The sequence below is a fragment of the Peromyscus maniculatus genome, chromosome 10 (genome assembly GCF_049852395.1).
Source record: "Peromyscus maniculatus bairdii isolate BWxNUB_F1_BW_parent chromosome 10, HU_Pman_BW_mat_3.1, whole genome shotgun sequence".
NCBI lineage: Eukaryota > Metazoa > Chordata > Mammalia > Rodentia > Cricetidae > Peromyscus > Peromyscus maniculatus.
In genome coordinates, this window is record NC_134861.1 from 68671382 (window position 1) to 68735294 (window position 63913).

At 44.5% G+C, this 63913-nt stretch overlaps 1 protein-coding gene and 1 long non-coding RNA gene across 3 annotated transcripts; one reads left to right on the forward strand and one right to left on the reverse strand.

The window, feature by feature from the left end:
• Window positions 1–1234: 1234 nt before the first annotated feature.
• Window positions 1235–51656, forward strand: Cwh43 (cell wall biogenesis 43 C-terminal homolog). 2 transcript variants are annotated; one of them, XM_006979700.4, is made up of 16 exons: window positions 1235–1425; window positions 3192–3383; window positions 6389–6509; window positions 8366–8520; window positions 10044–10239; window positions 11760–11848; window positions 13096–13353; window positions 17100–17225; window positions 20026–20105; window positions 24552–24657; window positions 26000–26135; window positions 27455–27604; window positions 30023–30167; window positions 34202–34263; window positions 38666–38821; window positions 51279–51656. In XM_006979700.4, exons 1-16 carry the CDS (start codon window positions 1383–1385, stop codon window positions 51355–51357), a joined length of 2094 nt encoding a protein of 697 aa, XP_006979762.1. In that variant the 5' UTR covers window positions 1235–1382; the 3' UTR covers window positions 51358–51656. The 2 variants fall into 2 exon arrangements, with proteins under 2 accessions (XP_006979762.1, XP_076402556.1); XM_076546441.1 differs by lacking the exon at window positions 3192–3383.
• Window positions 45040–48324, reverse strand: LOC121820916 (uncharacterized). The gene is made up of 2 exons (XR_006061545.2): window positions 48258–48324; window positions 45040–45150 (listed from the first exon to the last, which is right to left on the reverse strand). It is a non-coding gene; the product is annotated as an uncharacterized LOC121820916 (long non-coding RNA).
• Window positions 51657–63913: the final 12257 nt, after the last annotated feature.

Consider the following 63913-nt stretch of genomic DNA (forward strand, 5'->3'; position numbering starts at 1 on the left):
AGAGCCCACCTCCACCCCTCCCCACCCCCCACCCCTCTCCACCCCCCCCACCCCTCCCACCCCCCTAACCCCGGTGACATACTTCCTTCAGTAAGACTGTGCTATCTCCCAAACAGTGCCAACAACAGGTAACCAAGTATTCAAATACCTGTGCCTGTGGGGGGCATTCTTATCCAAACAACTACAGTCTTTGAGCCTGTATAAGTTGGCTTTTGTATATGGTGTGAAGTCCGGGTTCAACTTTATCCACGTGGCAGTTAACTGACCTGGGGTCATTTGCTGGAAAAACTTTTCTTTGTCCCCTGTAGCTGTCTTGTCAAGGTTATGAAAAATCATGGTGCCAGATGAGAGGTTTCTGGAGTTGCTATTTATTCCGTTAATTTATCTGGTTATCTCTGTGTGTTCATAAGCGATTAGTAGCCCCTAGTCCAAGGCTGCTATGGACTTGTAACAATGGCCATTTGGAGCTATTTCTCTTTTAAATTTTAGGCACCCCATCATAGTTCACCTGCTCCATTATTTGGAACTTCTCCCACTTCCGTTTTTTTTTTTTTTTCCAGAATGCAACTGACAGTTCCTAAGTTGTGTTTACTACCAAAGCTAAAGAGAGAGAAAGGGGTGGGGGGAGAAGGGAGGGAGGGAGAGGGAGAGGGAGAAGAAGAGGGAGAGAGATAGGGGATAGGGTCAGATGGCTGGCATGGAGTCACTTTGGTCTAAAGATAGAGGTTCGCACTGCTCCCTGCTTGGGAGTGGGTTTCCAACTCTCTTCTCAGACTCAGGCTGCAGCATCTGGGACTCTAACATGCTTACCAACAAAGCGGAGGATGACCTTGAACTCGTGATTCTCTGGACTCCATCTCCTAAATGCGGGGATTTCAGGTCTAAACCACCACACCCTGTCTATAAAGCACAGGGGATAGCCCAAGGTTTGGTGCATGCGAGGCAACTCCTCTCCTCTGTTCTGCGTCCCCAGCTCCAGGTGGGCTCATACCAAACGATGGCATCTCCGATCTGGATCTGGATTGTTCCCTTCCTCCGGAGCCCGGGCAACTGCTCTATCTTCCAGACATTCTCTTGTGGGATGGAGGTGGGATAGGGACCAGCAGATTTGGTTTGAGATGGATGGCGGGTTTGGAGCGCGCAGGTTGCACAGGGGGAGGGGGGGTAGTGGTGCGTCCCCAGCAGCGCTGGAAACTCAGGTGGCGTTGGGCGGGGCGGCGCCCAGGTGTGCCAGGGAGGAGGCGGCGCACCCTGCCTGGGCTCCTGCGGCCGTCTCAGACCCGGGAGCCACCCGGGGACACAGAGCAGGCAGGCCGGGCAGGCGGACCCCGCAGGGAGCGCGCCGAGGGACGGTCCTCGAGGCTTGCCAGGTGGCCGCAGCGATGCCAGGCCTGTGGAGAGCAATCGCCCTGGAGACCCTTTTGGGTAAGTCGAGGCAGTCCTGCCGCACGCTGACTGGGCTCGTTCCCCGCCGGGGCGGCAGAGCCGGCAGAAGAGGTCCGGCGCCAGGAATGGAGATGCTTATCGAGCCCTGGACGGAAGGGAGGGAAGGAGAGCAGATCCAGATGGAGGGTCCCAGGCCGGGGTTCAGCAGCTCCCACGCCGCCCTGGCGTTGCGTGGAGCGTTCTCTGCGTTGATCTCGTGCAGCCCCGGACCGTGACCTTTACTAAGATTACCTCAATACAGTTTAGTACTGGACTTAGCTTTCCCAAGGGAAGGGCACCTGTCTTACCCCGGGGCTGTAGGCGAGCATCGGGGTAACTGCTGTCTTTGGCCTTGCCCCCTGCTCGAGCGGTCTTGGTAGCTGCGAGTATATTAGCATGTTTGTAAAAGAAAAAAAAAAGCGTCTGTGTCTAATCTCCTGGGCTCATTTAGCAGTTTTGCACGAAGTACTGAGGCTTTAGTGTTCTGGCTCCGAGGGAGATGTATACTTAAGCTCAGGAGTTCTCGAGAAACTTTGGGGGAAATAGCTAGGTCTTGCAGTTCATTTTGAAGCAAGCCAGCTTCTGTCCTGTGGAGGGCGCTCTCCTGAGAGCGAGAGTTTCTGGGAACAACTTGTTCTCCGGAGAGACTGAAACTCATTTTCCTGCCTCCCTCTGTGCCTTGTAAATTGGGAGGTGTGAAGTGACTCACACTGAGTTCCTCTGGGAGGCTTGATCTTAACTCTGAGAACTGTGAGGTGGTGTGATTTCTGCAGATTAAGGACGACGTGAGGCTGAGAAGGGACGGGAGAAAGTTAAGTGCGCTGGCTAACAGCATCCGCGGAGGCAGGCTGCTGGGAATTTAGCTCCCGGTGACATTTACGACTCGGGCACGCCAGACAATCACTAAACTTTCCTCGGGAGTTTTTGTTGTTTTGTTGTGCCGCAATGGTTTAGGCTTTAGTAAGAGAGAGTATAAGGTGTATACATCCATCCACAGGACATGGTTGTATGAGGAACAAGACATCGGGCTAAAACCCAGCTCAAACCCACACTCGCCTTTAATCCCAGCACTCTGGAGGCAGAGGCAGGAGCTCTGTGAGTTTGAGGCCAGCCTGGCCTACAAAGCGAGTTCCAAGACAGCTAGGGCTGTTACACAGAGAAACCCTGTCCCGAAAAACCAACCAACCAAACAACTTGGTACACAGCAAGTGCCACTGCCTTAATTATCATTATTGCCTAAGATAATCACACAGCCTATGCCCACAGAGGTGCCTCTGACTTCAGATCCATTCCACTCTCCAGCCCTGCCCAATAAAAGCTGGTTTAGGATGGTGCACTCACAAGAAAAGGTCTGTTGCCTAAAGACGGGGGCTTTAGGGGTGTAGGTTGGGGTAGATGGAGGGAATGTTACTTCTTTAGCTTTATGCTATTTCTCATTACATATGTATGGGCCAAATTAGCTGAGAGGGTTTTATCAGAGTCGTGACGGGAAGCCAGTTTCAGTTCAGATGGTCTAGCCTTTGACATCTTACTTGGGATTATCTGCAGGTACAGACACGGTTGCATGACTACGTGATTATGGGAGCAAACAAGAGAGGATGGCAGACTCACTCCAGGCATTCTCCACCCTGCCTGCTGGGTAGGGGAAGGATTCTGCTACCAACACCCAGCTGAAGCCCGAGATAGGAAATCCAGAGCAGATTGGGGTGGCGGGTCGCCAGCAAAAACGATGCCAAGTCACATTCTCTCTTAAATGTCTTTGCTAGGCTATGTCTCTTGGTCTCTCTACCACGGCCTGGGACCCACGATCTATTACTTCCCGCTGCAAACGTTGGGGCTCACGGGGCTGGAACTGTTTGGCTTGGCCTTTCTCTCCCCGGTACTCTTAATAATTCCTCCAGTCTGGAAACTCGTTAATCAGAAGTGGACGCTCTCTCTGCTGAGGATCGTCACTGTCGGTAAGATCTGAGGGTCTGGGATTCTTCTGTCCGTCAAAAGCAAAACGGTGTAGACTCTTCACTGTGCGGGGAACGGTTAACTTTCAAAAATCGCCAGTTTCTTTTCCTTACTCTCTATCCCCTCGGGAAAAAATGTAGTGAAATTGGAAAACTATACAGGGTCAATCCTTGTTATTTTTCTCTCCTTAACATCTCTGCCCGACTGGGAAAATCTAAAATTCGCTGGAATAAGGTGCCCTGGAGGACAGGCCAACCATGATAAGACTTAGAAATGATGAGAAAGGCGGCCTGGTAGTACTGAACAAGAAATGAGAATTATGTATCTGAAACAATCCCAGCAGGTGGCCAAACAGTGGGTGAAAACTATTTGAAATGCTGCTACTCAAAGGGCTGAGTCCCACATAGTTTCCATGAACCAAAAAATAAAAGACCAAAAAATGAACTAGAAAGCCAGCAGGTGTCTGCAGTCCCTGGAAAGGAAGTACAATCAGTTCTTTAAAATACAGTAAAACGGGGCCGTCAGAATGATCCAGAAGGTAAGGGCACTCGCTGTCAAGCCTGACGACCTAAATTCTATCCCTGCGTCCCACACGGTGGGAAGAAGTTGGCCTTTCACCTCTGTGAATAGTACTCACTGGTGTGAGCAGGCATGTGCTCACACACTCACACACATAATAAACGTAATAAAAATGTAAAAATAACGAACCTCACACAGCACAAATGATGCATAGGTATTTATGGCTTCCCAAGTGGATTGGCAGAGAAAATATGTAACACTGTATTTTAAGGATGGGACAGCAGGTACTCACGCGTGGCTGGCCGGTGTATCTAGCAGCACACACTTTAAGGAGATCGGTGTAGCAGCACAGAGCCTTCCCCCAGCGGCCCTGTAGGTCTGTGTCCTGCAGATACATCCACATATACATGATGTGTTGAACATATGAATTATTGCAGGGATAGTTATACTGCTAGACTAATAATCAATGATTGTGAAACTTGGACTATTACACACAGCTACAGAAAGGGAGTATTAGTAATAGGTTTAAAAAGGAAAAATATGAGCTCAAATCTGCTTGGAGCTGTAGCTGAAAGTCCAGACTTCTTACCTTGCTGTCACAGCCAGCTGGGCTTCTCTGGACTTTCCTTATGGCATTGGTTGGTGAGCTACACTGGACAGATCTGTCTGGAAGTTGACATTTTCAGGAGCGGTGTTTGGAGTCTTTAGGAGAGCAGACCAGCCCTTGGCTCTCCTTATTCTTGAAAAAGGCAGAACACAGTGCAGAGAGTTCGGAGTCTCCCCCTCGAGGTGTGGAGCTTGTGTTCTTAGAGCGAGGGTTTCAGAAGCAGTAGTGAGGAAGGCTCCTGGACACCTTTCTTTACAAGGACGGTGTCCATCAGAAACGGGCAGCTGTGGGGGTGGAAAGGAAGCTGCCGCCCGGGTACTGTCTGCAGTGACTGCTGGATTGGAATTGCGGCTGGCTTTTGTTTTCCGTATATGAGTCACGTGACCTTAGCCTCGCAAGACTTGGTTTCTCATCACATTCCAAGTCGGCTTCTACGGCAGGATTTTTTCTGTGACACTATGTGACACAGGATTTTCTCTGTGTGTTATGCACGGGACAGTAAGTCTGGGTACAATCTTTGTGTCCCCCTGTTGCCTTGTCAAAATACCTGACAAGGCGGCCTAAGGGAAGGGAGGTTCGTTTTGGCTCACAGTGTAGGGACACTATCTACCGGGACAAGGAAGGTGAGTCTTTCCGACAGTTAATCCACCCTAGAAACCCCCTCACGGCTGTGCCTTGGAGTTCTTTTCCTAGATGATGGTGGATCCTGTGACATTGACAACCAGTATTACCCATCACAACAGCTAGTTATGACCCTCCTGGTGTCACATCTGCTAACCACCGTCCTTCATGAAACCCAGATCCCTGAGTGGAAGAACTGTAGAAACGGGTAGACAGGGAAGTCACTCAGAGTTGAGGAGGACAAGGCCACCTCTGCCTAGTGCTGCTGCCCCTGGTGACTGCTGGACACAGCGGATGCTCTGCAGAGGCTGCCCTGGGCCACAATTTGCTTTGAACCCCCCGAACTGTTACATGCAAGCTCACCTCTGGCACCTCTGGTGTTTAAATCAATCACCGTGCAATTAACTATGAAACTAATTTGCACTCTGCGTCATCCAGACAGCTAAAATAATAATAATAAAAAAAAGACAGACAATACCAAATGCTGGCGAAAATGTAGAGCCATCGAATTTTCCTTTGCTGTTGATGGAAATGCAAGAAATATAAAGAGGCACAGACGCTCTGGGAAACTGTTTGGCAGGGCCTTTTCGGATATTAACCTTGTCATATACTCTAGAAAAATGCAAGCATATGTTCACAAAGTAACTTGGGTACACGTGTTCATAGCCATGTTATTCATGAAAATCCAGACATAGAAGCAAACAAGTGCCTATCACCTGACCAATGGATAAGCAAACTAGAGTTTATTTATGCAGTGGAATGTATTATTTAGCTATAAAAGAGTGAAGGACTAACCTAGGCTACAAAAAAAAAAAAAAAAAAAGCAGTAGACTGAGAGAAAGAAGCCAACCATGAAGGGCCACATATTGTAAGATTCTACTGATATGAAATTCCCCAGATAGGAAAAAAAAAAAAATCCATGGAGACCGGTTAGTGATTACTAGGGGTACGGGGTGGGAGAGGAGGGATGCTAATGAGAAGGGGAATTCTTTTGGGGGGTAGAAAGAGTGTTCTGGAATTAGTGAGGATAGTTGACAACTTTGTGAATGTGCCAAAAAACTATGAAGGTGTATACTCTAACATGATGAGCCTTATGTGAGAATCCTACCTGAATGAACACAAATTAAGTAGGTGTATGGGTATCTGTTGATTCTGTCCTCTTTAAGGTAAAGACGGTACCCGACACCAATGCTTATCAAATCCTGATGGTCAGGTGCCAGGGCATGCTTGCCAGCTCATTTCTCCTTTCTCTGTCTGTAGGCAGCATAGCCTCCTTTGAGGCTCCGGATGCCAAGCTTCGGTTGGTGGTCCTGGCACTTGGCGTATCTTCTTCACTGATAGTGCAAACCGTGAGCTGGTGGTCAGGAAGTGGATTGCAGAGGTATGACTCACGTCTTCCGTACCTATAGACAAACAGGTACGACCAGTTCCCAGAGGGAAGTTCTGACCATGAGTTTCAGTGCAGTTTTCACTATCACGGGACCTTGTAAAAACCCCCTTCCCTTCGCAAAAAGTGAAGGTGCAAATACTTGCCATCAATCTTATTTTGTTTTCTTGGTACTAGGGCCCGAACCCAGGCAGGCATTGAGTATAGTTGGTATTCTCCCTGCTATTTTGCTATATTTCCAGTCCCAATAAAGTTTAAACATTTTAACAATTAGATTTATTTGTTTTCTAAATTTTTATTTAGCATGTGTGTGTGTGTGTGTGTGTGTGTGTGTGTGTGTGTGTGTGTGTGTGTACATGCATGTGTGGAGTCCAGAGCACAGCTTTTAGTAGATGGTTCTCTTCTTTCACCATGTGGGTCCCGGGGAATTGAACTCAGGTAGCCAGGTTTGGCAGCAAGTGCCTTAATTTGCTAAGGCATCTCTGTTAGCATTCAGGCATTACATGGCCTGCCCCTTGGGGACCTGGCAGGGTGTGTCACCAACCACAGCCACTCCCCGTGCACATGTACTTCCTAGCATTCAGGCACTACGCTGGCTTGCACAGGGTCCTCACATGCAGCCACTAAGAACACCTCCTGTGTGCAGGAGCTTATCAGTATTCAGGCAGGTACGTTGGCCAGCTCAGGGTCCTCAGAATACAACATCTGCTACGTTGCTATGTAGTCTCTCTGCGCATGTGCCAAGTCCCGTTATAAAAGGCAGGCCCCTGCCCACCTTACTTCTCGCTGCTTCTCATCTCCAGAGGCCGACTCTGCATCCCCTTCTCTCCCTATTCCCTTTCCCTTCAATAAATCTCCCGCATGAGTTTGTTGTATGGCGTGACTCTGTGGTGCCCCTTGGCTCCAACCCACCAAGGTCACCCTTCTGCCATTTTTAACTAAATTACAACAATCTCACTGGTTCCATGGGCAACAGAAGTTGGACTTGGTGTTTTTTTTTTGTGGGGGAGGGAGTGTAGGTGGAGTTTTTCGTCAAAACTACTGGCTCTCCAGTAAATGCAGAGAGACTTAATATTAATTATAAATGCTTGGCCAATAGCTTAGGCTTGTTACTAACCAGCGCTTACAACTTAAATTAACCCATATTTATTTTCTATGCTCTACCATGTGGGGTATCTTTTTTCAGCACAGCATGTTCATCTTGCTTCTCACCACATCTCCTGGTGACTCCTGTGACTCCACCCTTCTTTCTCCTCTCAGTTTGGCTCTCCTACCTCATTTCTTCCTGCCTCACTAATGGCCAGTCAGCTCTTTATTAACAATGAGAGTAGCTGGGTGGTGGTGGTGGTGGTGGTGGTGGTGGTGGTGGTGGTGCACGCCTTTAATCCCAGCACTAGGGAGGGAGAGACAGGCAGATCTTTGTGAGTTTGAGGCTAACCTGGTCTACAGAGTGATTTCCAAGAAAAACTTCAAAACTACACAGAGAAACCCTGTCTCAAAAAAACCACAAACAAACAACAAAGAGAGTAACACATCTTCCCAGTGTACAAAAGGGTTATTCCACAGCAGAGGAGGAGGGCACCAGGGTCAGGAGGTTGACCTGGGAAGAATGGGAAGCAAGTGTGACTGAGCTGCATTATATGGAATCCCCAAATAATTAATAAAAATATTTTGTTGGAAAAATTATTATAAGTTGCCTAGGTCCTGGACTCTGCAAAGGCCAAGTCAAGGACATCCCTGAAGATTACCAGCAACACAATTGCAGATCCACATTCTGTTAAAGAAATCCGAGAGGATGTAGTACATTCAATCCGCCCTTCAAGTCTTCAATAAACTATTTTCACTTCCAGGTACCTCAGAATCTGGGGATTCATTTTGGGACACATGCTTCTTGTTGTCCTCCGCATATGGTACACATCATTAAACCCCATTTGGAGTTATCAGATGCCCAACAGAGTGATATTGGCCTTGAGTGCCATAGCTGTGTTTGACCGCATTGGCACAGGTAAGGGTACGGTCAGTTTGTCTAGGGATCTTGTCTCTGGTGACATCAGTCTCTCCCTGAAAAAGCATTTTCTCTTTGGTGGTGCTGGGAATCAAACCCAGAACCCCATTCATGCCAGGCAAAGCACTCTACCAACTGAGCTCAACCCCCAGCCCAAAGACAACTTGTAGAAATAGTTTCTGCACTGTAGCTCCATTTCAACTTTTCCTCCTGTTGTGAAGTAATGGACACAGGCTGTTATGAAGGCAGATGGCCCGGTTCCTTGGCAGAGCATACATGGAGGGAAACATGGGTGGGATGTGCCCATGTGTCCACAGGGGACTCGAGCAGATCCTGTAGTTCAGCTCTGTCTTCTTCTCCATTTCTCTGCTCGGATGGGATGGGAGTCTCCTTTCTCAGCATCCATCTGCCCTGTGTCATTATTTCCAAACCTCACACCCTTCAGGTATCTGAACACAAGTGCTATTTGACTTTCTGTTTGAAGATGTGTTGGGTCTGAGGAGCCTGGAGACACCCAGCTGACTACCTTTCATTCAATGATCCAGCTTAGATGACTCCTTCTCTCTGGACTCTCAGCTTGATCCTTGACCTCTCTCTGTCCTCACCGCCCACTCCCACCCCTTCCCCTCTGCATAGCTTTTGGCCTGCTCCTTCCTCTGACCTTGCTCTCGTCATAATAACTTTCTTCTCAGTAAAATCAGGCCGCCAGTCCCAGAGGCAGGCCGCAGGGCTGACTTCTGTCCTCGGGAAGCCTTCACAGAGTTGCAAAGCATCTCTCCAGCAGGCTCTTTGTGTGGGTACAAAGACATTCGCTGGCCAACCTTTCCTTCTATGGCCTCGATTTCGTGTGTGAAGTTGAGGCTTTGATGAGAGTCTCTAGTTAAACAGCACTCAGGAATGGGCCAGCACGACACTTAGTTAAGGAGGCACGCGGCCTTAGTGAGGTGTCAGTTTCTTTTCACAGGCCGTGTGTTCTTGGACCAGTTAGTTGATCTCTCTGGGCTTGGATTCTAACCTGTAAAATGGGATGGGTAACACAGTAGACCTCAGACATTGGTAAAGATGAAGTGAGTCGTGTAAAGGGGCCCACACAGCCAAGGCTCATCGACACCCAGTCATGATTTGGGTACTCAGCGTGTTCGATGAGACCCTCTTCTTTCATGAGAAAGCAGCCTTTGGTGCTAAGATGTTATATTCAAGTTGGATAATGCTTGTGCTCTCAAGATAACATTCTCCTTTTTCCGCCCATATTTCTCTCACTCTGTTACCTGCACATGAATTTAGTAGCTTTTTGCAGTTGCGTCTGTCAGTTCTACCTGCTTTCCCTTACACCACCCATAGCTAGCCAGAAATGATCCCTTTCATTGATGAGCCCTGGCACATTCAACTTCAGATAGCGGCAATCTCCACTCTCCTGTTGAAAGCTTATTGAAGCCACGGACCATTTCCAACCACCGAGACTCCAGGAAAAACAGAGGCTGCACATCTTTTACTCTTCTTCTTCCCTTTTTTCTTAATTCTAGATGGGGACTACAGTAACTCTGAGGGGAAGAAGCCCAGTGAGGTCACCAAGGGCATGGCCTCTAGCTGGCTGTTGCCGGGTGCCGCCTTTGGGAGCCTCATGTTCCTCACTCACTGGATCTTTGGAGAGGTCTCTATTGTTTCCAGATGGGCAGTGAGTGGTCATCCTCATCCAGGCCCTGATCCTAACCCATTTGGGTGAGTTCAGCTCTGTTAGCTACGGGGAAGAGCCAGAAGGGTGTCTGCTCTGTACTAGAGGATTGTGGGAAAGTTGAGGGGAACAGAGGAAGTAGTCCCTACATTCCTGCGTGGGCAGCATGAGCAGCCCCTTACCTGTGGAAGGGAAGGCATGACATCTGCTGGTCATTCTTCTCAGTCCCTCGGATGACGGCATTGGATGTTTGTTGGGATAGATCACAGCGTCATTGGGAGCCAAGACTCTTCCTACGTTCTCCTCTGCCAGTGGGCAGAACGATATTGTTTCCCTATTATAAACTTAAGGGGATTAAGTGGATAACAACACAAGTGGCAGTCCTAAAACAGAGCTTAGTGTGTAGCAAGTGCTGGGTTTGCCATTAGATTTCAACTACGTGAGCAATACTATGTGGTAGCTCCCATTGATATTTACATAAATTATATTTTTTAATTTTTTTTTTGTTTGTTTGTTTTTCGAGACAGGGTTTCTCTGTGTAGCTTTGCACCTTTCCTGGAACTCACTTGGTAGCCCAGGCTGGCCTCAAACTCACAAAGATCTGCCTGCCTGTGCCTCCCCAGTGCTGGGATTAAAGGCGTGCGCCACCACCGCCCGACTTATTTTTTAATTTTTATTTATTTATTTTTTATTTATTTATTTTTTTAATTTTCCAGAGCTGAGGACCGAACCCAGGGCCTTGTGCTTGCTAGGCAAGTGCTCTACCACTGAGCTAAATCCCCAACCCCTCAATTATAATTTTTAAAAAATGTATATTGAGTGTTTTGCCTACATGTTCATCTGTGCAACATCTGTGTGCCTGATGCCAGAAGATGCAGTTACAGATGTCCGTGAGCCTCCGTGTGGGTGCTGGGAACCAAACCCAGATCCCTCTGCAAGAGTGATAAGCGTCCTTAACTGATGCTGAGCCATCCTTCCAGCCCACCTTGGATTCTCCTCCCGCGAAGTTTTCATAAAAATAACAAAACAATGAAATAGCTTGTGGTAGTTAAAAATAAATAAAACTGTCAAACTGTCACTTATTTTTAGCAAAGAAGACACTAGATAAAAGCAGTACTGAGATAGAATTAAAAATGAATAAATAAAAGGAAAACTCCACAACAAACATCGCCAATGGCTTTTCCTTTGGTCTTTGGAAGAGTCATTTGAAATGTCAGGGGGCTGCTATGAGCAAGAGTCGAGAATTCAGTTGTTGTGTCTGCACTGACCGTGAACGACTACAGGTGTTAGACCATTTGCGACTTCAATGTTCCACATTGCTTGATTTCATTTTTGGCACTGTATATTAACTCCAGGGTCTGCATGCTAGGCAAGTCCCCTTTCACTGAAGCACACCATCAGCTCTCCTTGAGTGTTCTGCATACTGGTTCCCCAGTGGCTCTCATTATCCTGACGGTTTCTCATCCACAATGTGATGCGGATGGGCAGAGCTCGAGGCAGTGGGTAGATTTCTGCTCTGTGTTCGAGCGATTCATTTATTTTGCTTTTTATTTTCGTTTATTGACAGAGGTGCGGTTCTGCTGGGCTTGGCAGGTGGGTTGATGCTTTCAGGCTCGTCGTGGCTTCGCGATGCTGGCTTAGCCTGGTGGGTGACAGGTATGTGGAACTGCAGATGCAATGCTGTTGCCCCCAACAGTGAAGTGTCCGCTATAGATATCTTGAAGAAAGCTAACTATATATATATAGTTATATACATATATACATACATATACATATACATTACACACACACACACATATATTGTAGCTGGAAGGTTGGTCCCTTGTTCCTCCGTTCCCACCCAGCCCCATGGACGCTCGTTCCTCAGCCGCTTATAAAGTAATCATTCAGAGGCTTATATTAATTACCAACTGTATGGCCTATGGCAGGGCTTCTTGCTAGCTGGCTCTTTCATCTTAAATTAGCCCATTCCTATTCATCTCTGTTTTGCCATGTGGCTGTGGCCTTACCGGTCCGCTGGCATCTTGCTGCTCCTTGGGCGGCCGGCTTGCATCTCCCCTGCTCTCCTTTCTCCTCCCACTGTCTCTCTTGGATTTTCCCGCCTGGCTCCATCCTTCCCTGCCATAGGTCAATGCAGCTTTATTTCTCAACCAATCAGAGGAACACATTCACAGCATACAGAAAGACATCCCATAGCAATATATTGTCGATGTAAGACCAAATATGGATGGATTAAAGCTGACTTCACAGGAATTGGGAGGAAAGTTACATGACCTTAGAGTTGGTTCAACATTAGGTAACCGCCTGCCATGGACCAGGGAGAATGCACCGTCCTGACCTGGCAGGCTCTGGAAAACCAGTGGACAGAGCGTAGAGTTGCTCCAGCCATGGCTCTGTCTCTGGGATCTTAGCTGTGTCCTCTCTTGGGTCTGTGTGGTTGGAGAAGCCAATGTGTATACTTCCGGACAGCACTTAAATGAGCAGTAATTACTTAGAAAGTGCCTTAGCAGAAATGTTCTGGAAACCACACGGACCCTATGTCTTCTGCTGTCTTGTGTCTGGATGGTTGTATCTAATGAACGTATTTCTAACTCTGCAAATAATTTCAATTTCTATTACTGCGAAGATTGTAAGGCTGGTTACTGCAGTGCCCAACCCCTTCCCAAAGATCAAGCATCGGCCTGAGATTTGCCGCACGGTCTCCTTCTAGGAGTGCCAGTGCCAGGCTGTGGCAGTGAGCATGTCCAGCTGCTACGCTTTGGTTTGCTGGGCGTTGAGATCAACCAGCGGTCTCCTGAGGTCCTTTCCAGCTCTCAGCCACTGGGAACCGGTCATGCCATGGGCTTTGCTGCTCTCTTGCCCGACTCCTGCTCTTTCTTTTTCTTTTTGTTTCTTACAAACAGGAGCAGCTTCGGCTGTGGGTCTCCTTTACCTGCGCACGTGGGCAGCAGCTGTTTCCGGATGTGGACTGGCGGTCTTCACTGGCTCCATGTGGCCTCAAGTACTGGGATACCTTGTGAACCCAGGGACAAACCCTGGGGAAACCATGGCCACTGGCATGGCCGTTTATACTTTAGAGACACTTTTCTGTGCCTGGTGCACAGCCTTCAAGTTTGTTCCTGGAGGTGTCTACGCTAGAGAAAGATCTGATGTGCTTTTGGGTGAGTACCTGTTAACAGATCCAGTTAAAGAAACTGATCCAAGCTCCTGAAGACTGGCCAGGACTTAGCGTCTTATATGACTTCTGGAAATAAATAGACAGACTCTAGGTAACGAAAGCCCAGGAGGATGGCTAAATTATAGTGAAAAATAAATTTCATCATTTGTTGCTCAAATTAAGTGCACTTCTCCAATGCTTATTACTCCACTGCCCTTTAAAATGAATTAGTTTGCCAGGTATGGTGGTGCACACCTTTAATACCAGTCTTTTGGAAGCAGAGGCAGGTCAATCTCCGTGAACTCTAGGCCAGCCTAGTCTGCATGCTGAGTTCCAGCTTGGCTAAGGCTACATAGTAAGACTATGCCTCAAATAAACAAGCAAATAAAATGAGTTAGTTGAGAAAAAAATGTCTAAACCATAAGAAAGCCTATGTGTAAATCTTAGTGTTACAAACTCACCAAAATTAAATGTTCAAAGATTATTTCAAAAATATTTTTAAAGTTATTTTTCTGAAAAAAAAGGAAGTTACTAATTTATAGCAGGTATATAGAAAACCAACATTGTCAGACTCTCTCTCTTTCTTCTTTTTGTGACAGAGTCTTACTTTGTAGCCTAGGCTGGCTTGGAACTCACTCTGTTGATCAGGCTAAACTTGAACTCATGGGAATCCTTCTGCCTCAGCCTCCGAATTGCTGAGATTACAGGAGCCATTAGAACGGACTCTAAAACTGAAGTAGAGCGTGTCGAGTCCTTTCTCAACAAAGCCTAAGAAAACGGGGAGGCATTGGTGCTGATAGAGATTCAGCAGTTCTGTTCTGGCTCGTTTATGCTTTCAGTTTTTTTCTTGTTCGTTTATTCTCATAAAAATTATTGTGTCTGTGCTATGCTCCTGGCACAATGCCGGGTGCTGGAGATGAAAAGTACTCAGTGTTCCTCCCCACAGGGAACTTCCCTGGAATGAGGGAAGGGCGCTTACGTGGATAAAACAAATCCTTAGGGGCGTGCCTGATGGGAGAGGGGTGGCTTCCGCCCACAGTCCACCACAGTTCTCCCAGCCACCGCCGCATCTCACGGCCACCTTCCTACCACACGAGCTACACTTCTGTCAGAACAGGCTGCTCTGAAAGACTCACTGTGAAGAGAAACAGGATCTTTGAGAAACAGCCTTTGAGAATTCCCTATTTCCCATCTTGGCTGGAGCTTTTACCTCCTTAGAGGAACACAGAGCCCTGACCCCAACTCCTCCCAAATCTCCCCCACCCTCTACCCACCTAACATCACATTCTTTCCCTTCATTAAAACAAACAAACCAAGAAACAAATAACCCACAAAAAACAGGCAGTCCTGTGGGAGGCCAGCTCCCACCTTTTAAAGGGTTCCTATGAAGAGGAGAGAGGAATAAGAAACTTTTAGACAGAAAGATAGCGGAGAGGAGACAGACAGAAACACAGGATAGCTTCAGGAGGACCTGAATCAAAATCCACCTGCCCCTTCTGTCTCTTCAAAGGGGCTTTTTATAACAATGCCATGGAGCAGGGCAAAAGGTCTCTCCCTTACTAGATCCAAGCATACATCACAGCCAAGTGCAGACCCTTCCACACACCTGGTAACCACGCCCGTGGTCCAATCATCCCCTCATGCAGCCCTGCTGGGTAAAGCAAGCTTAGATCTCACTAGGAAACCTCTGTGGGTCTCCACAGAGTCTCCAGGCCTGGGGCCTACTCTGGAGTCTGGTTGATATACCCAGTGTTTCTCTACTGAGGAAAAGGGATTTTCCCCTCTCCCTGCAGGTATCAATTACAAATAGCTTCTTGGTTGGGGGGGGGGCGGGGGGGACTTTGTGCCAGGTTCCCACATTTTCTCTGCAGGTGCCTGGCTTTGTAAACTTCCTAATTCTTGTGGTTTCTTTCAGGTGGGTCTACTCTCTCGGGCTCTGCTCTCTCCAGTGTCCTGCTCTTTTCTCACTCCGGCTTGCTCAGGGTGTTGCCAGGTGGAGGACGGGAGTGAACGTAAGAGCTGTGCCACACCTACTTTCGTTTCTTTGGGGCGCTATGAACGATGAGCTTTGCTAGTTCATTCTCCCTACTCACAGACCTGTGAAACCACGCTTTATTTCCGCCTCATACAAATGAGAACCTTCTTTAGTAAGAAGAGCGACATAGTAACAAGGCCAGGAACGTGGGCAATGTTGAGGAGCTTTCTGCAGAATGTGTTTATGTGTTCTTTGAAAATTCTATACAATATATTTTGATCATATTCCTTCCCCTTCCCCAACTCCTCCAAGGTCTTCCCCCACCTCCCTACCTACCCAACTTCACATCCTTTCTCTCTATTGAGACAAACAAAATAAAAAGGTGCACAAAAGAGCATGGAGAGTGATTTGTGTTAGCCAACCACTACCAAGCATGTGTGTGATATACCCAGTGTCACTCCATTGAGGAAAACTGATTTTCTCTCTCCCAGCAGATAGTAATTGCAAGTAGCTTCTTGGTGAGTCGTGGGACTTTATGTCCTCTTCTCAATTTCTGTGCTGGGATTTTTGTCTGGTTTGAACCTGTGCTGGGTCTTGTGTGTGCTTTCACAGTCTCTCTGAGTTCTGCTGTGCCTGGAAAATGTTTCCTTGGAGCATCCTCTTACAATATTTCTGCCCCCTCTTCTGCATTGTCCTGAGCCTTCAGGGGAAGTTGTGATAAAGACGACCTTTTAGGGCTGAGCACTGGGAAGTCTCTTATTCTCTATCCATTGTCCACTTGTGGGTCTCTCTGTTAATTAACATCTTCTGCAAGGAGAAGCTTCTGTGATGAGGGCTGAGTGAGCTACTGATCATGGATGCATCAGTATGTCATTAGGAGTCATTTTATTGCTATGACCATTTGGCAGAATAACAGTAGTAGGTTCCCCCTAGGGCCCAGGACCTGTCTAGTTTCAGGTTCTTGGCCTCAGTAAGTGTCAGGTATGGGTTTCATTTCATTGAGTGGGACTAAATCAGATTTTTTTTTAAAAAGTGTAGTTGGTTGTAGATGTAACCAACCATCTTATTAAATAAGAAACACAGAACCAATGTAAAAGAGAAAGCCAAGAGGTCAGAGCTCAGAGCTAAAATCTCACCCTTCCGCTTGCAGTGCTCCTACCTCTCTGAAAGAGAGCTACTTCCTGTGTGTATGTCTTTAAATAGTCTTTTGTTCTGCCTTCTCATTGGTTGTAAACCCAAACACATGACTGCCTCATCACTGCCTGTAAGTACAGCCCTCCAGGTCTTAAAGGTGTATGTCTCCAATGCTGGCTGTATCCCTGAACACACAGAGATCTATGGGATTAAAGGCATGCACCACCACTGCCACGCTCTTTCTATGGCTCTAATAGCTCTGACCCCCAGGCAACTTTATTTATTAACATACAATGAAAATCACATTTCAGTACAATTAGAATACCACCACAGTTGGTTTCTCCCACGACATCCATGCCACTATTGAACCAGAGGGCATAGCTTGTGGGCAGGTTCCTGCTGGAGTTCTCAGCTTCCAGGTGAGTGCCAGCTAGACTTCTCCATGCTATTCTCTGCAAAAGCAGTGAGGGATCTCAACCACTGAGCTATCCTTCCAGCCTCAATCTCACCACTGTTTTTTAAAAAGAATTATTGTTTTTTATGATACTCAGTATTGAACCCAGGGCCTCATGATGCTAGGCGAGCACTTTGCCACTGAGTTATGCGCCATCTCTCTCTTTTTTTTTTCTCTCTTTCAACAGGCACCATCATGGTAATTATTGGATTGAGTATGTTGTTTGGACCTAAGAAAAACCTTGACTTTCTTCTTCAAACAAAGAATAGTCCCAAAGTGCTTTTGAGAAGGACTGAAAAGTACATGAAACTTAGTAAGTGCAGTTCTACTTGCCTTTAAAATGTTTGGTATATACATTTTATTTTTTCTTTACTTTTCCCCCTTTCTTTCTTTATTCCTTTCTTTTTCTTTTTTTTTTTGTGACACAGTTTGTTTGCTTTTCAAGACAGGGTTTCTCTGTAGCTCTGGCTATCCTGGAACTCAATCTGTAGACCAGGCTGGCCTCAAGCTCACAGAGATTCTCCACCTACCTCTGCCTCCTGAGTGTTGGGTTTAAAGGCATGCATCATCCCCACTGCCCAGCTTGAGACAGGTCTTTTTATATAGTTCTGGCTGTCCTGAAACTCACTATGTAGACCAGGCTGGCCATGAATTCACAGAGATCCTCCTGAACTCACAGAGATCCTTCTATCTCTGCCTCCCCAGGGCTGGGATTAGAGGTGTATGCCACCATGCCTGGCTCATGCTGTATACATTTTCCAACATGAAATTTGAGAGTTCCATGAAGCCTGCTATGCCCTTCACTTGGCTGCAACAACCCTCTGTATTTTGCTGCCAGTTGTCTTTGTTTTCTTCCTGCCTTTTTTTTGGTTTGTTGAAACATTTTGCAGAATAATTGTTTGACTATGCAAAGATGTGTTGTATTTGTTTAACTATGTAAAGATGTGTGGCATTTGTTTATGTTGCAGAATATTTGCTTAACTATGTAAATATGTGTTGCATTTTTTAAATTATGTAAAGATGTGTTGCTATTTTACCTTGCCTGCCTAAGGCACCTGATTGGTCTAATAAAAAGCTAGATGGTCAGTAGCGAGTGAAGAGGTATAGGTAGAACTTCCAGGAAGAGAGAGTAAGTAGGGGGAGGAATTTAGACTTGTGAAGAAAGAAGAGAAGACAACAGGGAGATACCACAGGCCAGACAGACAGACAGACATGGAGGAAGCAGGAAAGTAGGACATACAGAATGAAAAAAGGTAAAAATCCCCAAGGCAAAGCATAGAGGAATAGAAACAGGTTAAATTAAGTTACAAGAGCTACCGAGACAAGCCTAAGCTAAGGCTGAGCATTCATAATTAATAAGAAGTCTCCATGTCATTATTTGGGAACTGGTTGGTGGCCCAAAGAAAAATCTCAACTACAGAAATACATTTAAGCAAATCCCTGATATTGTGGCATTTCAACCACAAATACCCGATATGGTTATATTTCACTTCTCTAACATAGAAAATTTATCAGGTAGAATTTCCAAGATGTTTTCTTCTGATAGTTGAGACCATCTATTCCACATGAAATAAGCTTGTCATCTAATATCTGATTCATTTTAAATGAACTGGATCACATATAAATATTTAGTGAATGTATGCAATGTGCTGATTAGGTGACTGTTATGTAGGCTACAAAGACATGTGAACACTGGTTTATACCCTTAAAAGTTTGAAACATTACCAAAGGAGACAAACTATTATTGTAAAAAGAGACAGCATTTGAAACTGTATATTCAAATTTTTCTTCAAAGTATTTCTGAGTGCTGTGTTACGAAGAGTCGAGCCATTATTTGAAACCCATCACGGATGTCTCATCATAGCCTGGGAAAATCTTACTTAAATTGAGATTTTTCTCAGTGCATTTGGCAGCCACAGCTTCACTGTGATGTGCCTGGGGGCGGGGTTTGTCCTCACCCTGCTTGGGAGGCTTTGGGTTCTTCCACTCTGAAGATTCCTGAATCTCTTAGCTATGGGACATCCTCAACAAGGTCTTTTCTCAGATGTTTCCTTATTCTCTCTCCTCCTTCCTTTTTGGGCCAACTGGTTGTAGTGGACCTTCTGTTATTTCTGTTTTTAGGTACTCTTATTTTTACTGTCTCTGTTTTTTTCTTTAAATGAAAAAAAATGCATATTCATTCATTCATTCATTCATCCATTCATTCATTCATTCAGTGTGTATGTAGGGGGCAGGCATGTGTATGAGGTCAGAGGCCAGCTTAAGAGAGTCTGTTCTTTTGGTTCATCAGGTCGGAGCTGGGGATCAAACCCAGGTCCTCTGTCTTGGCAGCATGTGCCGTTGCCTGCCGAGCCGTCTTGCTGGCCCCCTTTCTCGGTGCCGACTTTTGCGTTCATTCTTCTTGAAGCTCCGTCTAATCTGCTCTGTACCTTGCCCATTGAATTTTTTTCTCACCCATTAAATTATATATTTTTATTTCTAGCTTAAAAATTTTATTTTATTTTGTGGGTATGTGTTCACCAGCACGTATGTCTGTGTGCCGTTAGCATGGCTGGTGCCCGTGGAGGCCAGAAGGGGCTGTCAGATCCCCTGGGGCTGGAGTGACAGACAGTTGTAAGCTGCCATGCGCTGTGAATCAAGCCTGTGTCCAGTGTTCTTAACTGCTGGTCCACTGCTCTGCCCCTATGTCTTTATTTCTAAAAATCTGCTTTATTTCTTTGCAAACTTCCCTGATTGTTCTGCTTTTAGCCTTACATTCCCCACCCACATGTTGGCATGCTCTCTTGTTTTCAAACACACCAGGCACACTCACTTCGTATTCTGATTCTTAAATTTCTGACATCTACGGTCTTCGTGTGCTTGGTGCTTCAGGACATTTCTTCTGCCACGTGGTACCCGCAAAAATATCTTTTCTTGTATATTTTGTAGTTAATTCTTACTTTACGCTCATTGCCCTTGGAACGTTCTCAGGGAATATTCTTCAAAAGCCTGCTTTTAAAGTATGGGTAATGTATCCATGTCCCACAGAGACTCCTTGGTCAATAGATATAATTTTGAAAAGTTATTTAAAAGTTTTAGTGTCTTTTTAATGATCCTTTCTTCTTTTTGTTTAGTTTTGTGGCTGCTGGTTGGTGTGGGATTATTAGGATTAGGACTACGGCACAGAACCTATGAGAAGAAACTAGGCCAAGGGGTAAGTTTTACTTTATGTGTGTGTGTGTACATATACATGTATATTGTGTACACACATATATGTGTACATATATATATATAATATTGCACAACTCCATTCTGTTTTGAAATCTTTGTTTGACAGTGTTTGGGCATTTTCCATTGTTTCCCTCCCTTTTCCAGTTTTTCTTTTTTGTTAATTTTTTCCCTTAGCATATAAAATGAAATTTACATACATACTTATCATGTACATATTTACTCCCATTACTCATTTTTTTGTCTTCTTGTCTTTTCTTCTAGATAACTTCTTCTCCCACACAGCCCCGCCTTCTGCTTTCATATTACATATAGGTATATATATAGATGGCTTATGAGGGAAAGTGAGTGACACTTGTTTTTCCGAGTGTAGCTTATTTCACTTAACACGGTGGTCTCTACTTGCATCCATTCCCATGCAGAGAACACCATCTCACTCTTCTCTGTGGCTCAGTAAAACTCTGTTGCGTATTTGTGCTGTGTTTTCTTTACTGGCTAATCTATTGGTGGGCATCTTGGTTGATTTCAATTATTGGCTATTGTGAATACTGTAGCAAAATATCTCTGTGGTATGTTGATTTAGATCCCTTTCGGTAGGAGACCCAGGGGTGGTATAGCCTGATTATATGGTGCTTGTGGTTTAGTTGGTGTGGATGTAGTTACCTTTGCTTTGGGTATGTATTTTGCCTGCTTGTATGTATGTGCACTGTGTGTGTGGTTGGTGCTCACGGAGGTCGGAAAGGGGCTTCAGATCCCCTGGAACTGGAGTTATCGATGGTGATGAGCCTACACGAGGGTACTGGGAATCAAACCCAGGTCCTCTGTTAGAACAGTAAATGTTCTTAACCACTGAACAGCCCCATGGTTTTAGAGTCTGGAGGAGCCTCTACACTGACTTCCACGGCAGGTGGAATGCTTCACACTCTGATGAGCTGTCCCTAAAGTTAGTCATTCTCCACATTCGTGGCCATTTATTTTTCCGGATGGTTGTCATCCTCACCACGTAGCTTTAATTTGTGTTTTCCTGATGGCTACAGATGTTTAGTGTTTTTTCTTATATTTATTAGCCATGTAAATTTGTTCCTTTGAAGGGAGTGATTTGTTTGCTTCATTAGCCTGTTTATTGCTAGGGCAGTTGGGTTTTGGTTGTTTAGGTAGTTTTGAGTTCTTTATGTATTATAGATGCTAAACCTCTATCAGATGTAGAGCTGACGAAGATTCTTTCCCACAGTGTAGGCTGCACCTTCACCCCATTGCTTCTTTCTGTTGCTCTCTGTGTGTCACTGTTCTGACTTAATGCTCAGCCTGGATGTGGTGACTTTAAGACCTTGGGTCCCATCCCTTTTCCTCTCAGGCTGATCATAAAATGGAATGATTTAGGAAGTTGAATTCTGAGTCAGTGTAGACCTAGATAATAATGACCACTTGCTCCTGACTTTGATATGTAGAGTTATTTTTCCATTCATGATTTAATATTAAATTATAAAAGAAGAGAGTATTTTGTATTTGATGGAGACTGCTAAAGATATGAATATGAGAGTCTTTGATTTAAGGAAAATCTGAGAAACAAATCTTGATTTTATAAATTATGTATATCTTGTATACTGGCATTCTGTGGATGTTTTATTGTCCTTTGCTTTTTGCAATTTTAAATGTCTAGATGTTCTCTGCTCTTCTAGAAAGAGACAGAAGCAAGGGTAAGTCACTGCAATGCTGTGTTTTCCATCCATTCTGGTAAAAAGATAATTGCATTTCCTAGAGCAGCCAGAGTGACAGTTTGAGATAAAATAGAATTTGAGAGTTATTGCTGAATTTCAGGGATCTGTACTACCAGGAAAAATGTCTTCATATTAAATAAAAAGATAAACTGAGGAAGGAGACTGTGGTCCATGTTTCTCTGATCCTCCCTTCCCCTTCCCTCCCCTCCCCTCCCTTCCACTCCCCTCCCCTTCCCTCCCCTCCAATCCTCTCCCCTCTCCTCTCCTCCTCTCCTCTCCTTTCCCCTCCCCTCCTCTCCTCTCCTCTCCTCTCCTCTCCTCTCCTCTCCCCTCCCCTCCTCTCCCCTCCTCTCCCCTCCCTTCCTCTCCTCTCCCCTCCTCTCCTCTCCTCTTCTCTCCTCTTCCCTCCTCTCACTCCCAAGCAGTGTTAGAGACCAAACCCAGGCCTCACCCAGTAACTATTCCCTGTTAAGCAGATAGCAATAAACCGCTGATGCTGGCGCCTTTGGATGCTTTTTCCATGTTAGTTATTATTGTTACAATACAGTCTCCATATGAAGAGGATGCCTGACGTCAGCCACAAACTCTTTTTAAAGGGATTGTTTGCACTTGACCTATTGCTTGCTCATTCATTCGCTTTCTTATGGCAAGTGTTCATCGACTGCCTCTTGCTGTGCTCGATGTCAGAGGCCCGTGGGAGGAGCTGGACAGACCTCCGCTCTCCCGCACTTTGCATTCTAAATAAAGACGGTATTCATGAAAGCCAGTGAAGAAAGACTCTGGCTGCAGGTCAGCTGGCTTCTTAGGAAGCAAGACTGTGGAATGGAAGCTAGAGTCTGGACGGCTGGAGAAGCTTCTCTGACATTTGAGATGAGACTTGAAAGTTGAAAAAAAAAAGCCAGTTATTTAGCTATGATTCAGCTACAAAAGGAAATGTGTGTAAAGGATTGAGGGGGAGCCAGCTTATAGTGTTTGAGATGCATCAGAGTGACCTGCAGGGCTGAGATGTTATGGAGCGGAGGATGATGCAGTTGGAGAGGCTGCGGACGGCCTCATCACGCGGTTTCTCAGTGAAACATCTGTGAAGGATCAAGAAATAGTAGATGTGAACATGGCTGCTGTAGGCAGGAAAAAAAAAGATTGTAGGAGGCTTTGTCAGTGAAAGAGGTGTTTTGAGTGGAGTGTTACAGAGAACCGAGAGATTTAGAACTTTAAACACAAAACCATCACACACATGCATACACACATATACATGCCCACACACATGCATACAAACATGCACACACACTTGCATACACACGTAATTACTCTCCTCACACTGGGACAATATGCCCCATAGAACAACCTGGGAGAAGGATTTGTTTCAGCTCACAGTTTCAGGGCATCGGAGGCAGAGTGCCTGGGGTTCTTTATGTGGTGGCAGGAGCGTGCCTGGTGACCTGTTACATCTGGGCACATCAGGGGACACAAACCATCAGCCCTGTCCTTACAGTCCTTCACAAGCCAGTGAGGCTACATGTCCAAAATGTCCCACAATTTCCCAGAATGCTATCTGGGGTTCAAGCATTTGAGCACATGAGCCTTGTGGGGGACACTTAATGTTTAAACCATAAGATCGAGTAAAGTGTTTTTTGCTTGCTTGTTTGCTTAAAGATTTATCTTATTTTTAGCCATGTGATGTGTGTATGCCTGCATATGAATATGTGCAATTGAGTACAAGTGCCTTTTCAGGCCAGACGTGTTAAATCACTAGGCAGTCTTGAGCCAAAGGATGTGGGTGTGAGGACCTGAACTCAGGTCCTCTGAAAGAGCAGTACACATTTTTAACTGCTGAGCCATCTCTCCATCCCAAGGTGTTTTTTAAAAATCAATTTTCATGTATCTCTTCACATTGTTACTACATATGTTAGAACCCTAGACAATATTGTGTCTGTGTTTTTAATTCCACCTAAATTGTTTGCAACTGACTTTAATGTTTTTTTAAACATAAAGTAGTATTTTTGAGATTCATTCACATGGAAATGTGTAGCCCAATCTCATCTGATAAGGCTGCATAGGGTTCTATTATATGTGTATAACTTTATTTGTTTATTAATTTGTCCTGTGGTGGGATTAATTCATTGGGTATAGGTAGTGTTCTATTTTATGTAACAATACATTTATTCTTTTTCCTGTATAGATAGCTAAGTGGTTTTTCTTCCTTCCTTTCTTCTTTCCTTTCTTTCTCCTCCTCCTTCTTTGCTATCATAAGCAATACTTATAAGAAACACTTTCGTCAGGCAGGGTTGGTGGTGCACGCCTTTAATCCCAGTACTCGGGAGGCAGAGCCAGGCTGGTCTACAGATCCAGGACAGGCACCAAAACAACACAGAGACATGCTGTCTCAAAAAATTAGAAGAAAAAAAAAAGAAAAGAAAAGAGAGAAAGAAAGAAAGAAAGAAAGAAAGAAAGAAAGAAAGAAAGAAAGAAAGAAAGAAAGAAACACTCCCTAAACATTTGTCTGAACTGCCAAGTTTAAGTTCGAAGTTCACAGATTTACTTTGAAAGGACTATAGGGTAAACATCTTATTTTTATGAATTAAATGTGGGTAAATGCCTGTGGAATTTCCTTTGCTGAAATGTGAACTTTGAAAAGGGAGAGATGGAGAAGGCTGGCACCCCCAAACTTCCATTGTCCATAGTTATACAACATTATCACTTCAACACTCCCTTAGGCACCAGTCAAAGTGGTATCCGCTGCCATCTGGCCCTTTCGATTTGGATATGACAACGAGGGATGGTCGAACCTGGAGGGGTCCGCTCAACTGCTCACGCAGACTGGTGAGTCTCTCTGGAATTAGCTCCAGGTTTTGAGAAACCACTGCCGTTCCTTTTATTTTTGCTAAGTTCCCGAGTCTTAGGATTGCGGTGCGTGCTCTCAGTTCCTAAAGAGGCTTCGCTTTGTGATCAGCTCAGGCCCACACTTCTGCACCACAGCTGTCTATTGGAGCAATTAGTTCACTGATCCTCAACAGCCTGTCCTACTGAGCGTCCACGGGAGAGTCATTCACGCTCTCGTTGTTGGAGATGATGTTCCTGCTGGTGTCTCTTGCCACCCGAGGACCCTTTGCTGAGGACCGGGAACTGTTGGATTACAAAGCAGGAAGAGTTTAATGTAAGGGAGTGAAAATGGTTTTCAGGGTCTGGAGAGATGGCTCAGTGGTTAGATGCACTGGCTGCTCTTCCAGAGGTCCCAGCTTCAGTTCCCAGACCCACATGGCAGCTCACAACTGTCTAACTCCAGGATTTGGGCCTTAGGTCAACGCCATGGAGTGTGTAGCAGGAGAGCAAAAGGCTAAATGGTTCTGGTTCTCTCTCAGGCTAACCTCAGATCTTGAGAAGTGTCCAAGTGTCCCCATGAGCACAGGGCCTTTGGTCTTAATTAAAAGGCTCAGGCACAGAGGCCAGAGTCTAAGAAAAGATGAAAAGCTCATTTTTATGCCAGTACTATGGAGCTGTTTGCCTTGGAAGAAAATGCCATTGTTAGGTTGGAGATGTAGCTCAGTAGGTAGAGTGTTTGCCTATCATACACAAAGCCCTGGGTTCGATCCCCACCACTGAATAAACTGTGCATGGTGGATATATATATCTGTAACCCAAGCACTCTGGAGGTGGAGACAGGAGGACAGAAGTCCAAGGTCATCCTCAGCTACATTAAGAGGCCAGCCTGGGCTACATAAGACCCTATCTCAAAAAAACATGTGCACTATTCTATTGTTTCTGAACATGAATTGGGAATTTATGAAAGACATGAAGATGATTTGGACTTCTGGGAAAAGCATAAGAATATTTTCAAAATGTAGAAAAGTCATACTTTAATTAAAGTTTAATCATCCAACACAGATTCAAACCACACTCCTCTTATGACTCAGAAGGAAATATTTGTTGGGGGTTTATGAGTCAAGGCAAGGCAAATGAGCAGCATTCTGCTGGGGGTGGTGGTGTGCATCTTTAACCCCAGCACTTGGAAGGTAGATGTAGGAGGATTGTGAGTTTGAGGCCAGCCATGACTACCAAATGAGCCTCAACAAAAGGAAATAAAACAATAGCAAAGTCCGTCAAGTGTTTCGCTAATGGCTTTTTATATTGACCTTTCCTTGCTGTCCGCCCTTTTCCCAAACAGGTGCAGACTTTATCACCATTCTGGAGAGTGATGCTTCTAAGCCCTACATGGGGAACAACGACTTAACCATGTGGCTGGGGGAGAAGCTGGGCTTCTATACAGACTTTGGGCCAAGCACCAGGGATCACACTTGGGGGTGAGTAGACCTTGGGCGTTAATTCTGAGCAGAGTCCTGAAGAGTAAGCAGCAGTGTCTTGGGATGGGAAGGTGAGACTGTCCCGTGAATACACCTCTGTGACACTTTTGGGTGGCAGGGAGGCGCTAACACTATACATAGTCATGAATGTTCGTAGCGGCTTCCTAGGGCTGGATGTTACTGGTTCTTCACGTAGATCAGCCCGTCAAGGCTGGAGTCAAGTCAGAGTGCCAGGCCTGTCTTGATAGTCTCAGGTAGCTTATATTCTAGTGTAACAGGCCCAAACACAGTTGGCCTTCCATACCAGCTTCTTCCCTCCTGGATTCAAACAACTGGATATGGAGAATGTTTGAGAACTTCTAGAATGTTCCAAAGAGTGGAGCTAGAGAGATGACTCAGCAATTAAGAGCACTTGCTGCACAATTGTGAGGACCACCGTTCAGATCCCAGCACACTCATAGTAACTGGGCATTTCTGCCGATACCAGAACTCCAGTCCTGAGGGATCTGACTCCCTCTTTTGGCCTCTGAGAGCACAGACAGGTGTACCCACACACATATATGCATGTACATGCATTCACACACACATACACACACACACACACATGCACACGCACACACACACACCAAATAAAGTCTTCAAAAAGCAGAAAGTTCCCCAAAAAGTAAGACTTGAATCAGCCCCTCATTAAGTACTATATTGAATTCGTGTGAATGAACTAATGTTTCAGTGTTAAATTACATGCTATAAAAAAACCTACAGGTTATTTAACACACTCAGGAAAACATGTATAGATTGTATGTTAATGTGACATGATTTTTACATAAGATGCTTAATCATTTGAACATTTCTGTGTTTGTGGGCATCATGGAGCCAGTCCGCTCCAGACACAGAAGGACAACTATAAACATGCTCACAAAGAAATAAACAAGACAATCTGAGATTGTGATACGTGCTTTGTATGAAGAAAGCCAGCTACTAAGAGAGAGTGGGTGGGTGGGCGGGTAGTGGCCGTCGAATGTTGTTTAGTGTAACAGTACAAGTAAAATGGGCCATTTCACCTTACCAATGCCGTCTTTTTGTGACTTCGCGGCATTTACTGAAACACGCTTGATATTGTGATATCAAACACAAGAAGACAGGCTAATTAGGAAGAGGCAATGAACGAGGAACTTCCATAGAAGTTCTGCCACATTCCCGTTCTGGGTGCCGCTCCGTGGGTGCCTGTCATGTGACATGGCCTTTTAATGCATTTCCTCCATCTCCTCTCCATGATAGGCTGAGACCCATATGACCCGCTTCTTTTCATTGTCATACAGGATCATGGTGCTGTCGCGGTACCCAATTGTGAGATCGGAGCATCACCTTCTCCCGTCACCAGAGGGCGAGATTGCACCAGCCATCGCTCTGACCGTTAACATCTCCAACAAACTGGTGGACTTTGTGGTAACACATTTTGGCAATCACGAGTGGGTTTCTTTGGTTTACTTAATATTATAGAAATGACGGAAAGAATTTTTCAAATATTACTTTGATTTTTTTTTTATGAAACATCCTTTCTGACTTTCTACTCATTTAAAAAACATCTTAGATGATTTTCCCTGTGTTGCTGGTTGGGCATGCATTTCAGATGCAGACAGTCCTTAGTGATGGCTGTGTAAGTCACGACTGTTCATGTGTAGCAGCTCTCCGTACATGTGTGACTGTGTTTAATCCTCAAGTTATACAGGCAAAGGGCCATAGTGCCTCATTGTATGCGTGAAGACATCAGGTGGAGAGAGGTTAGATGATGTGATGGTCAGGGTCACAGAGCAGGAAGAAGTCAGAACCAAGTCAGCGGTCATATGTGCTTGGAACTACACCTTAAACCAGACTGTTAAAAAAAAAAAATACACCCGCTGTCCTTAGAGGGTTATCGGCACAAACAACTGTACTGCTGGGTTCTGAGGGCACCAAGTGACATTCCATTCTTTTCTCACATTTTCAGAAACACCTGACAGGCAACACTGGCTATCCACACAGATTTACTCAGCTAGGTCCTGTCTTCCAGCCTCCTTCAGTAGAATTTCTCCTACATTCTTGATTCCTGGTGATTTCCCCACATCTTGCCTTATCGCTGTAAATAGTCATAGCTATCTTTCTATGAAAACACCACCGGGTGGCAGTGGCAGCGGCGGCGGCGGCGGCGCTGGCGCATGCCTTTAATCCTAGCACTCAGGTGATAGAGGCAGGTGGATCTCTGAGTTCCAGGCTAGCCTGGTCTACAGAGTGAGTTCCAGAAAAGCCAGGGCTATACAGAGAAACTTTGTCTTGGGGGGTAAGGGGGAGAAGAAAGAAAGAAAGAGAGAGAGAGAGAGAGAGAGAGAGAGAGAGAGAGAGAGAGAGAGAGAGAGAGAGAGAGAGAGAAAGAAAGAAAGAAAGAAAGAAAGAAAGAAAGAAAGAAAGAAAGAAAGAAAGAAAGAGGGAGAGAAATGACTTGTTTACTTATGGATTTGTTCCTTGCTCCTGTTAGCGTCGTCTATACATTGCGAGGAATGAAATTTCCCAAAGTCCTTTGCCGTCTGCTTCCTAGGTGGATTTAGCCAATGAGAGGCACGAGTTGGGAAGACAAGAAAAGGAAGAAGCCAGGGCATGTCTCACCCTTTCTCTGTGCCTTTTCTGGTTTCTCTGGCAGCAGCCGAGTCTCTTCTGTGGCTGCAGGTCCTTCCTGGAAGGCCCCAGTTCCGTCATGGAAGCCTCTGCCATAAGTGAACTCCATCTAGCCAGTGCTGACTTCGGACTGACTCTCTAGTGTCATCCCCGCCTGTCCTTCCTCTAGCTGTCCAGGTGGTGTTAGTGTCTCATTGCTGCCGACCTCTGATGGCATCGCTGGTCCCTGACTGGCTCCTCACCACTTACGTAACCAATTCCCTATATTAAAATCACTCTGTTTGAAACTCCCGGGGTGCCTCTATCTTCCTGATAGGTCAAACACATATGTTCTTTTCTCTGAGACAGTAGAGCCCTCCAAAGCTTAATGTACTTGCCGACTTACCTGTTTCATGCCTACAGTAATTCGTATGTTAATAACAAGATGCCCAGCCAGTATTTGGGCAAGAGAACAGAGGAGATATTCAGAATATGTTCAGTCGAAGTAACACTGTGGTCACACAACAATAACAACAATAAGATCCAGGGATGCCAACGCGTGGTGGCTATTAGTTCTTTAGCTGTGGTCCTGATGAGCAGGTCTCACATCACTGTCACACTTTCTTCTTTTACTTGTGTATTTTATATTTACTCACCATGTTGAAGAGCAAGCATAGGGCCTTTGTACACATGAGGCAAATACTCTGCCTTGATGAGCTACATCCTCACACCTGCCGTGACTTACTCATAGTGAAGAAAAACTTGAGCAAATTCTGTGTTTGGCATAGAAACTTAAAGATTTGTCTGTGCACCTGAACCTGTGAGTGGGGATGTACACATAAGTGTGAGTGCCCGAGGGAGCCACAAGAGGGTGACAGATGCCTTGATGCTGGAGTCACAGGTGGTTGTGAGCTGGCTGACCTGGATGCTGGGGACTGAATTCCATTCTTCTGTAGGAACAGCAAGGACTGTGAAGTGCTAAGCCATCTTGTCATCCCCAGCAGAGATTTTAAATCAACTTGACTCAGTGGTTTCTGAAGAAAAGTGTTTCGTAGTCAAGACTTTGTCAAGCCCAGTTTGAAGTGCTGATCTATGTCCTGTTCATTGTAAAAACTCAGACTTTTCCCAACAGAAATTGCTCTGGTTTTGTACCCTGTTTGAGGATATTTTGGGGGAATTTGGCTACCTGTTTTTTTTTTTTTAAATTGTTGTACACATAGAGTGAAGATGCTTCTTTCTGTATTTTTTTTTTTTTTTAGAGATGACCTTGACCGAAAGTTACAGGCCATTGCAGTTTCAAAACTATTGAAAAATTGCTCAAACCAAGTGATATTTCTGGGCTATATCACTTCAGAACCTGGTTCCAGAGATTACCTACAACTTACAGAACATGGCAATGTGAAGGTGACAGAATTTTAACACGATTTCTGATCTATAAAGTTAAATGCTTCTTTATTCCTATATGCTTAAAAAATCCAACCCCAAAAATGGGCATGCATGTGTGTGTGTGTGTGTGTGTGTGTGTGTGTGTGTGTGTGTGTGTGTGTATACAATTGGAGGTCACATTATTTTGAGACAGGGTCTCTCACTGAACCTGGAGCTCATGGAACAGACCCTGGGGTCTGTTTGTTTCTACTTTCCCAGGGCTAGGATTACAAAGCGTGTACCAACTGTGCCCAGATTTTTATATGAGTGCTGATGATCTGAACCCTGGTTTGTGTGGCAAGCCCCTTTCCAACTGAGTCATCTCCCCAGCACCCTGATAACTTAATATATAGTCTTCTTATTGGGCACCAAAAAGCACTGCACAGCCTACTGCTTTGAAACAACACGACACATAGATTTGCTCACTAATCGGCATTGTGGACAGGGTTCAGTGGGAAGAGCTCAGCTGTACTTCACACAGAGGCAGCAAGCTGTTTCTTGGGCACCGCAGGATTTCCTGTGCGGAGGAGGATTTATAAGCAGCGCTTTTGGCTCGGGACTATGGCTCCTACTCACGGGCTAACTGGGCTTCCTCCCTTCATGGTGGCTAGGTTCCCGAGTGAGTAAACAAGGGGAGAACCTGCATTGTCCTCTGGGACTTGACCTTCCAAGTGACATGGTGTCACTTCTGCTTTGGTCGTAATTCTTACCACATTGACCTGAAGGAACATAAACGCCACCCCTTGACTCAAGGAGTGTCAAAGACTTCTGTAAGAATCCCACAGGCCCAGGGAGATGTTATTGTAACTGCACTTAGAAAATAGAGTCCAGCACACTGGGAAAGTTAGTTCCAAGGCCGTGAGTAAAAGCAGAAATGGAGTATCAGAAAGAGTGGCTTCCAGGGCACACAGGCAGGGCCCGACCATACCTTTCCAGGTCTAAAACACTTCAGTTCTTCAGTGTCTCCTGAGATAATCAAGCTCTCAGGAAAGAATACACAAACCAAGCATCCAAGAGACTGATCCATGCACCGGAATATGACACACATCAGTTTATAGTAAGAACACAATTGCTGTGCTTGATTGGGCTCAGTAGAGAGTTCTCCTTTTTGTTTTGTTTTGAACCTCATGTCTGGAGGTGGCTGTCGAGTCTGTAGACTCTAACTGTCCTTAGAACGTAGCGTCGGGAAGCTGATAGAGACAGACACGCTGTGATGAGGGTTCCGGCAGGTGACTCAAGTGACGGGTGAGGGTGAGAGAGAAGCATGTTTCCTGCTATAGACGTCCTGGTGGAGAGTGTTGTCTGGAGTTGTTGTTTCTCTCTGTGGCTCTGCTCAATCAGGACCCCACTGCCATGGCCTCTGTCATTGTGCATCCCTCCTGCCCCTCTATCATGGCCTCTGCTGTCATGGTCTCCACTCCTGTGGTTCGATCACATGAAACAGCATCCATGTTCTATGGGGGAAGAGAGAAAGAGCGAAAGGAGAGGCCGAGTGTGTGCAGGTTATCTCTAAATTCCAGCTCCAGCAAGGGACTCTTCTGTTTGTATTTCTTTGACTGGAATTGATTCATATGGCCACCACATGCACGCACGCATGCACACACGCATGTACAACGTGCGCGCGTGCGCGCGCGCGCGCGCGCACACACACACACACACACACACACACACACACACACAAAGATGGCTCTTTGGGAAAAGGGTAACATTGGGAGATGAGTTAGTCTCTGTACTAATGGAGTAGGCAGAAGTAGAGTCAAGGTATCCCTCACTTAGGCTGTGATGGCGACGTTTATTACAGAGAAGACATGAAGAAAAACAGTATTGCAGAGAGGATGAACGCAGCTTTGGGCCTAGTTTGCGGCATGTACATGGCCTAGTGGAGATATCCAAAGGACAAGAGGATATGTAGATCTTCCATCCAGGAGCTTCATCGGGATTGGAGATAGGGATCAAGTATACCGGCAATCCTTCAAGCCACTTGCATGAGTGACCTTCCTTGAGGAATTCTAGAAGGGCAGAAGGGACCACAGAAAGCTGCCTCTGTTGCTCTGGTTTTGTGTCACCACAGAATACCTGGTTCCAGGTGGTTTACGGAGAAAACATGTGCTTACCTCGTAGTTTGAAGGCTGGCATGATAAGATTAGGCATCCCTGTCTCTTCAGCTTCTGGTTAAGGCCACCCCACTGCATCACACCATGATGGATGAAAGGTAAAGGAAATGGCCACAGGAGGAGAGGAGCAGGTGCAGGCTCATTTAGGGACAGCCGGCTCTAGTCTCTGTGGGACCAGCATTAACCCTTCTGAAGTGGGTAAGCCTCAGGACTTACCCACTTTCTACCAGGCCCTGACCTACAAAGCTTCCACACCTCAACTTGGCTATAATGGAGTCCAAGCTTCCGCCCCATGAATCCTTGGAGGATGCGTCCAGTCACATCCAACTGACAGCTATTGTGGGGTGGTGGGCGAGAGAAGAGAAAGCGACAAACTCAGGAAAGGGCCTGGGAGAGCTCAGAGGAGCCAAGGGAACACCTAGGGGCTGGAATCACAGGCTTACCCAATCTCTCTGTGAGGAATGGATGCAGACATCTGATCCTCTGCCGGTTTTCCGTATAAGGTTAGATGCTGTTTTGCTTGGCAGTGGACTCTGATACTGCTTTCTAGAAGGAAGTTAACTGACGTATAGAAGAGTTTTAATCATATATGCTTGGATGAACAGATTTTTCTCTCTAAGAAATGAGTAATTAAACTCTCTAGTCTTAAAATTTTACAGCACCATATAAAAACCTAATGAAGTAAAATAACAGTTAAACAGATTCATAGCTGGTTAGTTCTGGTACCGTAGCTAAATGACTAAATTATTATCTCTTCCCCAAGGCAAGCTACTTTATATTTATTTGCTTTTTATAGGTATTAAAAATTTAAAACCCGCCTTTAATCCCAGCACTCGGGAGGCAGAGCCAGGCGGATCTCTGTGAGTTCGAGGCCAGCCTGGGCTACCAAGTGAGTTCCAGGAAAGGCGCAAAGCTACACAGAGAAACCCTGTCTCGAAAAACCAAAAAAAAAAAAAAAAAAAAAAAATTTAAAACCCAATTCCTAATATTTATTTACACTTTGTGTACAAATGAAGTGTATAATATAAACAATAACATCCAGGTGCCCATCATGTAGCAAATAAAAACCATAAATTGTGGCATATTTTTTAGTAATATAAAATGCATTTTAAGTTAAACTAAGAGGTGATAAAAAGTCAAGTATTTGTTTTTAATTTTAAAAGAAGGAAGTAGAGAGTTCTCTCAGCCACAAAACTCCATATTTATAGTTAGAGAAAAAATTCTGCTCTCTTTCTCTGATGAAAAATGAAGCTGGTTTCAAGTCTTCAGCATCAAAGGACTCTTGATTGCTCCTGAATATGTTTCTTTCTATGATTCGATTTAGTAAACACAGACCAAGCCCTGGCCCAGCACCAGGCTGGGTGCTCAGTACCAGGCAGCTGAAGAGCCATAGATTGGAGCCCCTCTGCACAGAGCGGTGAGGGAGGAGACCCAAGCAAGCCGCTGTGGCCCTGGGATGGAGCGGGTGGGCAGCCCGGCTAGGAGGACTGGGGACTGGTGGAGAGGCTCTCAGTTCTGCTGGGGATGGCAGATTTGGAAAGCTGCAGGAGGCGAGAGCACAGAGCGACCCCTGCGGTACCCATCGCTCTGTGTAGTCACTGGGTTTCCGGCATCCAGTGCAGAAGCCGAGGGGCATAGTAACCATTGGAAACCCACCTCTAGTGTGAATGAGTAGTTCATGCCTGGAGGATCAGTAGGAAGGTGATGAGAAAATGATCTGCACTCTAGTTAACCTTCCTTCCTTCCTTCCTTCCTTCCTCCCTCCCTCCCTCCCTCCCTCCCTCCCTCCCTCCCTTCTTTCCTTCCTTCCTTTCTTCCTACCTCCCCATCTTTTTGGGCCATTCAGAATAGAGCATTGTTTTCTATGTTTTAAGCATTCTCCTCTCTGCTCTTGAACAGGATATTGACAGCACAGATCACGACAGATGGTGTGAATACATCATGTACCGTGGCTTGATCAGGTGAGCAAGGGCATTTTTTTGTTTCGTTTTGTAAATCTATGAATTCTAGAAGGCAAAGTGTCATGGAAGCAATTAATTTTTGCTCTTCTTTATAAGTGTTGGTTTTGTTGACTGTATTATTTAACAGTTTTGACATTTAATGGTTTGAGAAGGCAGAAATTAGCTGGTGGTGGCTCATGCCTTTAATCCCAGCACTCAGGAGGCAGAGGCAGGCGGATCTCTGTGAGTTCGAGGCCAGCCTGGACTACAGAGTGAGTTCCGGGACAGTCAGGGCTGTTATATAGAGAGACCCTGTGATAGTAATATTATTAAGGCATTGTAAACTATTAAACACAGCAGTGTATAATTAATGCACAGTAAGAATGGTGCCATTGGAGGATGACCCTTGCAGCTATAGGATCGGAGAATGCAGGGGCCCTAATACATGGGTGTTTAGTTTGAAGGGAGGTAACGCTAGCAAAGCTGCAGGATGTGTTGGGGTTGGAGAGTGGATGAGGTGGTGGGTGAGTATTGTCGCAGTGGGGAAGGGAGCCGATCTTGTAACGTCCCATGGACCCTTATTAAGGACTTTTAATATAAGCATAATGGCGACCTTATTGACCCTTGGACGACTCACCTGGATGGCTCACATACTTACTGAAGGAAGTCCAGAAAACCGTCTAGGGGGTATAAAGGTCATCCTGGTTACCGTGCTGGTTCAAAGACTCTCCAGCCATGGCTCAGATAGCTGCCGAGGGCCAGCCCAACTACTGTTTCAATGTTTCCAAAGAGCTGTGGTAGAAGAACATGCTGTTTCATAAAGCATTTCATGTCTAAGATTGACAACAGTGTTTCTATTTCATTCTTCAGTCCAGTGTTTATCATAGGATATCAGAATCTAGAAAACAAGCTTTGATGTGGACTGAAATCGGTATAACAGTTCTCGTGCGTGTGTGTGTGTGTGTGTGTGTGTGTGTGTGTGTGTGTGTGTGTTATAGCTTATGCGCTGATCTACTCAGGTTGCCCAGCAAAATGCCATAGAATGAGTGGGTAGATTAAGAAAAGCCATTTATATTCTAAAAGGTTTAGAACCTGAACAACCAAGGCAGCAGGGTTGGTGTTTGGGAGGGCTCTCCCTTCGGGTGGCACATGGCTGCCTTCTTATCCAGGGCTCATGAGGCCTTTCCTTGGCACTCAATCCAGTCACCCAGTTCACTGCCCGGCACGTAGTAGGCATTAAGAATAATTGATTGTACTAGGAGGGGAGCCTCCCTGCCTCAGGGAGTTATTCATATAGTCACATTCCTTGTCTTCAAGGACTTCAGGAATATCTTTGAAGGTCATGTCTATGAAACAGGTTAGAACTTCGATCTTAGAGATCTGGGAAATAAATAGGCCCGATTTATCAGAGACCGTGCTTTAGAGTTACCGGGAGCTACAGTTCTGAGCTTAGCGCAAAGCCTTGACCTCTGTGACAGCTCGGATCCCCAATCTGACGGGGCTGCAGCTCCTGTCCCTCTGGTCATCATCGGCAGGCGGGCTGCCTCTACCCACCCTGGTTCTCTTTGGCAGGTTTTGTCAAGGTCAGCTTGAAGCCTTCCTTCTCTCTGGCTACAGCCCTGCTTTTAACTTTCCACTTGTCTCCCCTGTAAGACGAAGTGCAAACGGTCTTAATAATAATAATAATAATAATTAATAATAATAATAATAGTAATAATAATAATAAAAACCCAGAGCCGGACACTGGGGTGAAAACTGAGAGATCAGAGGAGCAGACAAGCCACAGCCAGCCTCACCTCACCAACTCCTCAGCCTTCGGAGAGAGAGAGAACGAGCTACTTCCTGTGTACTCACACCTATATACCTCTCTGTGCCCTGCCATCTTGCTTCCTCTCTTCATCCAGCTACATCACTTCCTCTCTCTGCCCAGCTCTACCACTTCCTGTCTGTCTGTCCAGACCTCCAGACCTCTATGGTGAACTAGCACTGGGATTAAAGGCGTGTGCCACCATGCCTGCTCCGTTCCCACTGTGGCCTTGAACTCACAGAGATCCAGACGAATCTTTGCCTCCCAAATGCTAGGATTAAAGGCATGTGCTACCACTGCCTGACCTCTGTGTTTAGTATAGTGCCCGGCTTTTTTCCTCTGATCCTCAAATAAGCTTTATTGGGGTGCACAAATAAAATATCACCACATTCTCCACTTCAACCTTCCCATGGTGCATACTCTCCACAGCAGCCACCACAGAGCTCTGCCTCAGCCTGTCTTCTGGATTACCATTTCTCTTCTCTCCCTCTTGGATAGGAATCAGAGTCCTCATGGGCGTGTGCAAGGGAAGGTTTTTTTGTCATCTGCTTCCCCTCTCCCCCAAACTCGTTGCCTTCAGTCCTGGTGCAGTTGACGGCCCCAAACACCACACACATTTCTGCCTCCAGGCCTTGGCCTTTCTTATCCCTTCCCCTCCAGCACCCCCCACTCCACTGTTTGCCTAGCTTGCCCCTTAGCATTCAGGGTCTCGTTCCAATGATACTTTTCATGGAGGGGCTTCCTGAGCATGCTCAGTGAGGCAGCTGTCTCTGCCCACCAGCACGCCTTCTTCTCTGTCCTTTCCCATGGTACTTATCTGTCACCACTCTGATAGATTTTATACATACGCGGTTGTTTAATGTGTCCTTTCAACTAGAACAAATGGTCAGTGAGAGCAAGCGCTTCCTTTACTTCTTGCTCACCACCCCAAGACCTAAAATGCCGCTTTGTAACTTTATCAAATCCGCAAGCGGGTGAAAATGATGCAGATACTCATTTTGGAAGAGGTAAAATCTAAATGGATGAAAACAAACTCTTTGCTGCTGCGGTTTCTCTGTTTTCCCGTCTGAGAACTTCACTACAAACTGTTTGGATAATGTCTATAAAGTGTTTTGACTTTTCCAGAGGGCCGAAAGCTCTTAGCCAAACAGGATGTGGAAAAAATTTTCAGACATACAAAATCCTTGATTTTAGACTAGTAAATGTGCCTAGAAATATGCATGTGATATTTGGATTTTGAAAGGTAAGAAAGTTTAAGCATGTATTCCTGTCAGTCTGAAGAAATCCTATTATTAACTTAAAACATAATTATATGGGAAGCACTTTGTGTACAAACTAAAGCAAGGTTGCTAAGTGGAGTTAACTAAAACTATGTACATATTCCTTATTCATTTACCATGTTATGAAAACAATACTTCTGTTAATATTTAGGGTAATAAACCAAGTTAATTCTAATCATGAGACACAAAGCCAAGTTAGAAATAGGGAACCAGCCGGGCAGTGGTGGCGCACACCTTTAATCCCAGCACTCGGGAGGCAGAGGCAGGTGGATCTCTGTGAGTTCGAGGCCAGTCTGGGCTACAGAGTGAGTTCCAAGAAAGGTGCAAAGCTACACAGAGAAACCCTGTCTCGAAAAACCAAAAAAAAAAAAAAAAAGAAACTCTGTCTCAAAAAACATAAAAAAAAAAGAAAAAGAATAAAGAAAGAAAAGAGAAGAAAAGGGGAACCAGCTTAGTACAGAAGGTGCCAGCCATTAGAGCTCACTAATTTTGGTTGGCCTTTGCTATACTCATCAGAGGTTTTTATTTATTTATTTTTCTTCAAGACAGGATTTCAGGATTTCTGTATATAGTCCTGGCTGTCCTGGAACTTCATCTGTAGACCAGGCTGACCTAGAACTCACAGAGATTCACCTACCTCTGCTTCCTGAGTACTGGGGTTAAAGGTGTGTGCCACCACCACCCTGCGAAGAACTAGTGTGTTTTTTGTTGTTTTGTTTTTCAAGAGAGGATTTCTCTGTATAGCCCTGGTTGTCCTGGAACTCTCTTTGTAGACCAGGCTGGCCTTGAACTCAGAGATCTACCTGTCTCTGCCCCCCAAGTGCTGGGACTAAAGGCGTGCGACAGTACTTCCTGGCTTCATCAGAGTATTTTTTAAAATTTATTTATTTATTTATTTATTTATTTATTTATTTATTTATTTATTTCAAGACAGGGTTTCTCTGTGTAGCTTTGTGCCTTTCCTGGAACTCACTTGGTAGCCCAGGCTGGCCTCGAACTCACAGCGATCCTCCTGCCTCTGCCTCCCGAGTGCTGGGATTAAAGGCGTGCGCCACCACCGCCCGGCTCATCAGAGTATTTTTATTTTTTATTTTTAATTAATTAATTAATAATTAATTAATTATGTATACAGTGTTCTGCCTGCACATATCCCTGCAGGCCAGAAGAGGGCACCAGATCTCATTACAGATGGTTGTGAACCACCATGTGGTTGCTGGGAATTGAACTCAGGATCTTTGGAAGAACAAGCAGTGCTCTTAACCTCTGAGCCATCTCTCCAGCCCCAGAGTATTTTTATAATAAGACTTTTTACAAACCAATTCTATTTCTGCTCCAGGTTGGGTTATGCAAGAATTTCTCATGCAGAACTGAGTGACTCTGAGATCCAGATGGCCAAGTTCAGGATCCCCGATGATCCTACCAATTACAGAGACAACCAGAGAGTAGTCATAGACTCCAGAGGACTTCCCAAGGACGTTCATTTCAACCCCAGGTGAGTGAGTCCCGGAGTGAGCACCTTTCTGCCTGCTGTAGACGGCAGATACAAGCTGCCACACGCCCCTACCGAGTCCAGATATCAACCCTCATGAGCTCAAAATCGTGGTAGATTCTAGAGATCCTTTCAAGTGACAGAAGTCCTGGTAAAGATTCTAACTCATGGGTTTAAGTTATAATCTTTACTTTCTGGAATGAAGAAATGTGTGATAGCGCCAGCCTCAGGGAAAATGCCACATTCTTGTCATGATTACCACCACCGCCATCATCATTGACCCTGTCACCACCACTGCTACCATCATCACTATCACCATCATCATCATCAAGGTGGTCATCATCATCACCATTAATGTGACCATGACAGCGAATATTCCAGGGTTCCCATATTCCAGCTCTGTCCCAGATTCTTTACATGCTATCTCGATTTAAGTCACTGGGTTATTAACTGCTGTTACCAACATTTTGTGGAGGAGGAAGTTCAGGCTGAGGAATACGGCTGCATCGGGCTTAAGTGACAGAGCTGTTGAGGAGGAAGGCAGCCCATTAGCCCGGCAGGGTTGCTGGGATTCTCCCGGCGGCACCTTCCCTTCAGCCAGAGAGCATTTGAAAACTGCACTGTTTGGTCTTGGCCCAGATCAACTCATTAGGACTCCCTGTGATGATGCTCGGGTTTGGAGACTTAAACAGTTCTTTGCAGGTTATTCTAATGGGCAATTCACGCTGAGACTGTGAAGTGTGGGCAATTCCCTCACATGGCAGGAATTCTACTGTGAAAGAGATATTGAATTTCATTTCGCTTGGTTTTTAATAGAGGTTGTCTAAGAGATCTGTTTGTAGCCAAGCATGTGATTTGAAGCTTTGCTACAGTGGATGGTGAGATAGCACTTCCAGGCCAACCCGGACACTGAGCATGCCCTAGACAGACATTGTATCACTCGGCCGTTTCTTCCTTCACCAGCTCACAGCTGCAACAATTCCCAGGCTTTGTCAGGGACAAGACCACACTTCATTTGATTTGTTTACTTCCTGAGAGAGGACTGTGCCAGAGTGCAGGGATTAATGCAAGGAGAGGGAAACCAGCCTGGCTTTGTCACTCACTGTGTTTCTCTCTTGCTGTGTGTGTGTAAGAGGAAAGTGATGGTGAAGTCAGCCTCGGAATTCTTGCCATAGAAAAGACCCAACTGCATGTCATTAACCTAGGACAATTTCAACTTCAAAGTGTAATGAAAAGATAGCTCAGAGGTTAAGAGTGTCACATTCAGAACGTGAATATTAGGGGATCTAGTGGTGTGATGAAACACACGACCAAAAGCAACTTGAGGAGGAGAGGGTTTGTGGCCAGAAGTTTCTCTGGTTCTGCCTGGCCCCCTGGTCCAGATGAATCTCTCCCACCTGGGATCCCATAGCCACTTATAAAATAGTTACTCAGAGGCTTAATATTAATTACAAACTGTTTGGTCTGTGGCTCAGGCTTTTTGCTAGCTAGCTCTTATAACTTAACTCAACCCATTCCTGTTAGTCTATGTTTTGCCGAGTGGCCCATGGCCGAGCTGTTACCGGTCTGCTGACATCTTGTTGCTCCTTGGGTGGCAGGCTTGCTTCTCTCTCATCCCGCCCTTCTCTTTCCTGTCTCTCTCTTTGGATTTCCTGCCTGCCTCTAAGCTGCCTTGCCATAGGCCAAAGCAGCTTATTTATTAACCAATGGGAACAACATATATTCACAGCCTATAGAAAGATATCCCACAGCAAGGGTTTATGTGGCTTATGCTTCCACGTCACACACAGTTCATCATCAAAGGAAGTCACAGTAGGAACTCAAGCTGGGTAAGAACCTGGAGGCAGGAGCTGATGGACAGGCCGTGGAGGGGTGCTGCTTACGGGCTTGCTCTCCATGGCTTGTTCAGCCTGCTTTCTTATAGATCCCAGGGCCACCAGCTCAGGGACAGCCCCCACCACAATGAACTGGGCCCTCCCACTTGAATCACTAATTAAGAAAATGTCCTACAGGGTTGCTTGCAGCCCAATCTTATGGAGGCATTTTCTCAAATGAGGCTCCCATCTCCCCAGGGACTCTAGTCCATATCAAGTTGACATAAAAATAGCTAGCACAGGGGTCCATTTTTTTTCTTTGCTGAATGAGATGACTCCTTAACTGGAAAATAAAAATTTTAGGCAGAAAAGATTTTCTTGTTTTTTTTTTTTTAATTCTTCATATACCAGGAATGTGGCAAGAGCCCAATAAACTATTTTTGGCAAACCACAACTGCAGATTGAGCCAAGACAGCTGTGGCTGAGCGAGGACTGTTTTCTTGCTCAGTTACAAAAATAATGGAGGTGTTGGGGAGGCTTGCCTTCATTACAAAATCCTGCTCAGGACACTTAGGATATAGTCTCTCAGCAGACTCAAATACTCACGGCATTCTTATTCACTCCAGTCACAATGCCTTTGAGTAGTAGAGTTGAAATCACATCCTTTGACCCGTGTCTTCTCCTAGTCAGCCCCAGGCAACCACTGTCACCTTGCTAGCTGCTTCTGAAAGTGTAACTTTTAAAAAGTTCTGCATGTAACCCCTCCAAACAAAACAAATCAACCAACCAACCAACCAAACAAACAAACAAAAACAAGCGAGGCAGTGATGGCACAGGCCTTTAATCCCAGCATCTTTCTAAATTCTGCTGCAAACCCCAGGAAAATGTAATGGAAATCAGCTACTATCACGAAAGCTACGACTTGGAAAAGTCAAGGACTTTTTCAAAGGTCAAGCCATGGCTTAAGAAGTCTTGGTGATATTTTAGCTTTTGTATATATATTAGCTGGGTTCTTACAATGATTTTCTTGTATGCCATGTGTGGTTCCAAGAACTTCTTACAGTGTATTTATTTAAAATATCTATCAAGCATTCAAGGCCAAGCATCTCCTGAACTAAGGTAACACCCTTATGGAAACAACGCCTGTCTCCTAGGGCAGGGGGAGAGCTTTATTTCTTGTGCAATTTTAGCTGAGACCCTCCTTTCTTATACAGCCTTACTAACGTTATAGACTCATAACTTCTTACCTAAACACTTCTAGGGATGTAGATTGAGCACATAAATTCCCTTTTTGATATACTAACTGATCATTAGTTCTCAGTTGACCTCCTCCTTTACTACTCCCCCCCCCTTTTTTTTTCCAGAGCTGAGGACCAAACCCAGGGCCTTGCGCTTGCTAGGCAAGTGCTCTACCACTGAGCTAAATCCCCAACCCCTGCTACTTCCCTTTTGGTTGTAAAAGAAAGCCTGATGGTCACTGCCTAAGAAAACTCTTACCTACCTTTATGGCCTTGTAGGAATTTGAGCCTGGTGACCTGGCTGGAGGGGGAGGATTGCTATTGCTTGGGTTTATAACTGGATTCCTGAGAGACTCTGGAGAACTGAGAGGGATATGGAGGATTCTGACTAGAGAACTTGAGGACGAGATGGAAGATGAGGAAGAGCCAGATGGGGAAGTACTAGATGGGTAAGAACAAGAGGAGAAGAGCCTAGATGGGGCAGAACTAAGATGAGAGAATGAAGATAGAACTTAGAGGAGACAGCAGATAAAGGTAGAGAGAAATCAGGCAAGAAAAGGAGCTAGGCGTGAGAACAGAACTGAAGCTATGTAGATAGGGTTTTATCCCAGAAGAATAAAGTAAATGGATAATAGAGCTCAGCGTACTTAGATTCTTTTCTGGAAAATAATTCTCACTGTTCATAGTTTCTCTTCTGGGCTCCTGGGAAGAATGTTATTAAGGCTGGTCTTTAATAATATTTGAGAAAATTTGAGGCCAGCCTGGTCGACAGAGCAAGTTTCAGGACAGTCATGGCCACACAAAGAAACCCTGTCTTGAAAAAACAAAACAAAACCAAAACACCAAAAGTTCTACATGTAAGTGAGAACACTCACTTTTTTTTTTTTTTTTTTTTGAGACAGGGTTTCTCTGTGTAGCTTTTTGCCTTTCCTGGAACTCACTTGGTAGCCCAGGCTGGCCTTGAACTCACAGAGATCTGCCTGGCTCTGCCTCCCGAGTGCTGGGATTAAAGGCGTGCGCCACCACTGCCTGGTAGAACACTCTCTCTTATGCTTGCACTCTCTCCCCCAACCCCTTTTTCCAGAGGATCAAACAGGGATTGGCACAATCCAGACAAGCGCCTGGCCATACCTCAAGTCCCTGTTTTGTTTTTTTAAATTTGTCTTTGAAACAGGGTCTCACTATGTAGCTCAGGCTGACCTTGAACTTGCTCTATAATCCAGGCTGGTTTTAAACAGACAATCCTCCTGCCTCTGTTTCCCCAAGGGCTGAGATGACAGCTGAGCCCCAGGTGTCTGGTTAGTTCACTGGTCATAATGCCTCTAAGTTCATCCACGGTGGTGCCACAGAAGACAGCATTTCCTTCTTTTCAAAGACTGAATAATATTCCAGTGTGTGTGGACACAGGCCAGCCTTGGATGCGTCATTCCTAATTCCAGGAGCTGTTCTTATTCTTCGAAATAGTTGCTCACTGGCCTGCAGTTCACCATTTTGGCTAAACTGGCTGGCCAGCATGCCCCTTCCATCTGCCTGTCTCTATCTCCACAGCACCCGATGGCACGAACATGCCACCACACCTGACTTATTAAATGCAGGTCCTAGGATTCAAACTCAGGTCTCCAGGCTAACCCAGTAAGCATTTTACTGACTGACTACCTCCCTAGACCCCTTTAAATCCAACTTTTTTTTTTTTTTTTTTTTTTTCGAGACAGGGTTTCTCTATGTAGCTTTGCGCCTTTCCTGGAACTCACTTTGTAGACTAGGCTGGCCTCGAACTCACAGAGATCCGCCTGCCTCTGCCTTCCGAGTGCTGGGATTAAAGATGTGCACCACCACCACCCGGCTAAATCCAACTTTTAACATAGTGTACAACGTGATGGGTTTCATTATGACGTTTTCAAGCATATATATCATTATACTTAGTTCCTATTCATCCTCTCCCCCACCGCCACCTTCCTCTCCTTCCCCCAGACAGGGTAATAGTGTGCGACATGAATTCCTTACTGTCTCTTCCTTTTCTCCTCACCCTCCTTAACATCTCTTCCTCTCCTCTCATGCTCCACTTTATAACTTTAATCATTCTCTCTCTCTCTCTCTCTCTCTCTCTCTCTCTCTCTCTCTCTCTCGCACGCATGCACGCACTTCAATCTATATATTCTACACATTAAACATGTGGTATCTGTCTTCCCAAGTCTGGTTTCTTTTGCTTTACAAAATGATTTCCAGTTACAACCACTTTTCTGCCGATGTTTTCAGTTTTTCTCTCTGACTGAATGAAATTGCACTGTGCATGGACCACTTTTTTCTTCCACTCGAAGGTTGAAGGACATCGAGGTAGGTTCCATTTCCTAGCAATTGTGAATAGTGCAGGTGTCTCTGTGGAGTGTCCCTTTATAGTCTTCGGGGTATATACCCAGGGGTGGTATGGATGGGTCATATGATAGTTCCAGGTTTAGCTTTTTGAAGTGCCTGAACACTGATTTTCCCATAGTGGCTACACATGTTTACATTCCCTCCAACAGAGCAGGAGTACCCTTCTTCCTCCACATCCTCATCAACATTTGTTTTCCTGATGATAGCCATTCTGATTGGGATGAGAGGGAATCTCCAGGTTTAATTTTCATTTCCCATATGATGAAAGGTATTGAATACTTTTTCAAAATTATTTATTGACCTTCTGTGTTTTTTTTTTTTCTCTTGAGAACTATCTATTCATTTGATTGGTCCATTGGATGGCTAATTTGATTGGATGATTTTTTGATATTTAATTTCTGCAGTTCTTCAGGTGGTCTAAACATTAATTATCTGATGATGTGTAGTGGGCAAAGCTTTTTTTCAAATTCTGGATCCCCCCCCCCCCCCCCGCCCCATTCTCTGTACTCAGGTGATGGTTTTGCTTGCTGGGCAGAATCGTGAAGTTCTATGCGACCCCACTCTTGCTATTTTCTGCACTGTTGGAGTCCTTGTGAGAAAGTCCCTGCCCCTGCCTTTATCTTGAAGTATTCTACCTATGTTTTCCTCCAACAGTTTCAGAGTTTCTGACTTATCTTCAGGTCTCCAGTCGATTCTGAATCAATCCTGGGGCAAACTCTTGCATAGATGGAAATTTAGTTTTTTCTGAACTACTTGTTGAAGAGATCATCTTTTCCCCCATTTTTTTTGGAGGGGAGGAAAACCCTGTTGAAAATTATATGGCTGTAGCTGTGTGGGTTGGTTTCTTTGTCTTCTGTTCTATTCCACTGGCTCACATGTCTGTTTCTGTCCAAGCACTGAACAGTTTCTGGGGGGAAAAGAAAGAGAGGAGTTAAAAAGTAGAGGGGAGGGAGAAAAACAAAGAATAAACTAACACAAAAAGAAAAAGATTAAAGCTTGCCCGATAATAAAAAATAAAAATCAATTAATGTGCCAGGCAGTGGTGACGCACGCCTTTAATCCCAGCACTTGGGAGGCAGAGGCAGGCAGATCTCTGTGAGTTCGAGACCAGCCTGGTCTACAGAGTGAGATCCAGGACAGGCTCCAAAACCACACAGAGAAACCCTGCCTCGAAAAAAAAAAAATCAATTAATGTATGAAGAGAACTAAAATAGAAAAAAATTAAGGATTTAAAAAAAAATATTTCTTCATTTTGTTTTTGGGCAAGTGTTTTGCCTGCATATGTGTATGTGAACCATGCATGTACTTGTTGCTGTGGAGGTCATAGAAGGGGTCCCCAGGAACTGGAGTTAAGGGTGGCTGTGAACCATCATGTGTGCTGGGAATTGAACCCAGGTCCCCTGCAAGAGCAACAAGTGCTCTTAACTTTGGAGTCATCTCTTCAGACCCCATGAAGGTTTTGTTGTTGTTGTTTTGAGTGTAACTAAGTGAACATGAACGCGCAGTAAAAGGAAGTGGAAATACAAGAAAAAAGGCAGAGTTGGCTCAGCTTTTCTGTGGCTCCTCAAATACTGTGGACTGTGGGTTCTGTACACGGCAGTATGTCTGTCTGTTCAACTTGGAGACGCTCAACTTTCCTGTGTTTTGTAGCCATAAGTTTTCTCCGTTTCCGCCTGGCCCTGCGGTCCTGCAGCTGCTTATAAAATAATCACTCAGAGGCTTAATATTATTTACAGACTGTATGGTCTATGGCAGGCCTTTTGCTAGCTAGCTCTTATATCTTAAATTAACCCATTTCTATTAATCTATAAAGTTGCCACGTGGCCGTGGCTTACCGGTATTTTCACATCTTGCTTCTCCTGGCAGTTCTGGTGTCTCTCTAGACCCTGCCTTTCTCTTTCCTGTCTCTCTCCTTGGATTTCCCGCCTGCCTCTAAGCTGCCTTGCCATAGGCCAAAGCAGCTTGTTTACTAACACGTATTCACAGCATACAGAAAGACATCCCCCAGCATTTCCCCTTTTCTATCTAATTAAAAAGAGGAAGGTTTTAGCTTTAATATAGTAAAATTATATATAACAAACAGTTATCAAGCAAGAATTACAGTTACAATATCTAGTCTATTTGTATTTGGCAAAATTAAAGAAAAATATTCTACCATCTATCCTATATTTGTGAGTCTAAAGTTTCATATCTAATATATCCTACTTCATGTCCTGCCAACCTGTACCTTTCGGCTTGCCAGCATCAGCCTCCCTCCATGCTTTCCACATCAGCCCCTCTCCCCCAGGGCTGTCCTTCACACTGAGGTTCTGTCCAGTTCAATTCAAGCTTTCTGGCTTGTGTTGTTCCTTGATCTCAGGTACTCAAGATGGCTTAGCTTGAAAGAGTAGGTCCCTTCTCAACATGACACCAACTGCCACCCCTCTCAGTCACACAGAGTGGCACAGTAGGATTCCTCTCTACTGCTGACCCATCTAGATGGGGAGAGGAGCCACTGTCTCTCCAAAGCCTCCAACTGGATCTCAGGGTTTGTGAGCGCTGTGGGCATGACCTGAGGGCACCTGGCTCCCCTTCTGCATGAGGTTTCTGCTTCCCCTCCTCTGGTGGAAAGCCATTCTGAGCTGCGTTCAGCATGAACCCCTCAATTTTCCATGTCACCAATCTTTCCCTCTGCACTTGTTAGCTGTTCTATCACTACCTTTGTTCTCAAATCTCTTCCTCTTTTTGGTAGACTGCATCCATCCCCTCTTACCTCCATCCCCATCTCTCCTTCCTTCCCCTTTCTCTCCCTTTCCTTCCCCCTTTCTCTCCCTCCTTCCCTCCACCCTCTTCCTCTCCTCTCTCAGGATCTATATCCCAAGCTTCACTATGTAGTCAAGGATGACCTTGAACTCCTGATTGTTCTGCATCCATGTCTTCATGACCGCAGTTACAGTCCCACACTGAGTGTATGCAGCACTGGTACTGAACCCAAGGCTTCTGGTATGCAAGGCAGGCACTCTACCAACTCAGCTACAGTCCCAGCCTTAGTGTGTTCTTTCTTATGCTGACTCTTCTCCTGAACCAGGTCACGGAGAGGCAGTGTTAGTCTGTCATCTTACAGGACCGTCTCTTTCCTTGTGATTCTACCTGTGTTCCCTTGGTTAGTGATCTGCAGCATTTCCCCCGAATAACTGCCAGCTCTTTGAATGTTTTTGTTTGTTTTGTTTTTGGAAAATGTCTATTTAGCTCCTGTGCTTTTCTGTCAGATTTTCTGACTACAAAATTCTGACCTAACAAAATACATTTATTTGAAGGGTTCTCTCTTTTTCAATTCCTTGGAAGAGTCTGAAGAGGGCTGGCTTTAACATTTCTTTAAATGTTGCCTAGAAGACATCAACAGAACCAGGTCTTGAGCTGATTTTGGGGGAGTAGTGGATAAATGACTCGTCTTCATACTCACTACTAAACTGTTTATATTTTGCATTTCTTCAAACATTAGTGTTGGTAGGTTGCATATTCCTGTGAATGAATCCATTTTTAGGTTATCTAGTTGGTTGGTGGATAATTGTTCATGGTAGACTGGCCATCTTTTGTATTTTTGTGATATCTTTCACTCATAATTTTCTCTGGGGTTTCTCTTTAGTGTTAGTAAGTGGAACTAAAGGTGTATCAGTTTTTCATTCTTTTCTAGAGGCTGACCCCCAGTCTCTTTGATCTTTTGGTTTTCTATCCTCACATTATTTTGCTCTGATCTTTGTTATTTCCTACATTGACTCAGGGCATGGTTTTGTTCTTTTTCTAGCTTACTAAGGCATAAAGTTGTCTTTTTAAATCATTCCCCTGTAATTCATACCATTATTGCTACAGACTTCTCTCTTAAAACCACTCTTACTATATCTGTATGTTTTGATATACTTCTATTTTAACTTACATCCATATTTTAATTTTTTCTTTTTTATTATTATGAATCATTGGTCATTTGTAAGTATGATGTTTTAATTTCTACATAATTTGTGAATTCTGCAATCTTACCTCTGAATATTGTCTTCCAGTTTCTTCATACTACTGTGTTTAGAAAGGATGGTTGATATGGTTCAAGTGTTCTTACATTTATTAAGACTGCATTGTGTCCTAACAAAGGATCAGTTATGGAGAATGTTCCGTGTGTGAGTTTGAAAAGAATGTTTAATCTGCTGCCTTGGTGGTATATTCTGTACATATGTCTGTTGAGTTCATTTTGCTATAGTGCAGTGTTGAGTCTGCTTTGTCCAGCATCTGTTGCTGAAAATGGCTATTGAATTCCTCTTCTATTAATGCCTTCCTTTATAACATCCATTTACATATGTAGGCACCCTGAGTATACACATACTCACAGTTGTTACATTCCACTGATGAACTGGCTTCCTTATCATTATATAATGACCACCTTTGTCTCTTGTGACAGTTTTTTATTTAAAGTCTATTCTATCTGCTATAAGCATAGGCACCCTGTTCACTCTTAGTTGTCATTTGAATGGAGTATCTCTGCAGCTCTTCACTCACAGCCTGTGTGTGCTATTAAAGCCAAATTGAGTTGTACTGGCAGCTTATAGTTGGATCTAAAAGAACAAAACAAAACCTCACTTAATTGCAATCTGTTTCCATGGGTGGAGAATTTGATCCATTTACATGTAAAGTAATTGATAGGTAAGAATGTAACAGCTACCACTAAACAATTGTTTTTTGATTGCTTTGTGGTTCTTTTATTGTATTCTTCTTCTGATGTCTTCCTTTTTGACTTGATTTATCTACTGAAGATTTTTCTTTGTAGTTACATGAGGCTTACACAAAACATCTTCTAACTCTGCTAAGACCTTATAGACCCTTTCCCCCTTCCCTCCAATACTTCTCTCTTCCATCACTTTTCCCTCCCAATTTCATGTGTCCTCTCTCTCTGTCTCTCTGTCTCTCTCTCTCTCTGTCTCTCTCTCTCTCTCTCTCTCTCTCTCTCAAGTCACTGAGCCCACTTGGTGCTGCCTGTATGTGTGTGGGTGGAGGTCCATCACTGGAGCATGGGTAGCCTCTCAGGAATTGTAATCTGGAAGAAAACTTACTCTCCCTTTCCTAGAAACCATCCATTAACACTAAAGACCTCTTGAAATGTGATATGGAAATCTGCTACTGAAGAAGCTTCCTAATATATAGTTTAAACAGAATTATTATATCACAGAGGGACAGTGCCTCTCCAAAACACCAGAGGCTATCAAATAAAAAGCCCAGTGCCAGGTATGGAGTTACATCTCCATAGACCCCCCAAACATTGCAGGTTATAGCTATTGCTCTTGATTATACTTCATTATTGATGGTAAGAACTTATTGCTAAAGACAACACATACTTGAGTCATAGAACATGGAGAGATCAAGCTAGTAGTGGCCTGGGAGCTTCATCCCTACTACTTTCATTGTGCCAGAAGATTCTACTTACATTACCAAAGGAGAAAAATTTTCGACAACCTTACATACCCGAGAACCCTATAATAATGATGGCTCTGACAAGATATAGACATTGGTATAGTAGTGAACAAATGTTATGGAAGTAACCATTTTGTTGATCATGTATCTTGTGTATCATACATTTGTTGATAAATTATTAGGTGTATACTTCTCTCTAGTACTTTTATCACTCACTTGAGTTCTTTAACCTTTGTGAAGGTATTTTTGCCTGTGGATAGTTGTTTAAACTGATCTTTCTGTGAAAGTCTGAGCATGGGAAAGCCTCACTTTGTCATGTTGCGGGCCCCATACTTGTATATATTTATATACCATGCAATAATGTATATTATTGATTCCTAAAAAATATAGGAAAGTATGATATATCTATACTTACACACACACACACATACATATATACACAGGTGTTTCCTATTTGTACATCAGCTGTTATTCATCCAAGTAGTATGTTATGGACTTTCTTCCACAATAATCTCCTTGAAACATTTTTTTTTTTTTTTTTGGTTTTTTCGAGACAGGGTTTCTCTGCGTAGCTTTGCGCCTTTCCTGGAACTCACTTGGTAGCCCAGGCTGGCCTCGAACTCTCAGAGATCCACCTGCCTCTGCCTCCCGAGTGCTGGGATTAAAGGCGTGCGCCACCACCGCCCGGCTCCTTGAAACATTTTTATGATTGCATAATATTCATTGTACAGATGTACTGAATTTTAGATAATCAGCTTAGTTGATTTTTCACATTCATTCTCTCATTATTACAAAAAGTCTTCCAGAAGGTCTTTCTTGTGTCCTTGGACTCTTTCTTCCTCCCTTTCTTTCTCTTTCTTTCTTTCTTTCTTTCTTTCTTTCTTTCTTTCTTTCTTTCTTTCTTTCTTTCTTTCTTTCTTTCTTTCTTTCTTTCTTTCTTAGGATTTAGTTGTAGGTAAAGAACAACAGAATCAAAGGTTCTGCAAAATTTGACTATTTCTTTACTATCACCTTAGGATGATGAAGTAAAGGGACTCCTGTCGTCTACAGTACAGAGACCACTTGCTCATCATGGCTGCCGATGTAGTAAAGAAAGTCTGTGGCTCACTTGCTGTGGTCTTTGCTCTCTGTGCCTTGAGCATTACCTCACATCCACCAAGGCTATGTGGTTAGCAATCCTTCAGGGAAGCAAAGGGAGTCTGTAACACATGAGCACTTGTGGGCAATTTAGAAGCTCTGAGAGGTAGCTTTTATACATGCACAAGTGCACATGGATAAACCCGCAGGTGCCTGTAAAGCAGATAGTCTTCAAACCCAGGACCAGAGAGAAAACTCAAATGTTTTTCTAGCAGCATTTTCAACTGATGATCCCTGAACACTTGTGCTTTTGAAATGATCTGTGCTTTGGAGTTTGGATTTCAACCCGCCTTTCCCACAAATCCTTTGTAGTTTCTGTTTCATCACTTGCTGTTTTATAGATTGATCATATCAATACTCATGTTGTGATAAGTAGATAAAAGTCCTGTAACTTATGGTTGAATTTTCCATAAGAACACCCCTCCTTTCTGAACAGTTTTCCCATGTCAGTTATTTCTTTTTTAGATTTGGCTCCTACAAAGAAGGACACAATCATGAAAACAACCACCGTTTTCACATGAATACACCCAAATACTTCGTTTGAACCCTTTTAGACAAGAAGTCATCGTTGACTGGGGGAACTAGGTAACAGCTCAAAAAAGAGTTCAATGAAAATGAATGGATACATGTGATGAACCTCAAGAGTTAAAAAGGGTGACATCAGGGGCTGGAGAGATGGCTCAGAGGTTAAGAGCACCGGCTGTTCTTCCAGAGGTCCTGAGTTCATTTCCCAGCAACCACATGGTGGCTCACAACCATCTGTAATGAGATCTGGTGCTCTCTTCTGGTCTGCAGGCTGAATACTCACTGTATACATAATAAATAAATCTTAAAAAAAAAAAAGGGTGACATCATGCAGTGGGAATTCTATCAATTCATAATCTATGTTCCTTAATAAAGGCATTTTTCTGAGTTACTTTTATTAAAAAAATAGTGTGTGATAATATAAGAAAATTAAGCTCAGGGCTGGAGCTAGAGCTCAGTGGTAGAGTGTTTACCTGGTATGCATGGGGCCCTAGGTTCAGTTCGCAGAACTGCCAGAGACAAAGGGGGCATGGTGAGGGAAAAACATAACCACTGACTTGTGATTATTTTAACAACACCCAGTTGGTAGAGCATGTGACTCTTAATCTCAGGGTCCTGGGTTTGTGCTCCACATTGTGCGCCGGATGAAGCGTGATCCTAACTAGTCTTAATAAAACCTAGAGTCAGATAGTAGGGTGAAAGCTGAAAGATCAGAGAAGCAGGGCAGCCTACCACTAGATACTTCTTACCTCTATGAATCCTCAGACCAAATGGAGGCCGAGATCCTGTCTTCACCTGCCTTATATTCCTGTTTCCACCTCCCAAGTGCTGGGATTAAACCACCCGGCTCTTTCTCTTTTAGACCGGTTCAATCTTGTGCAGCTCAGAATGGCCTTGAATGCCTGATCTTCCTGCTTCCTCCTCCCAAGTGCTGGAATTAAAGGTGTGTGCCACCACTGCCTGGCCTCTATGGTTAACTAGTGACTAGCTCTGCCCTCTGATCTCCAGGCAAGCTTTATTTGTCAGAGCACAAAATATCACACAACACACTTGGCTGAGGGCCAGTGGCTCAGGGGCTAAAGTACTGCTGTTCAAGCATGAAGACTTGAGTTTGGATCCTCAGCACCCATGTAAAATACAAGGTGTGGCAGCACTTCTCCATGACCCCAGTGCTGGGAAGTGACAGAGACAGGTCCCAGGCTCAGTGACAGACCTTGTCTCAAAAAATGAAGTGGAGAATGATAGAAGACACCTGATATCAACATCTGTTCTCCACATGTACAGAACACACATACATGCACACACACACACACACACACACACACACACACACACACACACACCCCATACACACACACACACACACACACACACACACACACACACACACGCCATATACACACACACATCCTGCTGCTATAGATAAAATAATTTTATTTCTATCAATAGTATTAGGGGAAAAACAGTATGTATCAAATTACTTCTACCGTGTTTTCAGGTGCCCTGTCCAGCACTCAGTGAAAGATGACTGAACATAAAGCACCATCAACAGAAATAACAGACAAGTAAAGCAGACCTGCTGAAGCTTGCAATATGGGATTTATCAGGTCCAGACTATAAAGCAACTGTAACTTCCAGGTTCAAGAACAATCCATGCTTGAACATTTTGTCAAGAAACTAGAAGTGTAAAAACTGACCTAGCAGATTAGAAAAGAGAGAAAAACAAATTCCAGAACTCAAAAAAAAAAAAAAAAAGCCAACTGAAATAAAAAAAAAAATTCACTGAAATGATTTAACATCAGAATAAACAAATAGTTGAAGGAAATTTGTGAGCTGGAAGATAGATCAGAAAACAAAAACAAAATAAAAATCCACTGATCTGGAGGTGGAGAGACATAGGACAAAATTCAAATGCACTGTTTAATATCTACAAAGACAATATCCTTCTTGTCTCCCCAAGTACGCATATTAACTACGCCACTGACACACTTAGGGAGCAGTGTGTTCTGCTCAAGTCAAGTACACATCTCTAGCTACACAAAGTGTGTAAGGCTGGTGTTATATAACGTCTTTTAATGCATGTCCATTGTTCCAGTGCCTCTAGCCATCCTGGCCTCACTGATGCTGGCTGCTGTTGGATTCCAGGATAAAACAATGGCCCTGGTGGTGGGGGAGAGGTGCAGCTGACCCATTTCTCTGGTTGCAGGCCCTTTGTAGCACTGGTATGCATTGCTGTGGAGATGGAGAATCCGGTCTTGTGGTAAGTTGTGTGGCTGCCATCCTGGGAACTGATGATGGCCGCTTTGGAGACAATGGGGCAGTGACTGACATCATTAGTGATCTGTGTGCTCAGGCCAATGTCATAAGGTCTCAGCAGTCCTCTTATGATTTTTGAGGAAATCTACAGAGATTAAATAATTTTCTATGAAAATCTGGCCTTCTTGCTAATGATAACACCAGAGCCAATGTTCTATGGTTGAATCCAGGACCCTGAGTTGTTCTGGGGCTTCATTCCTTCCCTTTGTAGAAAAGACAGCATGCGATCATTCCTCTTCTCTCTGCTTATTAGCAGAGCAAAACACTATACAAATATTTTTCCAGTATTTTTTTCCATAATAGAAACTTCCTAATAATATCTCTGTAAACAGTTTCTAATATTTTTGGCACTTATCCATTTTCGTTTTTTCTTATAAAGTGCAGCTGGATGACAAGATGTTGCAGTTGGTTTCAGAGTTTTCAGATTTTTCTTATATTGAAGATGAGAAGAACACTTGTTTCTTTTGTTCTCTTCCCGCTTATTTTGGATGTGCTACTTTTTAAACTTCTGTTTTTTCCCATTTTTCTATTGAAATACAACTCGGGTATATCTTCACGGAGTGTGTTCTCATAACTTGATACAGGACTGCAGTGTATGGCAAACTAGCCAGAGTGAAAAGCATGTCTACCGCCTTGGATGTCAATCATCTTTATAGGCCAGGAGTTTTTTATACTGCAGTCACTTGCAAATGATTGTAGCTTGCTTTAACATTGCAATAGCCACAGTGCTGTGCTGTAGGAACCAGACTCGCACATACTTCAGGGCCTTACTTCCTGCTCCCCTCACACTTCCCAGTCTCTAGTGACGACTGCTTTGCTGCATCCTTCCGTATTATGATTGACTTTACAATTTTTTTTTCAAGACAGGGTTTCTCTGTGTAGCTTTGCGCCTTTTTCCTGGAACTCACTTGGTAGCCCAGGCTGGCCTCGAACTCACAGAGATCCGCCTGCCTCTGCCTCCCGAGTGCTAGTATTAAAGGCGTGTGCCACCACTGCCCGGCTTGACTTTACAATTTTTATTTAGTTAGTCCTTTGACAATTCCTACATGGATGTAATGCATTCTGGTTACTCTCCTCCCCCAACTCTCTCTTCTTCTTACGCCTACCCACTCCCCACACTGTCCCTTTCTGAGACCCATGACTATTGGTTTTGTTTTGTGACACATTTAGTTTTTTTTTTTTTTTTTTTTAAAGATTATTTATTATGTATACAGAAGAGGGCACCAGATCTCATTACAGATGGTTGTGAGCCACCATGTGGTTGCTGGGAATTGAACTCAGGACCTCTGGATGAGCAGTCAGTGCTCTTAACCTCTGAGCCATCTCTCCAGCCCGACACATTTAGTTTGTGACCTTGGGGTATGATGTTAAATCATATCAGTGAATTTTAAATTTCAGTTGGAATTATCTTTAGAGTTCTAGGCTTTATCTCTATCTCTTTTTTCATCCTCTCTTAGGTCAGTCTTTACACCTTTAGTTTCTTGCCAAAATGTTCAAACTTGGCTTGTCCTTGAACCTGGGAAGTGTACATAACTTCAGGCTGACCTTTTCATTTTTCATAAGTGTGCCCTTTGGGAAATAAGTCTGATAAGCTGGGGACGGCCAACCTGAGCTGGGAATGGCGGGTAGGCTGTGGAAGACAGAATCCTACGGTAGGAAATGGACACATACAAATCCAGTTTGTGCTGGATATACTCCTGGCAGCTGCGGCCTCTGCCTTTCTCAGGCTCTTGACTCCTTCCTACTTCCTCTTTAATGGGATGTCTAGTGAATCTGGCCATTCAAGGCATACTGCTAGCTTGCTTCCCATTTTTCATGTATTTTTAAATGTTGGATGCCTTTTAGATAATCACATAGAATCTGGGACAAAGAAAGAGACAATTAAAAAGGGAAGGAATTTATCTGCAATATATTGGGGTAGCGAATTTACCTTATTTTAATCATTTGTGCTGGTCCAATAGCCTTCCTTGTCCATAGGTTTTGTTTTGTTTTGTTTTTTCTTTCTGTGACTTCAGTTCCTTAGTTTAACTATGTCTGGAAATATTCAATGGAAAACTCCAGAATTAAATGTAGGTTTAAAATTGGATAGTGTTCTGAGTAGTGTGGTGAAACCCTGCAGACACATCTGTCTAGTAATATCCACACTGTGTACACTACTCACCCACTAGTCAGCAGCTGTCTTGACGATCAGATCCACTGTTACAGAAACATGGTGTGTTTGAGTAATCTGTACCTGAAAAAAATTTAATGAAATATAATAGTAAATATACTAATAAGTAAATAAAATAATAAAAATTTTAAAAAATCATTTATTTGTGTGTGTGTGGGCACACACATGCCATGGCTCACATGGACAATTTGTGGGAGTCGTTTCTCATCTTCTACTATGTAGATCCTGGGAATCAAGGTCAGGTCCTCAGATTCGATGATAAGAGTATCTACCCACTGAACCATCTCACATGCCTAAGTAATCTCGATTCTGTTTTCATAATGTTATCAATGTAGGGTTGCTGGCAATTTAAATATACTAAAGAGAGGCCATGAAGTGCTTCCCTTAAGGGAAAAGGGGAAAGTACCATAAGACATTTTCAAAAAGACAGAATATATTTAATTTGTTATATTGTACTGTAACAATAATTACTCTGTTTTAGTTTTGGTTGTTTTCATGAAATCACTATGCCTGACTTAGAAATTAATCTTTATAATAGGTATGTAGGTATAGAATAAGACATGATATATATGTATGTATGTACACACACACACACATATATATGATAGATAAATGATAGCAAACAGACAGAGATAGACCCTATCTGGGGTTTCAGCACCTGCTAAAGGTCTTGGGCTAGATCCCTTATAAACAAGGGAGAAGGCAGAGGCCATGATACCTGTTTTGATCTCGTGGCTTAGGAGAGTATTTGATTACCACGACTCCAGCTTCCTGCAATCAAATATCGATGCAATTTTATGCGCTCATTCTCTCTCTTACAAAACTAGTCTGTATTAAGGAGCTTTGAAGAGTGAATGCCTTGAGTTCCCTTCAGTATTTGAGCTGCCAAATAATCAAGTAATGGCAAAATAAAGACATTGAAGGAGAGGGGGAGCCAGCTGTGGGGACTACACCTGAAACCTGGTACTGGAGAGTCCGAGGCAAGAGAATTTTGAATTTGGGGTTAGCATGGGTTACAGAGTAAGTTCCAGGTCAGCCTCTATCTTGGGCTAGGTAGTGAAATGCAGTCTCAGAATAACCATCCAAATAGAAAATGAAATAATTAAAATTAAGAAAGAATGGGAAGTGTTTAGTCAAGCATTGACTGACATACAAATAACCAGACATGCTTAATACCCTTCCTTTGTGCTCAATTTCTAGGTGTAAGAGGCAAATCATTAGAGAATATTCCCACACCAGCCCTCCCACAGGGCTGGAACAGAAACTGAAGCCTGAGAATGCCGCTCTTTTTTTTTTTTCTTTTCTTTTCTTTTTTTTTTTTTTTTTTTTTGGTTTTTTCAGACAGGGTTTCTCTGTGTAGCTTTGTGCCTTTCCTGGGACTCACTTGGTAGCCCAGGCTGGCCTCGAACTCACAGAGATCCGCCTGCCTCTGCCTCCCGAGTGCTGGGATTAAAGGTGTGCGCCACCACCGCCCGGCTCTTTTCTTTTTTTCAGGTGAGAAAACAGAATTTTGAGGCCCGAGGCAGCTTGTGCAAAGACAAGGCTGGCAACAGAAATTAGACTGAGAATAACAGCTGCTGGACATCCAGTCTAGCATTCCATCCTCCACATAACATTGTCCTCCTTCAAAGCTAACAGGGAAAATGTTTTCGGGATAATCTTGAGGATTGGACATATAGTTCAAACTTGTACACCACAAAAGGTGCCATTTCTAAATACCAATTTAGTTGCTATCCAAAGTCCCCCGTATGTGAAGAGGTTAGTGGTTGGGTTGGGTGTGGCTCTTGCGTGTGTCATAGATTGTATCCGCCCCTACGCTTTCCACCCTGCAGGGATCCAGGCTTGCCCTTTACCTAGAGCAGGTGTCTTACTCCTTCTTTCTTGCCCCAGGCGCCCACACAAGCCCATATCTTAAACTCAGGAGGACTCATCTCCCAGCAACCTCTTTGACTTTATTTTTCTTTTATTCTGTGAGTCCTAGTGTTGACAGTCTATGGAAAATCTACCTTCCTTGTCTAGGAGACCCCCAGGAGCAGCCTGCTCGCGGGCTCCATGGTCACAGGCAGTTTGCTTACCGGACTGGTTGGTGACCAGAGTCCATTTCTCTCCCTGTCTCCTTGTCTTCCTCCAACCTTGTGACCTCCTTTAGAGAGTAGGACTTTGTTTCTGTTACATTCTAAAAGGACAGGTGCAAGATTTCCTTTGTGGCTGAGGACAGTGGCTTGCTGTGCCTTTTGAGGGACCACCTGGGCCAAGGTCTAACTCTGTTCTTGCTTTTCAGTTCTAGTGATTTCTCTAAAAGAAGAAATCAATGCTCTTCAAAACATTTTGATGTGTGAAATTCTTACTGTTTTTTTTTAATGAGCAAATACTCTCACCATTAGCATTATTATAAATCTGTGTTATACAGAGTTTATTTTTTCTCTAATATTTTTGTGTAGAAAAGAAATAGAAATTGCAGTAGTTCCTCCTTGTATTTCCTCTCTCTACCTGCTGTTGCCTGCTGAATGAGGCAAGGTGCGTGAGTGGAAGCCACACCTGGGACAGGTCTGGGTGCCGTGACATCATGACATCATGACTGCTGCCACATTTAGAGTTCTTACTGTAGAGCAGACCTTGCCATAAAATACAAAATCCATCCAATCTCCACAGGTGCTCCATGCGATAGACACTGAGGTTATCATTCTGTTGTTTTTCTGTCGACTTAGCGGCCGAACCTGAAGCTACTGATATTTTAACTACCATCTGTGCCCTGTGGCTCTAAGTCAGCAGCACCCTGCTGCCCAGACTGTAGCCTGACAGGATTTCTGTCCCAATGGCACTGGCTTGGCCGTGGCCGCCAAATGTTGTTTTTATTGAAGTTGTTCTATTTGCCAATAAAGGCTCAGGAGTCAGATGTTGGGGTGAAAACCTGCTAGCTCCGAGAAGCCGAGGAGCAATCAGCTGACCTTCCTTTTTGGCCAGAGACCCAGTATGAGAGAGAGCCTCTGCACATCTTCCCAAACCAAAAATTCAGAGACTCTCTGAGTCCTTTCCTACTCCTTCCTGTGTCTACATCCATGTTGCTGGGTTCTCTGCACTCTCCAGGGCTAACTCTTGTCAACTCGTTGCTGGCTCTGACACCTGATCCAAGAGTTTCACAGCTCGATCAAATATCCTACAACATCATTCTATCATTGAAGAAACTGAGGCTGAGCTTTGCCCACAGTTGCCTCTGATAAGAGAAAGGGAGGTCAAACTGAGTTCCTCTGACCCAGAGCACGTGTCAACCATGGAGTCACACTTCTTCAGGGCTGGACAGCAAACATTTGCTGAGTGTCCTTGTGCTAAGCTCTGCACCGACAACAGGAAAGAGCCACATTAAACCTTTTTCCAGCTTCTGATACCCTGTGTATTCCCTAGATCTGATTATGCTGGTTTATCTGGGTGAATATACTTTATGATCTTTTTTTTAAGTGACTGCATGACATTGGTCATGATTTTTTTTTTCCTTTCTCATCTTAAAATGTAACATGGTACAAAATCAGAGCATGTTTGGAATCTGTTGACTTGGTTTCTTGGAACCTTACCAAGTGGCATGATTCCATTGGGGAAATGCATTTGGAGTTTCAAACCTTCACATTATGACTAGATTTATGGAACATAGTCTTGTCAGGAGTTTGGGTCTCCTGAACTCTTTCCTAAGATGTGTGGTAACCTTAACAGGTTGTGCCTAGGTTTCAGGAGGTAGTCCTGGCATTCTCTAGAGGAGAAAATTATGGCTCGATTGACTGAGTGACTTGGCCACATGGCACATTGTGTAAATGGGGAAGCAGACACTGAGTCCAAGGCCAGTCAGTTCTTTGCCCCACAGGTATGCATATATGGCCGGACACGTTGCTGCCCCCAAAGAACAACACGACACATTGCTAGGGCTCTCTTACTGCTGTCCTCTTTTGAAGTAAGTTCCTGGGGATAGCGTCAAGGATCTTTGAGGATGCTTGTCTATATCTCTGCTGGTGTCGGCCCAGGGCTTCTCTCTTCCTGTCATCACAGGCCTTTCTGAGGTGGGACTGAGAAGGACAGCACAGGGCCATTTTCCATTAAGAGGAAAAGGTTGGGAGGACAATGGGGGTGGATTCTGCCTTTAGTGTCTGCTACTGTGTTCAGATTGTCTGGCCTTCCCAGTAACTGAGGGGCCTCGTGGTCCGTGACTAAAAGTGCTGTTGATCTAGACAAGTGGGGGTAGGGTTGTAGGAGCTACATGACTGTGGGTGAATAACTGAGGGCGGAGCCCTGGGTTGACAGTCCTAATCAGTCCTTTGGAATCTGGTCCTTAGACTGAGACACCGTCCTCAGAAAAAAGAGCACGTTTTTGCTGCAACTTTCTTGCCTGATACAAATGACTGTTTTCTTTCTCTGGAGGCAGGGTTTCACAGTCTGGCTAGGAGCTCATTTATGCAGCTCAGGTTGACTTTGAATTCACCAAAATCCTCCTGCCTCCAGTGCAGGGAATACAGGGAGCCACCGCACTGGACCCAGTGACTTTTGGTGCAGGGCATTTTCTGGTCTGCTCAGCTGTAGGAAGTCCCGTAGTTAATCTGACAGAAGACTCTTTGTCTTTCCTGATAAGCTGTTTCCACTCCCCTGTGTCTCTATCAGAAGAAACTTCCTGTCTTTGGCTGAAGCAGAGTCAAACAACACCCTTCCGTAGTGTGTTAAAGTGGAGTCTCTTTCAGACCATCCTGGAGGTTTAAGTCCCTTCTCTAAATCTTTGCAAACACGTCCCTCCCTCCTTCAAAGCTCTGGGACTTTGCCTTGCCGACTGCCTGGCGACCTTCCTCATTTTTCACCAAATGACGAAAGTGCTGAAGAGGATCTGGGAAAACTGGATCACACAGCGGGGGGTGGGGGGTGGGGTGGTGCGGGATGCCCCTCCAGGCGCTGCGGGCTGTATCTGTGCTGCAGAGCACACCACTGACGCAGAGAGCCCGGACTTCAAAGGTACAACAAATTCCAGTTCAATCAAAGCACCATTCACACAGACCATTTTGCTTTGTGGCTATCAAGTAGCCTGTGGACTTGCAGCCGCTAGAATTTTCATGAAAGGAACAGCAGGCTACAGATTGCGTTGCTTAAAAAGTGACGGGCTGACGGGAGCTGTTCTCAGAAAGGGAGGAAAAGGAAGGCAAAAGGAGTCTCGGTGGGAACGTGAGCTCTGCCTGGTGGCAGCCTCCTCTTCTTCTCCTTTATTGGCAGTGTGGGAGGCCTGGACAATTCCTGTGGGTTTACTTCTAGCCAACCTCTCTGCTCAGGAAAGCCACGTGCCTCAGGTTAGTGGAAAGGCTCCTCCAACAATCTTACTTCTGATCTGCCTGAGACAATTCCCTGGAGTTCAGGAAAACCATTCATTGGAGTTATGATTTGATTTTATTGAGAGAGAAAGAGAGAAACAGAGTGGGGGGAGAATATGTTCATTTATGTGCTTATGCAGGTCAGGGGTCAAGTCAGGGGTCTTCCTCCATTGCCATCCACCTTGGTTTTTGGGACAATCTCTCACTGAACCCTGAGCTCACTGATTCAGCCAAACTGACCGACCAGCAAATCCCAAAGATCCTGCCTCCACTTTCCCAGAACTCAGATTTCTAGGCTTATGTGCAGCTTTCTTTCATGGGTGCTGGGGATCAAACTCAAGTTTTCGTGCTTGTCTGGCAAGCATTGAACCAAGTGAGCCATCTCCTCATTGTATCTCACTGTATTCTAATACTTTGAATTTTTACTTTTAGGTCATGTTTGTAGGGGTGCCTCAAAAGAGATCTATGTCAGTATAGTTGATCAGACTGTGAAACTCCGAGACTGTGTTAATAAAATTAATGTTGGGTCAGGGGGTGGAGCCAGCAACTAGTTAACAAGAATTAGCCATAGAGAGGATGGAGGACCCCGGAATACGGATAGAGAGGCACACAGGAAAGAGTAGGGAGGGACTTAGAGATTCGAAGTCATTTTAGTTTGGGATGAGTGGAGAGACAGTTCTCCTGCTGGGTCTCTGGCCAACGAGGAAGGTCAGCTGGTTGCTTCTTATCTTCTCTGATCTAGCAGGTTTTCACTCCAACATCTGACTCCCAAGTCTTAATTGGTAAATAGACTGATAAAGACTTAGTTAAAAACCCACATTTGTTGGCCTCTGCCACAGATGCCATGGGACTGGAAATCCCACCAGGTGATGGGTCTGAGCAGTGGGTACCGACTGTGGGGTGCAGATGGTAGTTAAAATGTCAGTAGATTCAAGTGTGGCTGCTGAACAGACATAGAAACAAGAGTCATCACAGGTGGAGTTAGTATTTCCTGGAGACCTGTTAAAAATTCAAATTCTTGGGTCCCATCTCAGTCCTACTTACTCCAGGTTGGAAATTCTGGGAGATCTGTGCTTTGACCAACTTCACGTGATACTGGTATCTCCGACAGTTTGCAGAGCAAATGGGTTTCCAATGTCCAGAATATGCATCTACATAAGTGGACATATGTGAGGTGTACTGGAGAGCCCACCAATGGGAGAATCACCAAAACAATTTTGTCTGGAGATGATGCTATAGTGGAAGTCACATATGAGAGGTGGTATTGAATTAAAAAGTAGAGAACTGCCGGGCAGAGGTGACGGCTGGGCAGTGGTGGCGCATGCCTTTAATCCCAGCACTCGGGAGGCAGAGGTTTCTCTGTGAGTTCTAGGCCAGGCTGGTCTACAGAGTGAGTTCCAAGAAAGCCACAAAGCTACACAGAGAAACCCTGACTAAAAAAAAAAAAAAAAAAAGTAGAGAACCGAGTAAAACCCAATGACAAATCTTATCTCTGCTTCTGTCTCCAGTGAACTGCTGTTCATATAGTGGATGATTATTTCACAGTTCTTTCTGACTCTTGTAGATTTTGTCAAACCCTCTTACTTCCTAATCTTGACAGATGACCCTGGGATGGGGGAGGGTGCCTTTCTGACTCTTTCACTTTCCCGGGTGAACTTAGTTGAATTATTTAACTCCTCTGGAGAAGAAGAAGGATGTGGGATGCCATATCCTTGAAGGGATAAGGGGATTTGACCTGCCTGGGGCAGTGAGAGAATGAAGAAAAGACGAATACACACAGAAGAGCTGGAGTCCCATGAACTGGGTTCTCTGGTGGAGAAGCTAAAGCATCCTGGCGGCTCAGTGTTGTTTGTTAAATACAGGTGAGCAGAAAGGAGGAGTTATTGTATACAGCTGGACAAGGAATCAGCGTAGTTGAAAGACTTCCTGTGTCCTGCCTGGCCTGCTGTCAGGACAAATCTCTCCCACCCACGGTCCTGCAGCTGCTTATAAAATAACCACTCAGAGACTTGATATGAATCACCAGTATGGACTATGTATAGACCATGGCTCCAGCTTCTTGCTGGCTAGCTCTTATAACTTGACCCATCTTTATTGATCTGTAAGTTGCCACGTGTGGTGGTGGCCTGCTGTTATGTTGCTGCTCCTTGGGCAGCGGTTGGTGTCTCTCCTTACTCTGCTTTCTCCTTCCTGTCTCTCTTGGATTTCCTGCCTGGCTATAACCTGATTTGTCATAGCAGCTTCTTAGTTAACCAATCACAGCAGTACATATTCACAGTATACAGAAAGATATCCCACAGCAAGTCAGCTTTTATCTGTTATTACATATGAATAAACAAGGAGGTAGGGTTATTATATACAGATAAACAAGGAGGTGGAGTTATTACATACAGATAAACAAGGAAGCAGTCATATGCAGATAAACATGGAGGCTGGGTTTTTATATACAGATAAACAAGGAGGCAGGCTCAGTATACAGTATACAGCTGCATCAAGGGGACAGGGTTAGCTAATCTCAGTAGTTGTCTCTATAGGGGAGCAGACTTCAGGTCATAAATATAAGGAGGGGAGAAAGCTATGGTGGACATTTTCTACACTTGGACCTCTGAGGAAGGCTTAGCCATCGGCCTGAGTCTCACCCCAGGGCAAAGACTTTGCTCTTTTTTTCATGGCTCTGGAGGTAGGGCCCTTGACATGACAATGAACACAAAAACAGCACACAGTCACCCAGGACTTCATTCACTCAGGGCTTCCTC

Bases quoted from the DNA above. Each gene is read 5' to 3' on its own strand.
- Cwh43 (XM_006979700.4), top strand. From the start codon at position 1,383: ATGCCAGGCCTGTGGAGAGCAATCGCCCTGGAGACCCTTTTGG. The intron at 11,849-13,095 runs GTATGTGGAACT...TCTTACAAACAG, and splicing joins CTTAGCCTGGTGGGTGACAG to GAGCAGCTTCGGCTGTGGGT. The intron at 17,226-20,025 runs GTAAGTGCAGTT...CTTTTTGTTTAG, and splicing joins TGAAAAGTACATGAAACTTA to TTTTGTGGCTGCTGGTTGGT.